Source organism: Rhinolophus hipposideros (genome assembly GCF_964194185.1).
Source record: "Rhinolophus hipposideros genome assembly, chromosome: 2".
Taxonomy (NCBI): Eukaryota; Metazoa; Chordata; class Mammalia; order Chiroptera; family Rhinolophidae; genus Rhinolophus; species Rhinolophus hipposideros.
The window spans coordinates 100,837,633-100,909,390 of NC_138048.1; the positions used below are offsets into that span (position 1 = coordinate 100,837,633).

The 71,758-nt window shown below is 43.7% G+C and overlaps 2 protein-coding genes across 2 annotated transcripts; both read left to right on the forward strand.

Annotated features, from left to right (window-relative positions):
* Positions 1–5,898: 5,898 nt before the first annotated feature.
* Positions 5,899–31,821, forward strand: IFNAR2 (interferon alpha and beta receptor subunit 2). The gene is made up of 9 exons (XM_081030173.1): positions 5,899–6,246; positions 12,198–12,289; positions 13,304–13,345; positions 15,135–15,249; positions 16,572–16,750; positions 18,693–18,853; positions 22,451–22,622; positions 25,844–25,974; positions 29,580–31,821. Exons 2-9 carry the CDS (start codon positions 12,235–12,237, stop codon positions 30,267–30,269), a joined length of 1,545 nt encoding a protein of 514 aa, XP_080886299.1. The 5' UTR covers positions 5,899–6,246; positions 12,198–12,234; the 3' UTR covers positions 30,270–31,821.
* Positions 31,822–32,555: 734 nt separating this feature from the next.
* Positions 32,556–57,718, forward strand: LOC308489310 (interleukin-10 receptor subunit beta-like). The gene is made up of 7 exons (XM_081030183.1): positions 32,556–32,908; positions 34,281–34,404; positions 37,764–37,921; positions 41,175–41,341; positions 44,787–44,934; positions 50,015–50,175; positions 55,704–57,718. Exons 1-7 carry the CDS (start codon positions 32,860–32,862, stop codon positions 55,875–55,877), a joined length of 981 nt encoding a protein of 326 aa, XP_080886309.1. The 5' UTR covers positions 32,556–32,859; the 3' UTR covers positions 55,878–57,718.
* The last annotated feature ends 14,040 nt before the right edge of the window (positions 57,719–71,758 follow it).

Sequence of the window (71,758 nt, forward strand, 5' to 3'; positions counted from 1 at the left end):
CCTTTCCATCCCTTATAACATTACTATTATGTATTTCATTTATCCACAAGCTGTCATCACCTCAAACAATGCTGCCATTATTATTTTGAACAGTAATCAATTAGATCAATTTAAAATAAAGAAACAAAAGATTTTATTTTACCTTCATTTTTTCCTTCTCTAACATTCTTCCTTCATGTAGATCCAAATTTCTGACCTATATTATTTTTTCTTTCTGAGGAACTTCTCTTAACATGTTTTCTTTCTGAAGAACTTCTTTTTAGCATTCCTTGCTAGAAAGGTCTACTGGTGACAAAGTCCTTCAGATTTTGTTTGCCTGAGAAAGTCTTTATTTCTCCTTTACTTTTGAAGAATAATTTTGCTGGATATAGAATTCTAGGTGCTGGGGTTTTATTATTTCACTCCACTCTCTTCTTGCTTGCATCGTTTCTGAGAAGTGAAATGTAATTCTTACCTTTGTTCCTCTTCAGGTGAAATGCTTCTTTCTTCTGGATTCTTTTGTTTTTAATTTTTCAATTACAGTTGGCATTCAACATTTTATTAGTTTCAGGTTTACATTACAGTGGTTAGACATTTTATAACTTACAAGGTAATGCCCCCAATAAGTCTACTACCCACCTGACGCCATAAAAGTTATTACAATACTATGGACCGTATTCCCTATGCTGTACTTTACATCCCTGTGACTCTTCTGTAACTGCCAATTTGTACTTCTTACTCTCTTCACTTTTTTCACCCAGCCCAACAACCCCCCTTCCCTGTGGCAAACATCAATTTGTTTTCTGTTTCTATGAGTTTGTTTCTGTTTTGTACATTCATTTATTTTGTTTTTTAGATTCCACATATAAGCGAAATCATATGGTATTTGTGTCTCTCTGTCTGACTTATTTCATTTAGCATAATACCCTTTAGGTCCATCCATGTTGTCACAAATGGCAAGATTTCATTCTTTTTTATGACCAAGTAATATTCCATTGCATATACTCATATGTACCACATCTTCTTGTTGCATTTGTCTTTTGGTGGACACAGTTTGCTTCCATGTCTTGGATATTGTAAATAATGTTGTGTCTGATGGTAGAGCAAAGGTGTAATGGCCACCATAACGAGAAGATATTTTCAGACCAAAAGAACAAAGCAGGCAACTCCGTAGAACACAACAGAATTTATTATAGGGTAATTTATTTATGGGAAGATTGAGTTGGAATGGAAGCAATGACCCAGCAGTCTGCACAGATTATTCTTCACTAAAAGATCCCTGTTCCAGTAGTTTTTAAAATAGTATAACTCATGTACTAATGATTGACAAGACAAAGGGACAAAGAATACAGTAGTGTAAGGGTCCACTTGTGATCGATGATTGTTTATAATCAATACTGTCACCAGTTCGATATTGATCTCAGTTGTCATACCATTCCAACTATTACTAACAAAAATATTTATGATGACATATTAAGGAATACAGTTAATCACCAACTGGAAAGCTTTGATGTGCTTGCTAAGGACAGTACGGTTGGTCAAAGATCACAGCACAAAATTTAAAAATGAGATGAAATTCAAGTGGGTTTTTTCCACATCTACATCTGTACATGCTGCAATGAACATAGGGATGCATATATCTTTTTGAATTAGTGTTTTGGATTTCTTCAGATAAATACTCAGAAGTAGGATTGCAGGATCATATGATAGTTCTATTTTTGATTTTTTGAGGAATCTCCATACTGTTTTCCATAGTGGCTGCACCAATTTGCAATCCTACCAACAGTGCTAAAGGGTTCCCTTTTCTCCACAACCTCACCAACACTTGTTTGTTGACATATTCATGATAGCGATTCTGACAGGTGAGATGATATCTCATTGTGGTTTTAATTGCATCTCTCTGGTGATTAGTGACATTGAACATCTTTTCATATATCTAATGCTCATCTGTATCTCATCTTTGGAAAAATGTCTATTCAGGTCCTCTGCCCATTTTTAATCAGGTGTGTATGTGTGTGTGCGTGTGCGTGCGTGTGCGTGTGTGTATGTGTGTTCAGTTGTATGAGTTATTTATGTATTTTGTATTTTATATTAATGTATTTTATATTAATCCCTTATCAGATGTACCATTGACGAATATCTTTTCCCATTCAGTAGGTTGTCTTTTTGTTTTGTTGATGATTTCAATTGCAGCTCAAAGACTTTTTGGTTCAATGTAGTCCCATTTATTTTTTCTTTTGTTTCCCTTGCCTGAGGAGACATATCCAAAAAAATATTACTGAGAGCAATGTCAAAGAGTTTACTGCCTATGTTTCTTCCAGGAGTTTTATACTTTTGGGTCTTATATTTAAGTCTTTAATCCATTTTTAGTTTATTCTTGTATATGGAGTAAAAAGATGGTCAAGTTTCATTTTTTTGCATGTATCTGTCCTGTTTTCCCAACACCATTTATTGAAGAGACTGTCTTTGCCCCATTGTATATTCTTGCCTCCTTTGTCATAGATTAATTGACCATATATGTGTGGGTTTATTTCTGGACTCTCTATTTTGTTCCATTTATGTGTCTGTTTTTATGCCAGTACCATGCTGTCTTAAGTACCATAGCCTCATAGTATAGTTTGATATCAGGTAGCGTGACACCTCCAACTTTGTTCTTTCTCCGGATTGTTTTGGCTATTCGAGGTTCTTTTATGGTTCCATGTAAATTTAAGGATTATTTGTTCTAGTTCTGTGGAAAAAGCTATTGGTATTTAGACAGGGATTGTACTGAATCTATAATTGCTTTGGGTGGTGTGGACATTTTAACAAAACTTATCCTTCCTATCCATGAGCACAGTATATGTTTCCATTTATTTATATCTTCTTCAATTTCTTTCTTCAATTTCTTATAATTTTCTGAACACTGGTGTCTTACCTTCTTGGTTAAATTTATTCCTAGGTACTTTTTAAATGCAATTTTAAATGGGATTGTTTTCTTAATTTCTCTTTCTGATACTTTGTTCTTCGGGATTCTTTCCAGGTTTTTTTGGCTTTGGTTTTCTGTAGTTTGAATATGAAATCCAAGGTGTAGATTTTTGGTATTTATTCTTCTTAGTATTCCTTAACCTTCCTGGATCCATGGGCGGTGTCTGTCATTAATTTTAGAAAATTCTCAGCCGTTATTACTCTCCAAATCTTGTCATTTAGAGATTTCTATGGAGGTTTCATCAGGTAGGCATGGTTGATTATTAACTCAATCTTCAGCCCAGTTTTCATTCCCAGAGGTTGAAGGTAGTGGTGTGTGTGGGGGTGGGAAGCTGAAAATTCCAGACTTCCTTGATTACAAGACTTGGTTTTTCTGGTGACCTCTCCCTATCCTGAAGCTACCTACGAGCCTACCAAGTGTCACCTCTTTAGAACAACAAATAGCTCCTATCTCCCGCTATGATTCATGACATTACAAGGGATTTAGCACCTCATGTGTCAGGAACTGTGGACAAAGACCAAATATCTTTCTATGATATTATAGAAGCCTTACCATGTTAATCATAGTGATTTCAAATTCCTGGTCTGATAATTCCAAATTCTCTGCCACAACTTAGTCTTGTTCTTAAGCTTACCTTGTTTCTTCAGATTTTGTCTTTTCCTGCCTTTTAGCACACCTTGTATTTTTTGTTGAAAGCCAGACATGATATATGAAGTACGATGTTTATTTGGCTAAGGGTTAGGCTGTGTTTAATGTTTGCTGTACCTGTAGGTGTCAGAGGCTTTGATTTCATCTAGTGTCCTCATTTTCCTCTTTCTGTTATCTTCGGAATTCCTAGAGACTCCCTCTTAAATAGAATGATAATCTGTTATTATACTGGAGTCCTGTGGATGTCCTGGTAAGGTATAGTGGAGGGGAAACATTCTACAATGTTATGAAATCTCAGGATTTGTTTTTCTTTTAATGGGCCTGAGACTCTGAGCTGTGACCTTTGGAGGAGTTTCTCAGATACACGCACACCCTTTGTTTTCCTCCTCTCATGATAGGCAGGAAGGCTAGAGGGACTGAGTTACCTATTAATACTTTCCCTGGAGCTAAATCAGATAAGGCTCAGGTAGAATAATTCTCTTTGAAGGCGGACTTTTGTTACAGAACACTCTGGGTGTATTTCAAAATACTTTTTTCCTTTCTCTTGGACAAACAGGAGGCGAGTTTTCCATGGTGGGGCACTTGGGAGTAATGCTCAAGGAGGATCCCACTAAAACCGGGCTTTCAGATTTTTAACTCTCAAGCTAGTCCGTGCTCAGCCTCCAGCAATTAGTCAAGTACAGTTTAAGAGTTCCTATGATTTCAGAAACTTCTATTCCGCATACACTGATTCTCTGCATTTGCCTGTGTCTCCTGTTTTCGGGGCTGCAATTTGCCCTGTGACTTTAATTCATGGATGAATGTAAGAAGAGTTGTTGATTTTCAGTTGGTTCAGCTTTTCTCCTGTTGTGAGTGACAACTTCCAAATTCTTTACCGCTTAAAGCAGCAGGCTGCATTTGTTTTTAAACATATTTTTCTTGATTATATGAGTAAAACTATTTGCTTAGAAAATTTGGAAAGTAAAACAATAAAAATCACCTATAGCAGCCTAGTCTGCAATTAACCATGGTTAACATTTTGATGTATTTCCATTTGTTATCTATATATGTTTATATAAAAGGAGTACATGGAATTTTGTTTTGGCTTTCCCCCAAAGTCAGAGACTATTTCTGCATCTTCTCTAACACTGCTACCGAAAATATTTTCAATCTTGAATGTCTTTTGTGAGGACCAGGACCCTGTGATGGGTTCCCTCAAAGTCTTAAGGGGCTAGTGGGAATTCTGCTCCTCTTGCAGTCTGAGGGTAACATGGTAAGCAGACTGACATCCTCTTATTTCACCTCTGTGCCTATAATACAGAGGGAGATCATCAAATGGCAGTGGACTTAGATGTAATTGTTTCTTTTTTTCATCAAAAAAAAGTATGAAACATCTTCCTGCTCCTGTTCCTCAGAGGCCAGAAAGCTGAACGTGAAATTGAATAATCTAGGTGGTTCCTGTGTTTTTTTCCTTCTTCAAAAGGACTTTAACGTTTCCATTTTAGTAGCTTTAATGTTGAAAATACACATACATTTTGGGGCGGTGGGATGGCTCAGTTGGTTTGAGCGTGAGCTCTGCCGGTTGGATTCCCACATGGGCCAGTGAGCTGCGTGCTCCACAACCAGATTGAAGGCAAGGAGCCCCCCACCCCCACCTTGTGAGCTGCGCGACAAGGTTGAGGGTTCAATTCCAGCCCTCCACAACTAGATTGAGGGAAAAGTTGGAGCTGATGGGCCCTGGAAATACACACTGTTCCCCAATATTCCCCAATAAAAAAATTTTTTTTTAAGTTTTTAAATAAAAAAAGAATAAGCAATCTCACTTGAGGGAAATGTCAAACACTGTTCATAAGGAGAAACTAATTAAAAAACACACATACATTTTACTGAAAGCTACGTCATATTCTATTTTGGAAACTGACAGGTTATAAACAATAGGTAAACAAAATAATGAGGGACTAACCTTTCTTTCCCCTCCACCTACCCCACACACGTTCATGAGTGGGGATCCAGGCAGGAGGAGCAGCGAGGCAAGACCCGAAGAGGAGAGGGGACCAATACTTACCGTATTTACAAAGGCCTGCTGGAGCCTGGGACTCAACCAAGCCTTTACAACTCAATGGCAGCTATTTTTATTCCTGTTTTATTGATTGGAAAACTATGATCGCAGCGGTTTATATAACTAGTAACCGGGAATGCCAGGAAACAATCCATTCATTTGATTCATTCAACGCATTTTTATTGAGTGGCGCTGGGGGTTGGCAAGGGGCGGACTCAATAAACGTCAGCCAATGACAAGACCCGCCATCCCCGCCCCCAGCCCGCCCGGCGCCCGCCCGGGTCGCGGAGAGCCGGGGGAGGCCGGCACTCGGGGCGCGCTTCCGCGCTGGGGGCTTTCCCCACCTCGGCCGGAGGACCACCTGCGGGTCGACCCCGTAAGCCCTCCGGAACCGCGTCTGCAGGCCTGCATCGGGCCGCCACGTTCCTCTCCTCCCACTTTCGCTCCGTGCGGACTTCGGCGGGTTCCCGCCCGAGGTGATCGCGGGTCGCCTGCAGCGCGCGTCCTGGCCGCGAGCGCCGAACCGGCTCACGAAAGGGCGGCGGTGGAGCCTGACTCCAGAGGCCGGGACCGAGGCTAGCGCCCCGGAGCGGGGCGGCGACGCGAAACTGCCAAGGTAACGCGGGGAAGGCGGGCCTGGGCGGGGGCGGGGATCGCTAGGGCAGCTGACTACCCAGCAAACGCCGGGTCCCTGCAGCCGCTTCCCGGAATCCGGCTCCACTTCCTGAGCCTCCCGGGGACTCCTTCCCCTCCCGCCTCCCTCCCGGCTGTGGAGGCTCTGGCTTTGCAGCCCCGCCCCCCTTAAGGGTCGTCCCCCCGCGGCCTCTTCCATTCTAGTCCCACCTGGGAGCCCCTTTCTTTGCACCCAGCCCTGCACTTCGTCTCCCCCATACTCCGCCTCCTTCCCCCCCACCCCCGTCAGCAAGGATGCCCGGGACACCCCGCCTGCAAAACTGGGTTACCCGCTCGGGCCTCTGGTTGGGACTTGGGCCTGTTCTCCAAGAGAACACCGGGAATCAACCATCCTTTCCCGTGCGGGAGAGGGTCACAGGGGCAACCGGGGCTGGAGTGTCCTACGTCCCTCCAGATCCATCGCTTGGAAGCTGGAGTGGGTAACGGGGCATCATCACCGAGACAGAGGAGTGGACCCCCCCACCCCTCCGGGGTCGGGAGGTAGTGGGAAACGTGCGAATCGACGTTTGCGTTGCGACCCGGAGCAAATTAACCAGTTAAAGTCGAGCTCTGTCCATCAAACTACTTGTGTGTCTAGCGATGGCTGTACTGGGAAACTCGAGATACCTGGCCTCCTTTTTTTCTTTTACTATTTCTTTGGTTTCCTACTTTTTGTTTGGCAAGAGGTCTTAGAAACCGGTCTGACATGCCTGAGGGTCAGATCTGAGCGGGACGAGGTGGGAGGGGCAGAGGCAGGTGCAGGGAAGTCCTGGAGTCCGTCCTCCCTCCCCCCTGGTGTCATGCTACACAGGCCGACAGCTGTCCCACACCTTGGCAAGGTTTCTAAGTACCACCCACCCACTCACACATATACATTTGCTATTTAGGTTTAGGGAGTAAAGAGACAGAGCGAGGCCTTAAGAAAATCTGTTCTAAAGAAAACATCTGGTAAACTTTCATAGCAATATGCAGTATACTTGATGAGATTTGACCTGTTAGTTCCAGGAAACGACTTGAATTACTTTTTTATAAATTTTATTGGGGAATATTGGGGAACAGTGTGTTTCTCCAAGGCCCATCAGCTCCAAGTTGTCCTTTAATCTAGTTGTGGAGGGCTCAGCTCACGTGTTGGAATCAAACAGGCAACCTTGCTGCCCAGAGCTGGGGCTCTAACCAACTGAGCCATCCGGCCACCCCAAACTTTGAAGTTCACAAGTTGTTCACAAGTTGTTTTTCAATTTTAAATGATCAAAAATCTACACGGCTCTTTTATTCTTACCCATTTTCCCTCTAAAGTTTCTAATGTATTTATTTAAAAGTTAATCTGCCCAAAATTTGGTTCCTATAATTTGACAAATGGTAATTTGTTTTCAAAAAAATTGGGAGAACCATAGCACCAGAGTTACTGTCTTGAAAGTGAAACTTTTATTAAAAAAATATATCCCATCCCTCCCACTTGCACACACACAGCCATACTGGACTCATTTTCCTATTAAATTTATAAACCTTCAAACTATTAAAAGTCAACAGCATATCTATATTCTTTGACTATCAGCCATTATATTCTACCAAAACTAAAATGCTATTGACTATAAGATGTACTTTTATTTTATGTCACCAAGTAAGAAAAAACACTGTCAGTTAACACTATGTTGTGCCACTATAGGAAGCATTCTGATTGTAAAATGGAACAAAAATGATCTATGGGCCAAAAGAAAATGCCATTTTCCAGGTAAAAGTACCACTAAAGGTACTAAAATATAAAGCTTTTTCTTTTCTTCCATAGTCTGTCTCAACTTGCTGTTTTTAAATTTGCTATTTAATGTCATTCTAAAGTTAAAAAAATTTGTTTTTAATTATTTGCATGAATTTGACTAATCTATATTTTACAAAGTCAGATCTAACTGCAAATATAAGAACAATTAATTCGCATGGAGAGTCATCAAATTACACATCTTGGGAAGGTGCCTCCAACCAGCCAGAAGAAGCAAAGTGAAGGCAGGCTCAGGAAGGTAGCCAGGAGGAAGAGAGTGTCCCCTCCCCCACAGCCCCTCCCCCCCCACCCACACACACACTCAAGGAGCACTCACTCTTGCACAGGGAAACTCAGGTCCAGGGCAGCTCCTACACATACCTGGGGCCCCTTGCGCTGGTGACTCTAGGCACGCATGCACCTACCACCTGCTAGCTGCCCCACACCCCAGCCTGGGATGGGCTCTGGGGAAGTCAAGTCTCCCCTTCCCGAGGACCTACCATCCTAAGCCACAGCATGCTGACAAAGTCCTAGGGTCTTTAAACTTTGCTCCTGGATCAAAGCTGACCTAGATGTGCAGCCCCTCCAGACTGGCATTTCCTGGCTGAAGTGGGACACTGCCAGCCCAGGGCAAGGATGGCTGCCATCCTGCCCAGCCCCCACCCTCCCTGCACACCCACCAGGAAGGCATCAGTGCATCATTGGGACTCTCCAACAATGATCCAGCTTCCACCTCACTCAAAGAACGGATCTAGAAAGAGGCCAGGTAGGGCCTGGGACCCTCACACTGCAGGGGAGAGGGTAGCAAGAGCAAGCTTGAGCTGAGGCTCCAAGCCCAGTGCATGTTTCATTATCCCGTCAGTCTTCCCGAACAAATGACCAGTTTGGAGATAAAGTTGTTAAGAATTTCTAAACAGCCACAGAAGAGCAGAAAACCAAATGTGGGACCCTTCTGTGGGCAGGGCTCTGGGCACTAAAGCTGGCCCTGGCTACAGAGATGACAGTAACAAGAGCGAGGCTTTAGGAAGGCTGATCTATTCGTAGTCAGGGAGAGTTGTAAGGAGTTTCATTAACAATTCCAGGCAGGATGCCAAGACAAGAAGATAGATTTTCTGAGCAAGCTGGAGTCTAGTTCCCAGATATCTGGTTGAAAGTGGACTGTGAGTCACCAGCCAACAAAAAGGGGAGGAGTGTTCCCTGGCCCTGAACCAGAGAGCCGACTTCTAATTGTGAGCTTTTGTGTGTGTTGTGTGTGTGTGTGTGTGTGTGTGTGTGTGTGTGTGTGTTTCTCGGCTGCTGAAGGGACTTCGTGTTCTGCAGATGCAGAAGGAAGATGTACCACTATCAAACAAAAACAGGGACCGGAGGGCACAGAGCAGACGTTCAAGTGTAAGGGAGTCACCCCCAATGTGGCAGCCTGCAATCTAGGGACGCCCAGCCTCTAAGGAATGTCTCCAACCATGCAAGCCCTCTGCTGAGGAGTAGTGATGGGAAATAACTTCACGTATCACAGACACATCTCTAGATGTTCTAAATGGGTGCACTGTTGTGGGCTAAGTTGTGAGCACAGATGCCCTGATCTCTCATGGTCCGTGGAGTCTGCAGCTGGAATGGCAGTGTTGACTTGGAGTCTCTTGTATTTCTCTAGAACACCCTGGGTGGGACCTGTTACCGTGATAGTCAAGAGGACTTCTAAATTTGTTTTTAGCTTGAAGTCAAGTGTGCTATGTTGTGGTCATTGTTCATTTTGACTTGGGGCTTGATGCTGCCCCAATGTTTAACACCCAGAATCTATAGAACCCCGTTGCTTAGATGGAGACCAAAGCTCTGAGTCAGGAAAGGAACAAGAGTGACTGGGGCCGGGGCTCCTTAAAATTCTTGAATTTCTCTCTCACTTTGAAGTGAGGAAGGCTTTCTAACTGTGACTCAAAATGCAGACACTAAGAGAAGAAATACTTTCTTTTTTAAAAAATTAAAGTTTATTGGGGTGACAATTGTTAGTAAAGTTACACAAATTTCAGGTGTACAATTCTGTAATACATCATCTATATATCACATTGTGTGTTCACCACTCAGAGTCAGTTCTCCTTCTATCACCATATATTTGAGCCCCCTTACCCTCATTACCACGCTCCTCCCCCAGAAAAGAAATACTTTCAATCTGAAAACAAAACTCAGAAACTGCTGTAAAACTCAGGAACTGCTGTGTGGTTAAAAAAAAAAAAAAAAAAAGGCGCACAAGCAAATCAAAGGGCAACTGTCAAGAGGAGGGGAAAAAAGAGGTGACCTGTTGCAAAGGGTCAGCCTACTTAAAAATCTCCTGCAAACCAGTAAGAAGAGAAAGCAACAACTCCATAGAAAAATGGGCAAAGATACAGAGTTAACAAGAAAGGAAATACAAATAGCTCTTACAGATATGAACAGATGCTCAATCTCAGAATGAGAGAAATACAACTGAATATTAGTCTGAAAACAATTTTTCATTTATGAGTTTATTTCCTAAAAATCCAAGAGCCTGATGATAACCTCTCTGAAGAGACTGTGGGAAGGCAAAAAGTTCTCACACCTTGCAGGTGGTTGTGTAAACTGGTACAGCCACAAGGGCGGGACTGTGGCCTCTTCTATCAAAGTTACAAATGCATAGCCCCTTTGTCCTGAGTCTCTTCTGTCTCCCCCTCCAGACCCAGCCTCCTCCTTCCCCACCCTTTACTTTGCCCTGGGATCCTGTCTTCTGTAGGTACAACCACCAGCGTCTTTGTTCTCTGACTTCTGGTTGGGTTTAACCAACGTGGAGCCCCAAGTTAAGGGAGGAAAGGCAGTGATGGACGACCTATTTATCCCTCAGCCCCCACTCTGCACAGTCATGTTGGCTGGCTGTGTCTGGCTTACATCTTACATCCTCACACAGGATTCTCTCCTTCCAAAGTTGGGTTTTGGCACCTTCCCTTTGCGCCTCAGGCCCAGGGAGGTAACAGCCCCTGCTGTTGGTAGCTCCAGGTACTACACTCTTCCTTATGCCTACGGATATCCTGCTCACAGGTTGGATTAAAAACTTTCTCGGGGTGGACAGGTGGCTCAGTTGGTTAGAGACCGAACTCTGGGCAACGGGGCTGCCGGTTCAATTCCCACATGGGTCAGCGAGCTGTGCCCTCTGAAACTAGAATAAAGTTAATGAGCTGCCACTCAGCTCCCAGATGGCCAGATGGCTCAGTTGGTTGGAGCGTGAGCTCTCAACCACAAGGTTGCTGGTTCCACTCCTCAACTCCCTCAAGGGATGGTGGGCTGCGCCCCCTGCAACTAACAACGGCAACTGGACCTGGAGCTGAGCTGCGCCCTCCACAACTAAGACTGAAAGGACAACAACTTGACTTGGAAAAGTTCTGGAAGTACACACTGTTCCCCAATAAAGTCCGGTTAAGAAAAAAAAAATTAAGAAAAAGAAAAACTTTCTCAAAACACTGTTTCCTGCTAGGACCCTGACTGATAATGCACTTTTGCCTAGCAGTCCTACTTCTGGAAATCTCCCCTTCATTTAGACTTGCCCATGGGTGGAATGATGCATGTCCAAGATGATTAATTGCAGAAAAAAATTGGGAATAACTCAAATAGCCATTATAGGGACTGATTATATAAGTGGTGCCTGTCCGTAGAATAGACAACACAACTAATTATCTTTGGTACTGATGTAGAAAGAGCTCCTAAATACATTTTTAAGTGGAAAAAGCAGGGGGGAAATGACATAGATTTGTTTTTGCTTATGCATAAAGATATTCTGAAGAACTTACCAAAAACAATAAATAAATAAAAGTAGTTTTCTAAAGGCAGCAACACTCTTCACTATTTACTTTTCTGTATTTTCCCTCTTTTCATTTTTACCTTTCTGTATGTTTCAAATTTTGGAACCAAATGACTGTTACCTGTTCAAGAGTTAGATTTAAAATTTCTTCCTGTCCGAGTAGGGAATTGGGCCCAGAAGCTGAGATCAGGCTGTTCATGTACATGTAAGTAAATGATCTAGTTCCCAGGAGGGCAGGGGAAGCCTGGGAGCCGGAGTTTCCTGCTAGTCTTTCATTGTCTTGTATTCAATCATTCTTAATTAGACACGTCAGCATTTTGATCACCTAATATTGATTTCCTTTCAGATGTAAAAGTAAAGAAAGGACTTATCAAACAACAAAGATGCTTTTGAGCCAGAATGCCTCTGCAATGACACCACTTAATGTGTATCTCGCGGGTAAGTGCTACTTTTTATCACAGCTCTTAATGGAAGCAAGGATGTGAAGTCATCACCATCAGGAGCCCTATTGAGGACTGGGGCTCAGCCTGCTCAAGGTTATGGGCCAGATAAGAAGCCTGTGCTTATGCGTTTCTGCCCTATTGTTATTTTTAAGGAAACAAACGATAAACAAGAATGACTTAAGGCTTAATAATGATGGGGAATATCCTTGTATGTAATTTGAAGAGTAATTTCTCTTAATACCCTCGTTCTAATCCAGGATGGAATTGATCAGTCTACTCCTATATTTGGAAAGAGGCCAAACCCTTTATCTCCTACCAGTGTCACTAGACTGAAAAGTCATCCCTGAACTTTGGTTTCCACTCTTTCATTTATTATCAACTTTTTCCTGTGGCCCTATTCATGACTTTTCTCTACCTTTCTATTGATTTCTATTTCAGTATCATTGTGTCATTTGTCCCATAGTTTATGAGTATGGGATCCCTGAATGGGACACTTCTCCCCTGAGCACGACGCTCCATGCATTGGAGTGTGTAAATAATGTCATTGGTCTCCACCCATGAAAAATGCCAGTAACCCCTCCTCCCAATTCATTATCACATCCAAAAAAACAAATGAGAAGCCCAATTCCCATCACCAATACCTTTCAACACCCTTGATAAGTATCTTTACCTTGAAAGTTTATTAATTAGCAACATGCTTATTCCTATTCTGATAATTTTTCCAGACAGATAACTGCTTCCCAGGACCCTCCTTCAGCCAACCCTTGTTATTAGGTCAGTTCCCAAGCAGATCTTGTTTTGGATCCACTCAGGACTAAATCCTTGTGTCATGTGACCAATGTCAACTCTCTAAGAATCACTAAGTTCAGCAGTTTTTTTTTGTTTGTTTGCCCAAGAACATCTCAATCCAATAGATGTGTGTAAAAGAATGCCAGAGTCAGAGCAACAACTCTAAATTGAGCCCAGAGAAAGTGTTAGTGTTTTTCTAACATGTTTTTCTTCTTCCTAGTGTACCTCAGCCTCGTGGTTGGTACTTTACAGGCTTTGTCTGGTAAGAGATTTTTCTTAGCTTGACTAAATTTTGTGTAAGGGTCAGAATGTTGGGGTGACCATTCAGAAGTCTAAAATGTGGGAAATTTGATTTCTGATCCCAGGTCTGTTACTATAGGCAGGAAGAATAGGACTGCGAGGGAGGGGGGAGAAAAGGAAGGAAGAGGCGAAGACAGCAGTTAAGGAAAAAGCCCACTACAATCTGGCCAGAACTGGATTTCTGCGGCGCAGGGTGGGCTGGAGGGAGAATCTGCCATCATCTTGCCCTTTGACGTGAACTTGAGATGATTGTATAGATTATAAAGCTATTAACATGGCAGCCAAGAAAAATCTCCACCCCCTGTGTTGCCATGACAGTTCTGAGAGAGCCAGATGAGGACAAAAATGCCCCCTCCTGAATGGAGGGAGGGGTCAGCAAGGACCCACCTAAAAACATCTACCTCACCGCCCTTAAGTCCTGAATATTCCACCCTTTTACTTTTTATGTAATAAATCTCCAGACCTCTCTTTTCTTTGGTGTGGCTGCTCTTCTCTGAGCCTGCCCTTTCTCTCGCCATCCTGAGAGCAGTACGGTCCTTTTCTAATAAATCTACTGCTCGCTTGACTTACTCGGTGTGTCCTGGAATTCTTTCCTGTGACCAATACCAAGAACCCATTTTTGGCTGTAGATCTATTGCCCATTTTGTTTAAATCCTTTTTCTCAAATACTTTCTTTGTAAAAGGAGCCAAAATTAGCCAATTCTGGTTTTCACATTTGTCTCACAAAACTATTATAAGAACAATAGAGATCATTTTAAAACCCCTTAAAAGAATATTCAATTTAAAACCTCTTAATAGAAGAATAAGGAGACACAGAATATGCCAAGCAAAAATGACCCAGAAATAATTTCCCTATAATTTGCACTCTTGTACCTGTTATCCAATATCTGGTACCAGACAAAGGAAAATAATTTTTTTTAACTAACCGTCTTGCCCATATACATAAATCTGTCCACAGAACTTCACTATTCATTAAATATGTGTCCAGCCTTGTGATGAGCTGGGGAATGAAGAGTTGGTAACCGAGAAGCAGAGGCCCAGGCCGTAACCTATTATGGTTAGGAAACTTAGATGACCTTAAAAACTTGAACCTTGTAAGGTGGGATCTGACCTAGCTTTAGAGCCTCATTCGCTGCAGCCACTTCCCGGAGTTAGCATTGTATAACTCAACTTCTCAATTTCATGGTCTGTAGAATGGGTGTGATAATAGCAGCTACAATAGCATTGTTGTGGACGGTTAATGCCTGAAAAGGTATGGCCACTTTATCTCTCCCTCCCCTCTGCCCAAGTCAGTGGGGAATGACTTGAGTGGGGAATTCGCAGGCGGAAAGGCTTGCTGTGGGATGAGCTTAGGGAGGATTGCAGGGGGAGCTGGAAGTTGAGAGGAAAGAATGGGTTGGCGCAGGATATCCTGGATCATTTTGATCCCATGAGCTACTGAGAGTCACTGATAATTGGAGGAGTTCAAATTCTGTTTACACAGTAGTGACTTCTTGTTTCCCATCGTGGCCTGCCCTACGTTGTATTGCTCATTAATGAATTGTACAGTTATATGAGTTCATTTCTCTTGTCCAGTAGAAGCGTTTCCTTCCTGTGTTTCCAAGAACTCTGGCCTCTGCAGAGGGCTTTGCTGAAAATGTGGGCTCTAGATCCCTGGAGATGGTCTGGGCTGTGGCCAAGATACAAGCATGGATTCTGGATTTCAGTGTTTCTTTTTTTTTTTTTCCTCCTGTTTTCTTTATATTTTTCAGAGGACTTTTGCATTTTCAGGATGACATTAAGAAATTTCCGGGTAATTTTATCATGGGAATTAGGAAATCATTCCATTGTACCGACTCACTATACACTGTGGTACACAATCATGAGGTTAGTTTGACGGTTCATTTTTCTCTTGCTATATATATTTCTATTATGTGGGAGTGGGGAAGAGGTGATTTTACTTGTGACAGTCTCTCTCTCTCTCTAGCTCTCGCTCTCGCTCTCCCTCCCCCCGCATTCAGAGCTTTAAAAGTCCAAAGACAACACACAAATCCACTTTTTTAAATCGAATAAATCCAAAACTATTTTTGATAAAGCTTATATTTATAACCAAAGTTAATTTCTACAGGTCCAAGCCTCAGAAGCAAAATTGTTATTGTATATGGTTTTCACAATTATTTCCCTGATTTAGTAAGTCTGAATGTGTAAAAGCAGTATGTTTTCTGAGGACAGTTGTCTGAGGTCTGGTGACCATATGGATGGTTTGTGTTCACTTTTCTTTGCTCAGGGAGGCATGTGCACATCAAAAAGCGGCCTGGCCCAGACTAGGGAAGGCTCAGGTCCAAAGTCTGGTTTGGTCACTAACCTGCTGTGACTCTGGGCACAGAGCTCAGTCTTCTGTGAGCTAATCCTTCTACTTAGGGGTTGCCACAAGGATGAATGACACAACCGATGAAGCCTTTTGCTGCTCTCTTCTTCCCGTGTGCGACAGTCCCCTTCATAAGTCATTGCTTTGATCCAGTAGCCCCTCAGAGTGTCCTGTTGTTCGTTGTTAATTTGGCTTACAGCTGTTCCTATTTCTGACTGACCCAGTAGAGGGCCTTTGGCAAGTTTCTCCTTGGTCCCTGCTGAGACTTGAGTTTTTCTCTGCACTAGGCAGTCACATGGATCGCCCACCTACCTTTCTGAAGCCCATGTTGTCCCTGTGTCGCACAGGCTGACGTAGGACTGGGCCGTGTGGTCCTCAGCAGGAGAGAGAAGGGACCTCACGGAGGGCAATTATGATTGTCCTGCAGGGGAGAGGAGACCTGGGGCCTCTACCATGAAAGCCTGAGGTTTGCACATTCATTCATCCAGCAAATATTGACTGAGCACCAACTGCATGCCAGGAGGTGAACCCAAGTCCCTGCCCCACTGGTGCAGACATTCTGAAAGTTGGCGCAGATGTCAATAAACAATGATAACATAATGAGGCAGGTTGTTGTAAATGGTATGAATAAAAATGGACAGGGAAGGGGGTGGGGGAGAAAAGGAGGTATGCAGGGCGGGATAAGGAGTTCCATTTTTTATGAGGTGCTTGGGCCAAATGACTGGATAAATTGATATTTGAGCAGAATCAGGAAGGACTGAGAAAGTGGGATATGGAGTTAACAGATTCTTATCCCATAAATGCTCATGTTTTCCTTTTACCATTTCTTTTCCTTTTGAAGTAGACCAGAGGATATGAAGGTTGTGAAGGACTGTACAGAGGTCACAGGATCATTTTGTGACCTAACCGATGTGTGGGAAAGCATGCCTGAGACCTATGTCCCCAGAGTTGTCGCATTCCGAGGGAACACAACCCTGGTCAGTTGTACGAGCAGGGAGAGCATCTTCCCAGCAATAAAGAGTGAGTGGATCTCTGCTTATCATCTTCATCCTTGCCATCGAGATCATCATTATTTTCTCTGCCATGAAATAGGCAGGCCTGCAGACGTGTTTTAGAGTCTGGGCTAGGTTCACTTCCTGGCCCTCTGACTTCCTAGCTCTGTAATCGTGGAGCCTCACTTTGTTTCTCTGAGCCTCAGTTTTCTTGTCCAGAAAGTGGAATGATGGTTAGTTAATGCCTGCAGAAGGCAGTCAGTCAGTAGTAGCTGCTACTTACTGGCTTGTTTTACAGTGTAACAGAAAGTGGGGAGCAGGCCAAAGGTTTCCTTAACACTACAACCCCTCCCCCAGATCATAACCCAGTAGCTGTTTTATACGTGAAGGCCCAGATGTGCGTGCACATGGGGCCCAGACTTAGAGAAGACTGGAGCCCAAATGGGTTTGCCCTTTTTCTCTATGACTGGAGTCAGCTTCCTATGGCACTTGGGTTAACCGCTCCAGGGCAGTTGTCACTGGCCCTCAGCCAGACTCCATCATTTTTTCAGTGTCCTAATATGCATCCTGTTTCCAAGAGAGAGATTCGGTTTCAGAATCCTGTGAAAGGCTGTGTGGGTGTGTACTACCACCTACAAGGTGATAATGACAGCTAATCCCAGTTTAGCAAACACCTAGATACTTATGAGATTCACTGGAATGGTTTGTGTGTTTCTGTGTGCGTACACATAGACATATCTGTGTGTGTCCACATAGAAAAGAAAGAAAAGCACAATATATATAGATCAGGGTATTCAGACCTTTAAAGAAAGTATATTAAAATAATGAGATACCATTTTTCAAGACTCAAAATGGCAGATATTAAAAATATGCAAATACCCAGGTTTAGAGGAAATCTAGGGAGTGTACTTTGGTACAGTCTTTCTGAAGGTAATTGGCAGTATGTGTTAAAAACTTTAACATGTGTCTCATCTAATCCAGAATTTCTCTTTACTGATTTGTCCTAAAGAAATTAAGGACAAATACAAAGATTTAGCTCCAAGAACACTCAAGAATACACAGATTCTATTCAGAAAAATTAGAGTCAGTCTAAAAGTTCAAAACAGTGAATCAGTTAAATCATGGTACCTCCATTCAGCAGAATGGAATTAGCCATGAAAACTTATGGTGAAGATCGGGGATCAGCTGACTTCCCATAAACGGCCAGAGGAAAACAACCCCTTATACTTTATGGATTAACAACCCCTTATACTTATACTTTATGGGCCACCAATGGTCTCTGTCACATAATCTTCATTTGTTTACAACCCCTTCAAAACTAAAAACCATTCTGAACTTGGAGGCCATTCAAAATCTCCAGCTATGGTTTGCCAGCCCTTGATGTAGATAAATATGTATTAATGTGTTTATGAAATAAGTGAAAATATATTCTACGCAAAGCAATATGGGTAAGAATGATTTAAATTTAGTTTAGGTGTATGTATATGTGTGTGTGTGTATACATATATATACATATATGTGTGTGTACATACATACATATATACATACATACATATACACACACCCTAGTTCAATTTATATATGTCTAAATATATCTTCACACGTACAGCATGGACAAAACATGATTAACTACATTCAGGAACAATTGCCTGTTTTCTGATATTTCTACAATGGTTATGTATTATTATAATATGGACAGAAGTCATTTTTTGTGTTTGAAATACAGCCTGAAAATTGGGAAAGTACTGACTTCCATCCCAAAATCTATCTTCCATTTCTTGTGGTAATATTAAGTAAATCACTTCATTTTTATTGTTCCCAGTTTTTCACAGGTAAAACCATAGCCCATGCCTTAGCTCGGGCCACAGACAGATTAAAAGAAAGATGGCTGGAAAGAAGTAAGGTGATATCATGACAGTGAGAACAATCATTGACGCTGGAGTTTGTTTCTAACTTTGTTTTCTGAACAGTGTCGTTGGAACCACCAAACTTTGAGATTGTTGGTTTTAGTGACCACATTAAAGTGATAGTGAAATTTCCACCTGTCATACCCAAGATACTTCGTGGGGAAGGATTACATGTTTACTTATCACTTGTCATCGAAGAAGTGTCAGGAGGGATTATTAAGAAGGTAAGTGGTCAAAACAGTTTTGAGTTGGCAATGAAGATATTTGACTATCTTCTTTTAAAGAAAAGACATTTGTAATGATTTGAACAATTAAAACTAAAGTGTCTGGATCAGTGTGGTCTGATTTCGGGAGAGAAGCGTCCATAGTTCATTCACTTTAGAAATACATTGCCTGAGCCCACCAGCACGGCCTTCTTTCAAAGAATAAGTCACATGCACAACATCAAGGGACACGGAGAGAGAGAGGTGTGTGGCGTAGATGGGGAGAACAGGCAAATTTCAACACGTCAGGGTGAGATTTTCTTTCAAAGGGATGGTTTAGCCGCATGTAAAAAGCATCTATCTCTGCCAGTCCAGCCCTCTTGCACAGTAAGAGAAATGGCTCTTTCTGGCAATTCTGTTCCCTCTTCATTTCCCAGAAAGACCTAACTGAATGTCAGTTACCTCGGGGTGATCCTGGTATTAGACAGACCTGGATCTTATATTATGTGTTCGCTTAGAAAGCTGGAATGAGTGAAAAATGGACAAACTGTGCTTGCGGTGGGCCTTGCTGAACTAGCAGCTTATGTTTGTATGGCCCTTTACCAATTATAAAAGCTTTGCAGGTAATGCCAGCCTACCAGGTATCGAGCATTTCAGACAGAGGGCACAGGAAGTCAGAGGTCCTGAGGCTGGAGTGGTCCCAGTATCATGAGCATGAGTGGGTTTGAGCAACGTGGAGCTGGAATGGAGTGACCGAGACAAGACAGTTGAAGGAGACAAGGTCAGGGAGGGAAGGGAGCCTGATCTTGTCAGGCTTTGTGGGTCTGAGTCTTTGGAGTGTGCGGAAGCCACTGGAGAAGCCAGGGTTTTAATAAGGCATCCTGGCTGGTGTGTTAAGAATAGACCATAGGGGCCAACGGCAGAAGTTGGGAGACCAGTTAAGAGGCTGGTAACTTCTTAGGAATTAGCAATTTATATAGGAATTATAGGAATTAGCACATCATATAATTATTACAATTTTTTCTTTTATCTCCACCTGAATTATAATCAACACCCTAATCCTTTGATTAGGAAGAGGGAGCAAAAATAAGCTTATATAGCTTAGAGACTTTATCAAGTTTCATTCATTATGCTATTCCAGTCATATCTAATTTATATTCCATCCATGAGCTACTAACTCTCTGTTTTAGATTGTTTCTAAAATAAGACACCTATGCTTTTAGGACATTGACAACACTGTAAGAGGAAAGTTATCATTGATAAACATCTTCATTAAAGAAAATTAGTCTTTAAATTACATTAGATTAAAAAAAAAGAAGCCAGTGCTATCCAGGTGGCAGATGGTGGTGGCTTAGACCACTTGGCAGTAATGAGAAACGGTCAAATTCTGCATATGTTTTGTGAGTGACACCAACAGTATTTTCAGATGGATTAGATGTGCACTGTGGTAAAGAAAGAGAGAAGTTAGAACTCCAACACTTTCAGCACGAGCACCTGGATAGACAGAGCTGCTATTCATTAAAATGGTGAAGACTATGGGCAGAGCTGGTGGATAGGTTGGATATCGGTAGTTCATTCTTGGACACGCTCAATTTGAGGTACCTAGAGGGCATCCGGGGGAATAGTGAGCAGGAATCAAATGTACTAGGCCTGGAGTTCAGGGGAGAGGTCCTAGCCCGAGAGATATTGTGGGGAGCGTTGGCTTCTTGGTATGGACTGAATGTCTTGAGACCAGGTGAGATCACCTGGGAGCGGTCATGCATAGAGAAGAGAAGACATCCAAGGAAAGAGCCCTGGAGGACTCCAAAAATGGAGAGAGATAGCAAACGAGGAGGAAACAGCCAAAGAGACTGAGGAGGAACACAATATGGTAGGAGGAGAACTAGCTGACGGTGATGTCCTGGGAGCTGAGAGAAGAAAGTTCCAGAAGGAGAGAGTGATCTACTGCGTCCAGTGCTATAAATGGAACACGTTAGAAGACGGCTATGAATCGGGGATTAGATTTAGGCACACGGAAGTCACGGTGCCCTTGGTAAGAGTGGTTTTGATGGAGTGATGGGGTAAAGACCTGGTGGGAGTGGATTCAAGCAAGAGAAGGAAGAGAGAACTTGGAGGCAGTGAGGAAAGCTAATTTCTCTAAGGAGTTTTTCTATAGGGGGAAGGAGAGATATGCCGTGGTAGCTGGAGGGGAAAGTGGGGTCAAAGGAAGGAATTTTTAAGATGGGAGAGTGTCCCAGTGGGGGTTGTTGGAGCAGTGTCCTAAAGGAGATGACAGTGGATGGAGTATCATGAGCATGAGAGGGGTTGGCCTTGGCTGAGAGCAGGGACTGTGGATCCCAGTCACGGGGGAGGCAGATTGAAGCACCATGTTTCCCCGAAAATAAGACCTAGCCGGACCATCAGCTCTAATGTGTCTTTTGGAGCAAAAATTAATATAAGACCAGGTCTTATTTTACTATAATATAAGACCCGGTCTTTAATATAAAATATAATACGATATTATATGATATGATATGATATAATATATAATAATATAATACCGGGTCTTACATTAATTTTTGCTCCAAAAGACACATTAGAGCCGATTGTCCGACTAGGTCTTATTTTCAGGGAAACACGGTAGGAGGGAGCAACATTGCAGACTTAATCAAGATCCCACGATGGCAACACCAGGTGTAGAGCCCATACACTGTGACACTCAGCTACCCCTAAACTGTTCCACTACAAAGCAAGAGCCCTCTTGCCATGGCGCTGTTTGTGACTCTGTCCCCTTTTCCTCTTCATTGCTTATTTGCCATGCATGAGCTTTCAGTGTGTTGGTTTGTTTTTAAATAATTCTCCCTCCTTTCATATAGAAACTTGAAGAAAAACATTATTACAGAAGGCTGTGTTTGAACTGCCAGAAATCCTAATTTATAGAACTTCTAGTAAGAATGTACTTTGAAAGCTGTAAGGCATTATAAAAAACTTATTTTTCATGAAGGAGCCTTCATGTCAGCTCTTTAATTCCAAAATAGAACAGAACTACCTGGGAAAGAAGAAGCAAGGTGTTTTAAGGGAGGAGACCGGGAACTAGACACCAGCCTCACTTCTGCCACAGACAAGCTGTGTGGCCTTGGGGAAGTTACTTAACCACTCTGAGCTGCAGTTCCTTTGTCTGGATCATGGGAATACTACCTACTCTGCAGACTGTTTTGATAGTCTAATGAGTTAATATGTATGAAAGCACTTTCTGAAATGTAAAGTGGACACGTTATCATTAATAAAATAAGATAATCTTATTTTCCTATTTTTGCAGGCTTATCTGGTTGTAAGATAAGCCTGCAAAAATGACTTCATGGAGATCTTTAGTCCTCATTGGGACTTTTTCTCCTCATTTGTAAAATGAAGTTGCTAGATGAGATTTCATGTTTAAAATGTATGTGTTTGTGTACACATATGTGTAGTTTTGTGATAAATTGCTTGCTCCAAGTGACTATAAAAACTTTCTTGCCAAGCTTATGATATTTCTATCCGTATTTAAGATTTGAAGACAAATACTCAAAGATATTCTTAGGGCCTGCCTCTAAACAAAATTCTACTCAAAGTCTTACTGATTTGTTTTGCTTATTTTTACAGCATAAACCGAAAATAAATGCAAAAACCATCACTGGAAATTTCACTTATGTCATCAACAACTTAATTCCAAACACAAACCACTGTGTATCTGTTTATTTTGAGCCTAACGATGTGGAAAAAATAATTGAATCTCCCACAAAATGTACTCTGCTTAAACCTGGACAGGAATCAGGTATGAGAGTTTTAGAAAATTCATATTTTGCTTTTACTCTGAGGGAAACCCTATTTAAAGAAGACTTTGAAAGTCCGGGACTACTAATGGGATTTCTTCTGCTAAAGGCATATCGCAGAGATGTTTTCTATGGGTCCTTCAACACTAAGTGGCGGAGTCACTTGTATGTTGCCATACCATAGGGACAAGCAGATACCTACCTTTATATGGTCAGAAATCCTCCTGAAGTGGAAACACTTTTATTTCAGGGAGTGATTGAATGCAGTTGGGTGTGCCCTTAGGTTGGGCATTATTTAAGCCAAGCATTGGAGGAGGCAGGGGTGCTGCATGATTGATTAACATCTGTCCGAGTTCTGTGTCTAGTAGCACAAGGCTTGGAATCCAACTTCGGTTTTACAAGACTGCCCTTCCACCACCACCACTTTAAATACCAGTCACACATCCAAGTTGTCACCTGGGCTTCTAACTGACCAGCTGTAAATTGGAGATTCCCATATTTTCCCAATTTGGAGATTCCCAAATTGGAGAAACCCTCTCTGGGATTCATAATTTGGTAGAATGGCTTGCAGAACTCAGGAAAACAATTTACTTACTAGATTCTTAGTTTATTATGAAAAGATACAATTCAGGAACAGCCAGATAGAAGAAGTGCATGAGGCAAGATATGGGGGAAAGGCTCCATCCTCCCTGCATTTCCATGGATTCACCAGCCTGGAAGCTCTCCAAACCCAATCATATAGGAGTTTTACAGAAGCTTCATCACAGAGTCATAACTGATTAAATAATCATTGGTCATTGGTGATTAATTTAACTTCCAGTCCTTCTCCCCACCCAGGAAGTTGTGGGGTGGGACTGGAAGTTCCAACACTTTAATAACACGGTTGGTTCCCCTGGCAATTGGCACCCATACTTAGGAGCTTTCCAAAAGACACTCATTAATAAAAACTCAAGTGCTGTTGAAAGGGACTTGTTATGAAATGAAAGACACTCCTTTCACCTTTGTTCTTATCACTTAGGATAGTCTACAGAGCTCTATGCCAGGAATTGGGTCAAAGCTCAAATATGTATTTCTTGGGGTGGCCGGTTAGCTCAGTTGGTTAGAGCGTGGTGCTGATAACACCATGGTTGCCGGTTCTATACCCACATGGGCCACTGTGAGCTGCGCCCTCCTTAAAAAAAAAAAAAAAAATGTATTTCTTAGTATAAATCACAATATTACACAAATAAAAACTCAAAGTAGTAATGTTAAAGAACAAAATTCAACTGAATAAATCTGGGGATCTAATTGGCTTTTATAAAGCAATTCATGAATTGGGCAGCATCCTATCTACCCTGTTTCCCCGAAAATAAGACCAAGCCGGATAATCAGCTCTAATGCGTCTTTTGGAACAAAAATTAATGTAAGACCCAGCAGCTATGTAGAAGAGCACTCCGATGAGTTGTACAAAATGAGAGGTTTTTATAGGCGGAAAGAGGATGGGACTCCCTTCCTGAAAGGCAGAGGCGTCTTACTTATCAGGCAGATCACTTCACCAGTGTTAACCTGGAAATTACAGACTAATTGGTTTAAAATTCCACTCCTGGGAGAGGCTAAAACTGCAATTAGGTTCGTTTTTAAGTTTTGGTTTGGTGACAGCGGCTTAGTAAAAGGGACTCCCATTTTTGCTGGGTTTTTTGCTTTGTTTTGGTTTTTAATCTTCACAACCACATTAATACGGTAGGGGTTCATCCCATCTTACAGATGAGGACCCCAAGAAGAGAAACCAGAGGTTACAGCTAGTGACAGGTGTTGCTGGACAAGAGGCGCTGGAATCCATGGTGGCCCATTGCAGTAGCCACACTGCCCTTACTGCCCTTTTCTCATTCCTACTCTGTGAGGTCCACCACCCTTGGCTCACAGGAGGGCTGAAAAAAGGGCTTTCCTTTTTTCTCCTTTGTACCTGTTTTACCTGAGGCTATGGTTACAAGATTAATATTAATAAAAGTCTTTCTGGAAATTTAAGAGCCTTAGTTACTGTTATAATAAAAACCTTCACGGTCAAGCGCTTTTTTGAAAGAAAGGGTTTATTGAGCCATATGCAAGCCAGAAAAGGACCAGGTCCTGGGACATACAGTCTGAACCACCAGCAACATCGCTGGGTGGAGAAGACAACAGGTCCGCTGCCCTGGGGCTGACAATGAGTCTGGGGAAGAAAGATGTAAGTTGTTTTGAAAGAATTTACCTTGGCTAGAGATACGGGGGTGGGGAAAGGATGATGCAGGGCCAGTTCTGTGATAGGTGTAGAGTCTGTAAGGGAGAAATATTTACTACTTCTGGATTGGTTATAGGCAATCAAGTTCACATATGTAACATATAAGCATGAACTGGTGGTGGGTCTTGTGTGTGTGTGTGTGTGTGTGTGTGTGTGTGTGTGTGTGTGTGTGTGGTTTTTTTGTAGATAGCCACCTGGAACTTGATTCAAAGTTTCAACAAACATTCAGGAATGTAAGCAGTCTTGATGTCTCTCCCAAGACTCTCTTCCACGGCTGGCTGTCTCTCTCACTCTGATTTGCTGGAATTTAATTTAGAACAGCTCTAAATTAAATTGACAGCAAAAAATGACAATTTTTCTATTGTCATTACATAACTACTGATGTCTTCTCGGTCCAATTGGATTTATGGGAAAAAGCTGTTTTCAGTCAGAATGTTAAAATTTTCCAAATGGAATTTTGACAAGACTCTAAGGCAGAACTCATAGGCCAAAGCAAGGTCAGCAGAGCCCAGATTTGGGGTCCTAGCGTGGCCAAAGTCCAGCCTCAGAATGACCCCATTGTTTTCAGGCACACTCCCATTTTTCACTTCATGCAGTGCATATGAACATGTGGCTGTTGAGCATTTGACATGTGGCCAGTGTGACTCAGAAACTGAGGGTTGTTTTTCAATTTTGGTCATTTAAATTTAAGTAGTCATAGGTGGCTAATGACTACTGTATTAGAGTGCAGTCATAGAACACAATTATAAACTGAAAGAAATTTTACTGTTAAAAACTAAATCTGTCATTTCTATTATTTAAAAAATATAGATTGGATTACTTTGCTTTTTTTTTGTATTTAACAATAGTTTTTCCAACTTTTGTTCCCTTGCTATCTCCTTCCACCACCAGACCAACGTGCATTTATTCCCACTTGAGATCGTCTATTGGATTTATTTTGAAATAAAGTTATTTATTTTTCATCCACAGAGTCATCAGAATCTGCCAAAATAGGAGGATTGATTACTATGTTTTTTATAGTAGTTGTCTTCATAAGCACCATAGTAATACTGCAACACACTGGTTATATATGCTTAAAAAATAAGTTCCCCAAAGTGCTGGTATGTATTTTTCTTTTTAATTTCTGTCTTTATTTTTTATTTTACCTTAAGAATTTTTATTATATACTTAAACATTCTCACAGAAGAAAATCCCGTTTTCTAAAATCACCATGAGGCTTCAACACTCTGGGTTCTTTTCCGTCCCTATAAACATATATTTTGCATTTTATATTTTCTTTTTCTACTTTGTCCACATATTATATGTAACCATCATATTCTGTTCCATTGTTATGAATGTATCGTTTTTCCTTTAATCATGTCCGAGCTGTGATGCATTTGGATTGATTTCTTTTTCATTTCTTTTCCTTTATTTTCTTTCTTTTTTGGCCATTAAGAATAATGCAGCGAACATTTTTATACAGATTACCTTTATATTTTGAATTACTTCAGGGGAACAAATACACAAAGTGGATTCATCGTATAAAAAAGAAAAGAAGTAATTCACAATGCCAGTGGTGACGTGTAGGTGTGCACATTTCTCCAAAGCTCTGATGACATTGATTCATCATGTTTACCACTGTTGTTCATTATTGTGTGTATAACAGTCCCGCATGGTTGCTCTCATTTTTGTTACTTTAATTATTAGCGAAACCAGCCACTTCGCTTTGTCTGTGTTTCTTCTCTGTGCTTCCCAAGGCACATACTTTCTGTTCAGAGCCTTTAACCACTCGGCCAAGTCTGGATATCGATCTTACTTTCTGGGTATTGATCTTACTTTCTGGGTGTTGATCTTACATGAGGAGGTTTCTAAAACCTCCTCATGTCTTTTGGCTCAAGTACATTTGTTCATCGTTTATCATTTTCCCTATTCCATTGCTTTCTTTCTATGTTAGTTTTATAATTTTTCATCTAGAAGTATCTTCTTTTTCTGTTTGAACTCATTCACCTTCTTCTTATTTTTCGATAGCCACATATTTAAATATTCTCCTGTAGTTGATAAAATTTTTCTCTTCTTTTTCTTGCTATTTTTACTGATCCAGGTGGTTTAGGGGAGGGATTTTTTATTGGGGTGGTATAGGTACTCCTGGAGATTTTAATTACAATTAGTCTTTGAACTTAGTTGGCGTTTGGCTATGCCTGATGAGATGTAAGTGGCTCTGTGTTGGGTTTCATCCACACTGTGATCCATGTTTTGCAAGAATTGATGTTTTTTATCCATCAGTGTAGCATATTTTCTTCATTCCAACTCTATCTGCCATGCATTGCTTTGACCTTGAGGTCTTCTGTAAATCCTTCTCCAACAGGCCTTGAAATGTAAAGGCCGGTAGCACCACCCTTACCCTCCTAAATAAATCTTGTGCCTGAATTAGCTAAACTCATGACTAAACCTCCTCCCAGGTCCTCCTGGGGTTCCTCCCCTCCTTAAGATGCCTCAGAATTATAGGCCAATTATATATGTGCCTGTCATTGTGTTAACCCCAAATAATTACAGGAGGTGTTGTTATCTCATGTCTGTCTAGTATTTCTCCATTAAAAATTGTTGCTCTGTGTTTAAGTAAAACTCTAAGAACAATAAAACAGAACCCTCTAGATCCAGTGTGTTTGCCTAGGTCAAGAATAGATGTTAGAAATTTTTTAATGTATCTATTTTTTTCTTCTTTTTTTTTTGCATTTAACAAATATTTATCGAGTATTACTTTGTTTCCACATGTTCTATGTACTGGAGATACAGAAGTGAACGAAACAAACAAAACACCCTGCCCTTATGGGGCTTAAAGTCTGAGGAGTGAGTGTAGAGACAATGATTTATAGATGATATGACTATAAAAAATTCACGTTTCTAGCAATAAGTTATTAGGATTAATAAGTTTAGCAAAGTTGTTACATACAAAATAATCTATACAAAGATGCTTGCATTTTTATACATAGCAACAATCACTTAGCAAATAATCATGAAGCTGCTTGCGACATCCAAGAACTTAAGTACACAAATTACAGAGTAAAGCTCTTTGAATTTTCACGAATTCAACGCACCCATGTAACTAATGCCCAGATCAAGAAGGAGAACATGACCAGCCTCCCCAGATCTGTCTTTCTCCTGCCACCTTCTCCTCACTACCCCCTACCAGCAGTAACCGCTATCCACATTACTAGCAGCATAGATTAGTTTTACCTGATTTTGAACTTGGAATCATACAATTAAAAAAAAAAAAAAGGAATGCCATTATAATGGTAATAAAATATTTTTAAAACGTTGAAGGAAGAAATCTAACAGAAGTCATTAGAAGCCCTTTGTAGAGAACATTATCAAACCTTCTTGAAAGGCATTAACAAAGATCTAGTCAAATGGGGAGCTCAGAAACAGACCTACACGGAAGGAAATAAGACTGAACACGAGTAGAACTGAAGTGGGGAAAGGATTGGTTGGTTGATCAGTACATGTCTGTATGGGAGGAAATGGAATTCCATCTCTACCTCACACCATACACAAACACCAGTTCCAGCTATATTGTCTTTCACTTTAATGTGAAAGGCAAAACTCCTAATAATTGTAGAAGGTACTAGAGGAGATTCTATATGACTTTGGGGTAAGGAAGATTCTCTCAGAAACAAAAAGCAAAAAGCATAAAGGAACAACATTGATACATTTTCTTACATTAACATTAAGAATTTCTTTTTCTCAACTGTTATCATAGAGAGAATAAAGTGACAAACCACAGACTGGAGGGAAATATATGTAACGTAAATAATCGACACATAATTAGAATTCAGATTATAGACAGAACTCCTGTGAATCAATAAGGAAAAGGATGAATAATCCAATAGAAACATTCACCCCAAAGCTGGGTCTGGGTAGAGCAGGGAAAAAGCAGGCATGGGCGATTAGAGAGGCAGACAATGCTAAGGATGAGTGAAAGGAATCTCATGACCACCCTCCTCATTGGTCCCCATTGTAGTCCATCTGGAGACAGGATGAAGCTCAGCCTGTCTGTATTCGCCTTAGCTCACCCCACCCTGTGTGTCCTGGAGGTGTTTTCTTTTCTTTTTTTTTTTTTTTTTTTGGAGGTGTTTTCTTTCAAGGGCTGGAATAGAGTGATCTCCCGTCTCCCCACTCTTCTCACCCCTCACCCGTTAGTGGCCATCTGCATCTTTAAGGTCCTCTGGTCCAGGGCGCTTTGACCTAATGGCATCAGCTCCCTAGAGTCTCTGCTCACCCACTTGAGAATGTCTTGGCAATCCAGAATTGAAATCTCTTCAGCCCAATGGATAGATTCTCCTGACATGCAAAAAGCAGTGAGGGGAGAGAAGTAGGAAGGAGCCGGCTAACACATAGTCGGGTGCTGCAGGCAGCCTGCTTAGCTTCACATCCAGGCTCCACCCCTGACTATTATGAACCTTAACCTCTCTGACTCATTTTCTCATCTGTAAAGTGGGGATAAGAATAGTAAGCTTACATCATAGAGCAGTTGTGAGGGTGAAATGAGTTATAACGTGTAAAGTACTAAGCAGTGCCTGGCAAATAGTAAATATTATCTGTTAGGTATTACTGTGGTCATCATCACCATCCTCATCATTGTGCAGGTAATCTCATTTAAGTTTTATTCTGTCAAAAAATAAGGAACAAACACTTAGAATTGATAGACTCTCTCTTTTTTCTTTTAAAGAATTTTAATAACTTTTCAGCCTGGGTATTTGCGGAGCTGCCGCCATTGGAAGCCATGGCTCTGTTGGAGGTCATTCACGTCAAAAGAAAGAAGAAAGTGTGGGATTATAATTATGATGATGAAAGTGACAGCGATAATGAAGCAGCCCCCCGAACAAACGCGGGGGGCTACACCATGCATGGACTAATTGGCAGGCCTCTGTGTCCGGCCTCTGGTTCCTCGGCCACCGTGGAGGACTGCTGTGACCCAGACGCTGAGGAAGCTGACCTGCCCGAGCCTGAGGCTGAATGTGAGTCTCTGATGGCACCAGGGCCCGGCCCCTGGCAGCCGGAATGCACTAGTGAGGCGGACGAGGGGAGGGGGACTCGGCTGGAGGACCGCTTTTCTGAGGAGGATGGCAGCTCCACGGAGGGGTCTGGGGACAGAATTATCTTCAATGTGGATTTAAACTCTGTGTTTGTGAGGGTCCTCGAGGACAACTCAGAAGTCCCTCCAGAGTTATCTCTTCCAGAAGATAGCACCGAACTAGAGGATCCCAATGAAACGGAAACAAACCTTTTGGTGGCCAGTGGAGGAGGGACACAGTCGTCCTTTCCCGTGGCGTGTCTATGGCCTGAAGATTCTCCTTCTGAAACAAGTGACACTTCCGAGTCAGATGTTGACATCAGGGATGGTTATATGATGAGATGATGAATCCCAAAATACTGAATTAACTTGGACTGACAGATACCTCCAGGGTTCTCTCCCCTGCACCCTCACTTGCTCCTGTGGTCTGCAAGTGTTCTCTGGGGGAAGGAGATGGAGACTGCGCCCTTCCCCCTCTTCCTGGTGACATCATCTATGCAAATTCCCAGTATAGGGATGAGGGGAGGTGGGCCAACTGGTATCACAGTATCATTTGGTGCATTGTTTACATGTCCAAAGTGACAGCTTTGAAGGGAATGCCCCTACACCCATGAATTTATAATGTTTCTCCTTCATGGTTTCCAGAGTAAGGAGCAAGGTTCCCTGTGGTTTTCAGGGGTGGTCCGGGGCCCTGGGAAGTTATTTGGGCCAGTGTGGGAGTGGGAAGAGAAAAGGAAGACACTCAGCAGGGTTCATAGCAGGAGCAGTCTGCAGTGTTTTCCACAGGCTCAAGGCAAGAGCAGGAAAACAGGCAGAAAAAGTGGCAGGAGGAGCGTGGACCACGGGAGGAAGTGGAGGGTGACTCACAAAAAATAGAAGCACATGTTCCTTTTGGAAGTAGGAGAGGTCCAGCCAAGTCTTGGGCAGCTCTCAGGTGTCATTTTGTGGCCTACACTCTGAGAAGTTGACTCGGCTCCTCGTCCAGCCCCTCCTCAATCTGAGTGAGGAAGACAGACTCGCACACGTTAATTCTATGTCAGGCAGGTACCTAATAGAGGAAACAAACATTTGCATGAGGGAGAGGGAGAGAAGCTCAGTGCCATATTTTAAGATGTTTAAAAAAGCAAGTGAGACAACAAATGCAAAAGTATTTCAAGGTCTTCAGAAGAAATAACTTCCAAGAGGTCATGTTTAACAAGTCAAGAAGTGCTATGTGTGCTGATTCCAAATGTCCTACATGTGACTACAGTTCCTGTGAATGGGTGAGGGCGGGAGGGAGAATTCTAGAATATCAATAGCAAAAAACATAAGGACTGGGACTCAGAAGAATGACTGCCACCATTTCACTGTGTGACCCTGAGCACTTTGCTTAGCCTCTGTGAGCCTCAGTTTCTTCACTTGTGAAATGAGATTGGACTCGGTAATCTCCAAGCTCATATAATGGTAGGAGAAATATTAGAAAATACAGAAATAAAGACGCTGGTGTTGGAGCTGCCACCCTGAGGGGCTCCCGGGGTGAATGAAAGGTATCCCACCCCCCTCACCCCAAGGGCAGTGTTCTCAGACCTTTCTGGATCCTTTCAAAAGGGGTAAAACAAAAATCATGAGTCCTAGCTCAAGGACTTTGAACAGATTATTTTTATAATTGCCCTAAAGTAAGTCAAAGGAGAGGGCTGTGAGAGGGTAAGTGTTATTTAATGAAATTCCTTAGGCAAGGGACTTGATCATATACAGAGTCCATTTCTCCGCCTCTGAATGCAGCTACCATATTTTGAAAGATTTCCACAGTGATCTTTTGGGATAACCTTATTATGTCAGCGTGGGTGTGTGTGTATTTTTAAATTTTGTATACGGGTTGGAGATTGATGAAGGGTAATAAAGACGTACTTTTTAATACAAACCTGGTAGTGTCTTCAGAGTTGTTTCTCATCAGAGTACACACGCAGCAGATTTGTGGTTCTGCTGGCATCACTAAGGTTGCACAAAACTTCCTCTATTTCTGTGTGCTGGCTTGCAGGGGCCAAAGGAACTTTCCGCCCCGCGGTGCCCGCATGCACGTGGAGTGTTGTAGCGTCAGACATCAGGCAGCCCCAGTACTTACCCTGCTCTGGGTTTTCCGTCCTCACCACTGCTCAAGTTTAAAAAGAGGAAATTAAACCTCTCCGGGCAGCCTGGTGAGAAAAACGAGTTATTGCCAAATAAATGACTTGGTTTCATTTTTTTCCCTGGGGGCGGGGTAAAGAAGACCCTATCAAACTGGATGGAGTGCTTTCAAATTAGCTTACTTGCGGGGTGGGGATTTGGGAGGCCGTGCTGGTTCGTTGGGGAAAACTTGGGCAACACAGTATTGACGGGGGTAGAGAAAAACTACCACCACCCATAATGGCACCATCCACATAGAACCTCTGGGATGGTGGTGTAGTGTATGTATCTTACGGGAACCTTTCAAAGCATACATTTAACGTTGGCGGGGGTGGCCCCCAAATCGGGACACTGTACCTACATCTCGAAACCTGTTTTACTTTTGGTGTTGTCCACGCACGCGGAGGGAGGAGCAAGTTCTTCTTCCTCCTCCGCGTCACGCCCTGCCAAGCCCGTGACACCGGCCTCTCTCGCAGGGCTCGCGGGGACCCGGGAGGACCCTGGAGGACCCGGGAGGACCCTGGAGGACCCGGGAGGACCCGGGAGGACCCGGGAACTCCGCCGGCGAAGGAGCGGGCGGGGCACAGGAGAGCCCCGCCCTCCGCCCCCCTCCCCCTCCCCCCCGCTCTCCTCCTCCCCGCCCCCTGTCCCCACCCCCCCACCCCCCCGCCGGCTCCCGGAAGCGCCCCGGGGCTGGGCGAGCCTGTTTCGTGGCGCGAAGCGGGGCAATCGGGGGTGTGCCCGGCGCCCGCCGGCGACCCCCCGAGCGCCCTCCCGGCTTCCCGGCGCGGCCATGGCGCGCAGCCTCCGGAGCTTGCTGGGCAGTTGCCTCCTGATGTCAGGTGAGGGGTCTGCGGGGAGTGGGCGCCGGGTGCCTCCGGGCCCGCGCCGTGCGCCTGCCTAGGCCAGGCTGCCTGCACAGGGACCTGGACCCCAGTCCGTGCCGCGTCCCCACGGGAGGTGCGCTTGGGGACCAGGAGGCTCGGCTGCGACGGGGACAGCGGTGGTGACCCCTGAGCGGACCCCGTGGGCACGCTGGAAGCGACTAAGTGCCCGGTCAGCCTCCAGGGCCTCCCATTCCGCCCTCGGCACCCCAACGTCTGAATTCTGCCCCCTCAACTCCACTCTGTTGTGGCTTCTGAGCTCTAAGTCCAGTGAAACCTTTTCTGCTCGCCTGTAAATTACCTGCCCAGATTCAGACAATGATGGCTCACCCCTCCCGCCACTTCTACGGGATCTCTGCACAGCCAAGTTCACGCCGGAGCCCTCATCTCTCCTTCCCCTACACCGTCCCTTTGGGTGGGATCAGCAGAACCCCGGCATTAAATACCAGCCATAGGCCCGCGACTCAAATTTCTGTCTCTATTGGCACCAGCTGGGTGACGGGCAGTGGTGGTTTTGATACTAGTCTCTCTGCCTTTGTGTATGTCTGACATTTTCTATTAAAAGGTTTTAAAACGGTGTTTCCCGGAAAATAAGACCTAGCCACACCATCAGCACCAATGTGTCTTTTGGAGCAAAAATTAATATAAGACCCGGTCATATAATATAATATAATAATATAATACCAGATCTAATATAATGTGATATAATATAATACCAGGTGTTATATTAATTTTTGTTCCAAAAGACACAGTAGAGCTGATGGTCCAGCTAGGTCTTATTTTCAGTGAAACACCGACTTATTTCTATCTCTAGCTCAGATCTGACCCCTGTGCCTCAGACTCATTGTCAGCTGTCCAAATGTCCTTGACATTTCTTGCATACCTCTCCATCATCTCAAATATAATACAAATAAAATGGGACTCTTGCTTTCCCTGCTCCCAGCCGCAGTCAAGGCATCAGGTGCTTAAGCCAGGAATGGAGATTAAGTTCTAATTCTCAACACCAAATGTGACAGAAATTTCTACCTCTGGAAATGTATCTAAACTCCATCTACACCGCCCCCCACACACACCCAAATGGTCCACCACCTAAATCCACTTCGCTCTTGCTCTTCATCCCCATATCCCGCAACAATTTCTTCTCCTTGCTCTTAAAGCAAAATCCAGGCTCACAACTAACACAACTAACAGTGTATCTGTCTCTCCCTCACCCATGTACCCATTTGAAGACATGGAGCCTTAGGGGAGACCCAAGTATTGGATATCCTCATTTTTTTGGACCACCTTTCTGAGGAAAAAAGGTGCAAACTTTTTCGCTTTATTTTTACAGCGTTAGGAATGGTGCCTCCTCCTGAAAACGTCAGAATGAATTCAGTTAATTTCCGGAACATTCTACAATGGGAGTCGTCTGCTTCTCCCAAAGGGAATCTGACTTTCACAGCTCAGCACCTAAGGTGAGGCTAGGGTGCTCTTGGTAGGAAGGTGCCTGAGGATAGTGGCCCTGGCCTGGGCCACAGGAGAAAGTCTGACTGCTGTTACCCACGTGACCAGGACAGCGCTGGGGGACCGTCCCTGCTGGCCCTTTTCTTTCTGTCCGGGGAATTCCTGTGAAAACTCTGTTCTCTGAAAACACACAAATCAAATTCTTTTTACTTTTTCTTGCTGTGATGGTTCATGGTTTGATGATCGTAGGGACAGTGGTAGATACAGACATTTAATCACCTGGACGTGGATGTCATTGCCCACAGTGGTAGCCTACTGCAAAGCGAACATACCGAGTTTGTCACAATTGTTGTTTAAGAGAAAACTGACACTGAAACTGACAGATAAAACTATCATTTCCAGTGATTACAGTACTGTTGATAGAAGTCAGCAATATACAAGCAGGTGGAAGCCACTGAGGAAAACAGGTATGCCAAGTCAGGAAAGCCCGTGCCATTTTACCATCCACCCCCTCCAATAAATTGTAACAGCATGCCCCAGTGCTGTGGGGTACAGGTAATTTGCATATTGGGTGCTCAGGGATTCTGTGGCTATGTCCTGAAATTGAAGGTAAGATAGTTACTGCTATTAAACGCTCTATTCTCTGAAAACATCAGAGGCTTATGAAGGAAGGATGTGTGACATCCAACACAATTATCTAAGTGTTGCTCTGACCTTCCCATACCTGTCCTGCCTATCAGTTTTTCTCTGTGCCCACCCTCCCTTAGCAATCTGACGTCATAGGCCATAGGCTAGACTGCAGGTGACACATCTTTATGCCAGGTGCAAACAGCAGTGGGAGGTCACCTGCTTCCAATGTGACTCAGAAACATACATACATAGGTAATTCCTTCAGTGGAGCAGGAGAAAACGTGGGTCCTGGATTCCATTAATCCCATACTCCTTTTCATCCAGCTTTCATTTTTCTAAGCATATTTAAGGCCTGCTAAGTCAAAGAAGAAGTAGAAAGATGAATAAAATAGTCCTTGTTTACTTTTTTTAAAAAAACTTTTTAGTTCAGAATAATTCCAAGCTAACAGGACTTTTCAAAATTTCAAGTACAGTACAAAGAACTTCCTAATAGCCTATATCCAAATTCACCAATTTTTAAGGGTCACCACATTTTCTCCTTCTCTCATACAGCATGCCCTTTGCCGCTTAACATTTCATTGTGTATTTCGTAAGAGCAAGGATAATCTTTTACATCACCAGTCATCAAAACTGGCAGCTTTAACATTGATACAATACTTTTATCTCCTCAATAGTCCATATTCCACTTTTGTCAGTTTTCCCGAGGACGTAAGAGTCATTCTACAACTTATTTCTTTCCTGTGGTGTGTTTTTTAGCACTGATTGGTTTTATAATTTCACCTGTTTTCTCCACTCAGTCTTGATAGCTCTAGAGATTTCACTGTGGAAAATGAACTTCCTTCTCTCTGTGTCTTTTCTCCCCCCTGCAGTTTATTTTTATTGTTCAGTTCTTTGCACTTGTAGTAGAGCTCTTGGGTTCGGGTCGTCCATCTGTTTAGATGAGCGTTCCCAGTGATTTCCCAATAACCCAGAGTCAGTGCCTGGGTTCCAGGTCTCAGCATAGAAGTACAGGCCAAGAATGGCATGTACTGGGGAGAACAAAATACATGCTGGATATGTCCTTGGGGAAGAAATTCTGTCCTGAAAAATCTGATTACTTTTTCATGGCTCTGTAAAACATTTGTTTAGAATTTAGCCTGAGGGGGAAAAAGGAAACAAAGGATTTTTTAAAAATACTTTAAAAATAAAATAAAAAACAAAAAAAAAAGTAAAAATAAAACAGAGGAAAAAAAAGAAGACTTTAGCCTGAGCTGTGGCAAAGCACAAACTCTCTTAAATATTCGCTTTAAGTAGGGGTGACCAGAGAAGGATCACTTCAGAGGATGTGTTGGTGATTTTATATGGAAACATCTAAAACAAATTAGGTGTAAATATAGGGAATGGGTCATCGTACCTATTTAATAGGAAGAAAAATATTTTTAAATGCGATAAAGCTGATCTAGTGAGAGAGAAGTTATTGCAAAACTTTTGAAATACTCTGTCCTCTAGCCAATTGCTGCATTAGTTTAAATGAAGCAACTGGCCACATGTGAGAAAATCACCTTCATGCAATGACCCCCTTTCCAAATGGCGGGATATTAGGCAGCCACAAAGAGGTGACTAATTGGCGAAATATTTGTGGTGCATTAAGTGAAAAAAGCAGCATATAAAATAGTATGAGCCTAATCATCTCTACCTCCTTTTTGCAAGAGATTGTTCTGGGCTTCGCTAAGAAGGTGCCCAGGTGTGGTGTGGTGCCGAAGACCATGAGCTCCAGAGTCAAAAAGACCTGAGTTCAGTTGGACAAGTTTCTTAGGTTCTCCATACCTGTGCCTCATCTATAAAATAGAAGTGATTTCAGTTCTGCCCTCCCAGGGTTGTGAAAATTCAGTGAGATGATACTGATAAAACACTTAGCACCAACGCAGACACCTAGTACTCAGAAGTGTTAGCTGTTAATCACTTTTATTATAAACTCGAAGGACAACCCTTTTGGCTTTGACACCAAGACAGAAAGTGTACTGAGAATCCAGTCAAAGTCCTCACTTTTTGCAAGAAAAGAGCTTGAGTTTTCTTGTGTCAGGTCCGACTAATCAGATCTTTTCAGGCTGTTGTGAGGTTGATGCACCTGTTGTGGATTCCCAAACTTCGCTTTTCTTCTTCCACTTTAAGTTTCTGCCACCCTTCCTTTCGTGGTTGGTGTCGGGGCTAGAGATCTGAGGTCCACAAATTGTTTTATAATTTTTCCAGGGTGATTGCAACATAGTCATTTATAGGACATTATTTGAAATCATTGTAATATACTTATTTCTGCTAATCTGTGTGTATCAGTTATTGCACAAAACATGTCCCACTGCCCTCAGACATACATAGTCAAGAGAGGAAGCTTTCTTGGTCAAATATGTTGAACCCTCAATCCCTTTTTGGAGTGGCACGTGCTCATGAGGATATGAACGTTTCTGAGAAGTTCTGTTGTGAAGAAGGCAGATACCAGTTTCTGCCCCAAATTGTTTGACCGTGGAACAGATTATTTTTGAAATGTCTTACGATATCTCAAGGATCATCAAGGTCCCATGGAGCACAGTTTAGAAAATGCTCATAGATGATGCATACTATTCATCAAACGTGAGGATTAAGAATTTGCTTTATTTTCCTCTTGTTATCATCCATTATCCTTTGGTAGCAGGGGAAATAAAGCCCCAGTCAGCCCTAGAGAGACTGGAGTTAGAACTCTCATGATTTTCTTTTTCTGATTATCTAGTTACAGGAACTTCCAGGATACGTGCACAAGTACTGCCTTGCTGGAATGTGACTTCTCAAATCTTTCCAAGTATGGTGACCACACCTTGCGAGTCAGGGCTGAACTTGCAGATGAATATTCAGACTGGGTAAACGTCACCTTCTGTCCTGTGGATGACAGTAAGTCACCTTGTTATAATGTCATCGTCATGCCTTGGGTTTTATTCCCTTGGTTTTCCCATCAGCAACAATTCTTTGAATGCCCATAATGTGGGTGGCCTGGTACAAGGAGCTTAGGGAATATATAATAAAGAGGGCTGTGGCCTTAAGTTCATGGGAGAGACAGGAAAGGATGCACATTAAGTCAATAAGATAATTAACTATAAATGTAATAACTTTAGTGTCTTGAGGGTGAGCATGAATTGGGGCCAGCGTTAATGAGAAGAACTGGAATGATTAATGTACAGTCATGTGCCGCTTAACGACGGGGATACGTTCTGAGAAATGCATCGTTAGGTGATTTCATTGTTGTGCGAACGTCATAAAGTTCACTTACGCAAACCTAGACGGCATGGCCTACTTCACACCTAGACTGTGTGGATAGCTTATTGCTCCCAGGCTACAGGCATGTTACCGCACTGAATACTCTAGACAATTGTAATACAGTGGTATTTGTGTATCTAAACATAGAAAAGGTAAAGTAATACAGTATAAAAGGTAAAAATGGTTCCCCTGTACGGGCTCATACCACGAATGGAGCCTGCAGGACTGGAGGTTCTGCTCTGGGTGAGTCAGTGAGTGAGTGGTGAGTGAATGTGAAGGCCTCGGGCATTTCTGTACTCTACTCTACACTTTGTAAACACCGTACACAGGCTACGTGAAGTCTACAAAATAACACGAGATCGAATCAAGCACAAGAGAAAATGAGACAGTCAAGACATGCGGTAAAGAGGAGACGTACAGTATGAAGCTGCTGCTGGAGCCACATGCTGTTTGATAGCAAACTTTTTTATAGGTAGAAACAAGACACTCTAAAACAACGATCAAATGTATAGCACAGTAAATACATACACCAGTAACATAGTCATTTATTATCATTGTCACGTATTATGTGCTGTACATAATTGTACGTGCTGGGCCGGCCCGGTGGCGCAGGCAGTTAGAGCTCCATGCTCCTAACTCCGAAGGCTGTGGGTTCGATTCCCACATGGGCCAGTGGGCTCTCAACAAAAAACAAAAAAAATAAATTAAAAAAAAAAAAAAAAAAGCTAATAGTTTCTTACAAAAAAAAAATTAAAAAATAATTGTACGTGCTGTATTTTACACGACTGGCAGCTCAGCAGGTTTGTTTACACCAGCATCACCACAGACACGTGCGTCATGCGCTGCTCTATGCTAGGCAGTTAGGACGATGTGAGGGGAAAGGGAGTTTTCGGCTCCATTATAATCTTATGGGACCACCATCATACATGTGGCCCATCGTTGACTGACATGCTGTTATGCGGTGCATGACCATAGTACATTTTCCGGGGGGAAGTCAGTTTGGAATTATAACGTAAGGAAATGTGACATGATAGGCAGAAGAATAAAGGTATTCTAGGCAGGTGTGGAGAAAGGAAGACCAGGTGCAGACAGCCAGCTTGCGCAGAATGAAGGACAAAAGGATGGATACAGCTAATGGCAGATGTGTTGGGTCAGGCTGGCTGGTAAGCATCAAATGAAAATGGTCCCAGGTTATATCTGGAGGGTCATGGGGACCCACCAGAGGTCATGAAATGAACATAATTGGAATATCAGGAATTGAAAAGTAATTACACCCCTATATAGCAGTAGAGAAAATAAGAAGATAAGGGGTCAAAAGAACCTCATGAACAAAACTCAAGGGCGAGCTTCTAAGGAGTAGATAGAGAGAAGCATTGGATTGTCTCTGTGTGGGGAGCACCCTTTGTACCTTCCCCCTGCTCTTGACCCCGGTGGCTCCTACAATTTTGCCCACCCTTGTAGGGAACTCAGCTGGGATGCCCTTCTGCCCTTTCTCAGTTCTGTCCCAGGCTTAGGTAAAAAACTCTTATTTCTGGTGAGAAATTATCAAAGTTACATTATCTTTTCTAAAGGTATCTTTATTAAAACGAACAAAAAGTGACCATGAAAAAGTACAAACAGCTTAACACTAGTCAAGTCTCTAAAACATAGTACAGGTTTCTGCTCCTGTGATTGCTCACCAACAGGTCCTGACTAGTTCCGAATCCTATTTTAGAGAATCCTATTTTGGAAGTTCCCTTTAGAAACTGAAATGAAATAGATAAGCAGCTTGCCCAAGGTCACACTGGTAAAGAGTGGCCGAGCAGGATTCAAACGAGGCTTCTGCATTCGTGCTCTTAGCAACAACCACCCCATGTTGGATAGTTGCCTCTCGAAGTTTATATGATAGGAAAATGCTTCAAGATATCACGTGGAACCTATTTATACTTGCTTTGGAGAAATAGCTAATAATTTTTTTTATCTGGTTTTCAGCTACCCGCAGATTAGAAACAGGGTAGAATGCAAAAAGCAGGCCCATGAGCAGCCCCCCAAAAAGTCACAGCAGCTAGAGAAGAATACAGGAGAGATCTCAAACGGCACCGTTGCCCAGAGCCACCTATTATTCATTCTGCAGTTATTACTGACTACTTGCGGTGTACGAAGCACATTCTTAGTGCTGAAGCTACAGCAGTGAACAAGGCAAGAATCCCTCCCCTCGTGGACCATACATTCTAGTGGGGAAGACAGATAATAAACAGACACATGTTTTAGGATAGATAGTGATTATAACTGAAGAAAATAAACCAAGGTACCAGGGCAGGAAGTGATGGGAGCTGCTCTTTACACAGGGTGGTAAGAGACAGTTGCTCCGAGGAGGTGGCATGTGAGCTGAGATCCAGATGAAGTGAAGGGGTCACCCCCCCCCACGAATATCTATCTAGTAAAAGAGCATTTGGAAGAGAACAGCTTCAGACTTCGTTAGAAAATGTGTGTGGTTAATTGTATATGCTAAACATTAAAAATAATAGAAATACCATCTTTAGTTTCCAGCCCAGCAAAGGAAATAAAGAAAATTCAAACTAATGGAAAGAAAAGAGAAGAGAGGAAATAGCCAAAAAGAAAAAAAATAGTCTTTACAGAAAACACAAAATAATGTACTTGGAATCATTTCAAACATATCAAAAATCACAATAAACATAATGGACAAAAATGATTAATAAAGGCAAAGGTTATCAGATTATTTTTTTAAACAGCAAAATTCTCCTTAGGCATGTCAACCAACATCATAGCAATGGTATATCAAATAGAGTACTTCAGTAGACCAATTGGTCTGCACAGTTATGAAAAGTAAATGTTGACGTTTTTAAAATGTGATATTTGATTGTCATTTTTGCTTTGTTCTCATACTTAGCCGTTATTGGACCTCCTGGAATGCAAGTAGAAGCACTTGCTAATTCTTTACATATACGTTTCTTAGCCCCTAAAATTGCGAAGGAACATGAAACATGGACCATGAGGAATATTTATAACTCATGGGTTTATAATGTGCAATATTGGAAGAATGGCTCTGATGAAAAGGTAAGCTTGGCAAATCGTATGTATTTCAAATATAGGCTCCCTTTTCTTTGCTCACTATTGGTCTGAAACCAGGACAATGGAGAGAGGAGGCCAGGAAGCCATCTAGTTAGGGTCTTGCTAGGTGGCAGCACCTTAAGGTCCAGAGGATCTAAGGCCTGGTCATCTGGGCACCAGAAGTTCCCAGTCTGACAGATGACCAGCATCCCGGGCTCATGCTTCCCAGACCCAGGGAAATGTGCAGAGCTGACTTTCAAAATGCTGGTGCGGTGAGAACAGGCCTTTCTTTCCCCTAAGGGAAGTTGCAGGAGAAGGCAGAGCTGACTCAGCAGTTGGCTGGGGAATGTGGAGTCAGCCAAATCTGGTGATCAGCTGACTGACTACTGTTCCGTGGCCTGAACCCTATGTCCGCATCCACCACAGAATAGTCAAATTCATGGTCAGGCAGCCCCACCCCTGGATACTGGATGCACAGTGTCACATTTTACCTGTTTGACCCCACTTTTCCCCATCGCTCTCCTCCTTTTCAAGGGATAATTCCTTTGAAAACATGGCTGGGAGTGGAAAGACCTGGTTTGAATGTTGCCCCTGCCACTGTGTGACTCTGGTCACGTGCTTGACCACAGCTTCCTCATCTCTGCAGAATGAGCATAATAACCCTCTTCATTAATGAAGTGGGGATAATAATGTATTTCATAGGATTACTGGAGAATTCAATGACATAATGAAAAATAGAAACTTGTCTCATTGCCTGACCAATGTATATGGTCAGTACATGAGGTCCTTTCCCCTTATGTAGACACGTTAAGGTAATTTTCATTCATCCTTGATCAAATTTCATTTTTATACTTAGTGCTTCTGAGCTGAATGCCTTCAGTGGTCCTAAACTGACTTACATGTATGTTATATCAGTCAAGTTACATATATGCTATCTCTTCTACATTCAATGTTAAAATTATCACTTAATTCTCAAGAGTTTAGGAGGAAAGGGTCACTGATGTGTATTGTCTTAAGAATGTAATTAAACTTATATGTACATATTGCATAGCCCAAAAGAATCTCAGGTTAACTTTTTCCCTCAGAAAATGCTCCATTAAATGGCATAAAATATCTGCCTTCTTCACAGAATGGATGATTTTGCTTATAGTCAAGACCCCAGGAAATGTAAGCCTAGAAAGCAATATAGAATAATGTGCTTCATGGTTACTTATCACATGCAACTGTCTGCTAAGCTCTGGGATACAAAACTAAAGACAGATGGACCCACTCAAGGAGTTATCAATGTACTCTAAGGATTTGATTCCACAGTTACTATGTCTGAGTGCCCCCTACACCAAGCATGAAATACAAAACGCAGCCTATCTTTAGCTTCTTATCTAGAGTATGCCCACTGAACAGGCATCTGGTTGCACATTTGTCCAGTCACTCAGCCAGTGTGTGGAAGCCTTTGGTGTGACATGCTGAGTGTTGGAAAGGCTGTCTGCTCCCCAGCTCCTCACTGGTGCCTGCATTACTGGTTTATTTGTGCTATAGACTGAATATTTGTGTCCCCCACCCCAAAATTCTATGTTGAAACCTAATTCCTAATGTGATGGTATGAGGAGGTGGGGCCTTTGGGAGCTGATTAGGTCATGAAGGTAGAGCCCTCATAGATGAGATTCCTACCTTTACAAAAGAGACCCCAGAAAGCTCCTTTGCCACTTCTTCCATGTGAGAACACAGCGAGAGGACTGCAGCTATGGGCCGGAAAGTAGGCCCTCATGAGACACCAAATCTTCTGGTACCTTGATTGTGGATTTCCAGCCAGCCCCCAATACTGTGCGAAATAAATGATTATAAGACACCCAGTCTGTGGTATTCCGCTATAGCAGTCCAAAAGGAATAAGACAGTATGGTTCTCTTTTAGAATGCAAATGTTTCCGAGAGGGTGTCATACTAGATCCTGAAACTGATAGCATAAAAGACTTTTGCAAATTCTATTGCTTCCTGATGGGAGAAATAGAGAAGATAAAACCAGAAGTCGCCCAGAAGTGAAGGAAGGTGGGGGTGGGGGGGAGCAATCAGAGGGGACTGGAGCAGGTCCCATCACATCTGTGCTGCTTTCTTCCCTGCCTGCCCCTTATGGGTCAGCCTCTGAGTTTAGTCTTTGAAAACAGAGCATTGCAAGGTTTTAGAGGTATTGGATTTCTAGAAACGAAAGCCTGGACTTTTGGGTTTTATTTTTGTTTTTAATTATTAGAAGTTATACCATACTCTTCATGTGGCCAATTGGTATAATCCAATTCTTAACCTCAATGAATTTAGCGTCTCATACAATAAAGGAATATAGACAAGAGGTCAACAAACCCAGCGCCAAAAGGAAAAATAATCAATTACAAAAGTAAAAAAAAGTGTGTGCCCTCTTTTCTATTGAAGTTCCTGTTCCTAAAGCAAATTTTGCATAGGACCTTTCTATAAGGAAATTACAACCCTGATGGAAATACAAGTTGTATATATTCTTAATTTTCTTTATTTCCCTGGAAACTATTTTGGTTTCTCAAATTCAGAAACAGATAATCAATGATGGTATTTTATATTTAGATTAAACTAAGATGAGGCAGGGGTGCTCTCATCAGAGGCAGGCTGTGGTGTGCGCCCTCGAGGTGAGGCGGCCGCTGGAGGAAGGCAACCCAGGTACACAGGTGCCCTCCCCAGACAGCCAGAGTCAGGAACGTGCTCTTGACTTAGAAAAATCTCATTGAGTCTTACTGTAGATGACCAGTGTATTAGCTCAGGCTGCTGTAACAAAATGCCACAACCTGGGCGACTGTGTTGCCTCAGGGTTCTGGAAGCTAGGGATCCGAGATAAGGTGTCAGCAGGGCTGGCCTCTCTCCTGGCTTCCTGTGGCTGCTGGAACTCTTTGGTTCCTTAGCTTGTAGTAGAAGCAGCACCCTGATCTCTGCCCACATCTTCACATGGAATCCTCTCTGTAGTGTGTCTTTGTCCAAATTTTCTCTTCTTATAAGGACATCAGTCATGCTGAATTAGGCCCCCTAAAAACCTCATTTTAATTTGATCACCTCTGTAAAGACCCTATCTCCAACTGAATCACTCTCTAAGGTACTACAGGGTTAGGATTTCAACATATGAACTTGGAGAGGAGGGGCACAATTCAACCCATGCAACTAGTTTATCTGTTCTTCAAAAAGAAGTGGGGTGGTTTGTATGTCATTTAAATGAGAGAATTCAAGAAATGAGATGGTTAGTCAGGATCACAGTCCTTGCCCTGTCCCTTAGAATGGGACCCCTGAAATGACCAGGGAGTCATGCCTCATTCTTTCATCTTCCTGTTTTGAGCCTGAAGTAAAGATTATAACCGGTAAGTGTGTGTGTGGGGGGTGGGGGGGATGAGGGTGAGGATGTCCCTTCACTCCTGAGACATGTTCTTATTTTTGTCTTCGTTACTAGCATGCGGTCAGTACTCAGTATGACTTTGAGGTCCTCAGAAATCTTGAGCCATGGACAACTTACTGTGTTCAAGTTCAAGGGTTTCTTAGTGATCGAAACAAAACCGGGGAATGGAGTGCGCCTGTCTGTGAGCAGACCATCAATGACGGTGAGTGTTGACATGCAGCGTCTGTAATTTTCCTCCTCTGAGCATGTTAAGTGACTTTATAGACACCCAAGTTGCAAGGCTCCTCAGAAATCACCACGTCGAGCAAACTCCCACCCAGTTCAGCCCTGACTTGATGGGCTTGTGAGGCAGCAAGTTCACTCAGACCAGAGGGCTGGAGGGACACGTCTTCCGTCCGGGGAGCTGAGGTCTGTCTCTGTGCGCCCACCTCTGCTGTGCTCATTCTGTCCCTGAAGCAAGTCTCATCAGCCCTCCGGAGAGCACCCAGCAGAGGTCAGACTCCGTCACCGCCCCCCCCCCCACCCACCCCCCAGAAGCCTTTCCTTCCCAGGCTGCACATCTCCACTTCCTTCAGACACATGACAGGAAGGAAGCATTTAGAAACCCTGTCACTCCTCAGCCAGCGCTGCTTGTTTCAGAGTCCATCGTCAAATACCGTCCTGGGACCGCAACACTCCTTCACATACGACGTGGGCCACTGCATCTGGCAGAGTGCCTCCACACTTGGTGTTTCTGAAGAGAAAGCAAAGGAGGAAAAGAGAAAGACGGACGGGTACCAGTTAGCCTGGGGACTGTGATTATTTACATGCAGACACATTGCAGTTGCATCCAACGTGACAAAATCTCGTGGCCTAGATGTCTGCACACAAATGAGAGGCCTTTTGATTCATTAACGATGTTGAGAGGCTCAGCCAGCTCAGACCACGGAAGGATGAATGCAAGTGGGGCCACTGCGGGCCATTTTCATTCACCAAGGCCCTTCTGGGTGCAAGGCATTCAGCTGGGGGCCACAGAAAACCGGAGGAAAGAAGGAATTCCCTCTGAATGAGAGCAGTCTTTTCATCTTCGGTGTCACTGTGCAGGTCTGAGAAAATTGCGACGCTGCATGTGCATTGAAATCACCAGTGTGGCTTATCAAGTGCTTCTTGAATGTTGGTTTTCGTCATCGAACACATTTCTCGCCCAGTTTTGCTTTGTCTCATCTCCTGATTTGCTAGGAAGAGTTTCAGGGTCCTTACCAGCCTGTTGTGAAAAGCGTCGGTGTGTTCCAACACACACCTTCCTTTAGACTGCTTACCCACTTGCTTACTGGTCACCGGTCCATTTGAATGTGGTGCCCTGTTATGTAAGCTGTTTCGTTCTATTGAACACAAAGTCCTGGTGAAAGACTTTGGCAAATGCCAGCTGAAATCGACACCCAGTGCCAGGTGCAGCATTGCCCCCACCGTGTTCTCTGAGTATCTAGTGTCTCAAAGTAAGAGTCCTGTAGACGGGTATGCTTGGAAATGATGGTGCACTGTATTTCCCTCTTAGAAAAGTCACCCTGTATATTAGCATTTTTAGCATATTTGATCTTTCCATACCTTGGAGGATTAGCATTCTAAGGAACACGGTTTGGGAAACACCAGCCCATAATACGCCATAATTTATCAACAAGTAACCCAATCCGAAAAAGGAAAGGCAGCTGATTTCTTTGAGCTAATTTCTTCCTGGTGCCTTAATGTTATCATGTTTATTTTATTTATTTTTAAGGAGGGTACAGCTCACAGTGGCCCTTGCGGGGATCGAACCGGCAACCTTGGTGCTGCCAGCACCGTGCTCTAACCAACTGAGCCAACTGGCCACCCCCCTAATGTTATGTTTAGTTATCATTCTTATCTTTCTTAAGGGTATGTAATTAACCACTTCATCATCCCTTCTGGAATGTTCGTATGTTTTCTGGAGATCAGCATCAAGCTTACTGGCCTGTAGTTTCCTGAATCTTCTTGGGTTTTTTTCCCTCTTCTTTTGTAAAGGCACAAATTGTTTGCCTGAATCCAGGATTCTTTTACCTCTCCCAGGCACATGCTCTCTGCAGTGTCATCCGAGCTGTTCTGCAAGTGTATTAGCCAGTTTCCTCAGGACTGCAAAGCCACAGAGAAGCTGAGAAGTCCTGCTGTGTCTCTGGAGGGAATTCGCTTAGCACACTCCTTTCTTTGTCTGTAGCCCCATTTCCGTGGCTTGCCTCTGGCGGGGTCTGTGGCCGAGGGCACCTGCGTGAGTGCCTTCCTCCATGCCTGAACTGGCTGAGCCTCTCAACTACACCTTTAGAGAAAAAAGAAAAAAAAAGAAAAAACCCTATATTATATGTGCCACAAGTTATCTTCACAGGCCTTCTCTATGTTTTTTTCTCATTTTATTCCTTTCTTGAGTCATTTGTACTTAACGCAGAATTCTGTCCCCTGGAACCCCCCCTTTCACTTGAATCACTGGACTCCCTGGTCTTGGAACCATGCCTTCCTCTAAACATTTGCTGTCTGCTGTCCCAAAGCCTGGAGTGGATGCCCAAGTATCCCCGTATACTGTCCTTCCCCACTGTGAATGCCAACCTAACATGTGGCACGGGCAAGTCCTGAACCACCCTGAGCCTCAGCTGCCTCATTTGCAAAATGGGTGGAATAAAATGTTGCCGCTGTATGTAGGGGTTGGGAGAACTCAGAACAATATCCGATGCAGAATAAGCCCTTAGTACATGTTAGATGTCATTACTGTCATTAATAAGGATACCATTAAAATCACATCGCTTAGTATTTCTGAAGGTTTATATCATGACACACAGTGTGAGGCATACAATTGGACCAAAAAGAAAATTTTTAAAAATATTTTGTGACTATAAATGATCACCCACTACGTAACAAAATCCAAACATTTTATGAAAGTATGACCCATTGAAAAATGGCTTTCATCAAACATCATTTTAGGTTTGCTTACACAGAGTACTCTCATCTCAACCTCACAACACGTTTTCAGTGAAAGGATCGTCTCCCTTTTTACAGACTAGAAAATGAAGGTTCAGAGAGGTGAAAGTTGCTCAGCTAGTAAATGACAGAACAGGCTGGTCGAAGCCCAGGTTATCTTCCCTGTAATTTACTCCCTGAAGGTTAATTCCATAGGTGAGCAAAGGCATGATGTCTCTGTGGGTAAAACAGAGGAAGGTGGTCTGCCTGACAGCACGGAACTGACACAGCTAGAAAGCTTTACGCAGAGGGTATCCATCAATAGATTTTCTGACAGTTCACAGCCTGTCTAAAGCAGTGTCCTCTCTCCTTCCTCTCTTCTCCCTTGGGTTGAGTCACAAAAGCATCTTTTGAATTTTGTCAGCATCAACCAGGTGTGCTTGTGGACTGTCCTGGTCTAAGATGCTATGATGGCCTGGCTGGAGACGCAAGGAGACCCCAGTGCTGGCCTCCAGGGGCTCGTCACAATGTCACCAGCAGTGCCAGGGTGGGCCCAGCCATCAGCATTTAACAAGCGATTCTGATGCATTGCCACTTAGAGACTATTGAAATATTTAAAAGGACAGATGGATGTGGATGGTGGAACTTCCTCAAGAGCTGGGATGTCAGACCCCAGGTCAAGTTCCTCTTGTCTGCTAGGGCATAGCCTGGGCCCACTCCAGCCAGCTCACTGCCACGTGACCCTGCATTCACCAAGAAAGCACATGTGTGCTTTGAACATGTTGAAAGCGTGGGTTAGAAGGCACCACCCTTTAATTCTAATAAATGAAACAAGAATTCATAGAGGAACTTGGAAAAGGAGGTCCTCTGAAATCACAAGCTGGAAAGACTAGGAGGTCCCTGCCAGAGTGAATTAAAGCATGGCATGGGAGGAAGGGAGGCAGAGAGGAGATGCGGCAGGCCCCTCCCAGCCTCTGCCCAGCCTTACAGACGCACCTCCATTACCAGATATTTAAGGAATGTCTGTGAGTCCTTGTGCTAAGTGCTGGGAGAGACCAGAAGGTGGCTGCAGCTAATGCAGCTCTAGGAGCATTTGCTGTTTCGGGGTTCTTGATCTGCCCTGTGTAAGTAAAAATTGACATTGCCCCCACAAATGGTCCCCTGGAAATGACGTGCTCTGAAAGGGCAGGGTTTGTTCTCCTGGCCTCTCTCAGCACCAAATGCTTTGGGTTTTGATCTGGAGGGTGGTGCTGGTTGCCAGGGGTTGGCAAGTTAGGTGGCCAGGTGGCCAGGGCACTGGAAAAGGGCCCTAGTATTGAACCAGAGGAGCTAGGACCACAAAGGACCTGGGCGACATCCTGGATACTGCCAAAGATAAAGCTGGACATTAGTTAAAGTGGAAGAACAGATTTCACTTAGTAAGGGTTTCAGGAAGGGAAAGAGCTAACTGGGCATTTTAAAGGAAGATTGGGAGAGGGTAAAAGAAAAGCGCAGTCAGGGAAGTAAAAAAGCCAGTGAGAAGGTGGGTCAAGGTCAGTGTGATTAGACCATCTGTGTCTAATGCTAACTGGCATTTATCAAGGTAGGCTGTGCCATCCACAGAGACTGGGAGAAAGGCCACTCCTTCCTTATTACATTTTACAGGATGGCTTTCGGGTCCTTGAGAAAGACAGTCCTGGGTTGTAGGAGATTCATACACATCTCAGGGACAGAGGAAGGACTCACTCATTTTATAGTAAATGTTCTAAGAAAGGAAGGTCAGATGTTGGTGGGACAAATAGAAAGTTCCTTTGGCAGCCCTTGAATTTTTCCAGATAGAAGCTTAAGAGGACGCTGTGTTGCCCAGCAGCGTGGCCTCCAGCTGCTGGAAGCCACGCTAGAGTTTGGGTGTCTGAGTGCAGGTGTTTCTGTGGCATTATCTGTGCTGAGAGCTTTAGCAGTTCTCAGCACAAAGCGCTATAGTGCGTATGTTTAACTGGGGCTCTGGCGCCCAGCAGAGTCCTGTTTTCTGCTTCTAGGTAGAAGAGATTTATCCAGAACGGGAGACCCCTCACTGCCTAACCTGCGAGTAGGGAAAGTGGATCAGAGTTCATGCTTATTCTTTTTGTGCGTATCAGCCATCATGTCAGAAACCAAACTTGGAAGAAGCTAGGAAAGGGGTGAAACTTGTTGGAAATCTCTGAATCCTCAGACGGCTGCTGTGTTTCCTCGTACCTTCCGAGAGGAACGTATGGGCCCTGTTTTCAGGGATTGCCATTGGATCGTGATGGTGGAAACAGTGTTAAGGTCACCGTGACCCAGTCTGTGTGACAAGAATGTAACCCCCACCCCCATCCTCTCTGCAGACTCATCCCCATCCTGGATCATCATTGCCGTGGTCCTCACAGCCTCGGTTTGTGCAGCCTGCCTGCTTCTCCTCGGCTGCTTCGCCCTGCTGTGGTACGTCTACAAGAAGACCAAGTACACCTTCTGCCCTAGGAACGCTCTTCCCCAGCACCTGAAAGAGGTAAGTGGTGGGCGAGGCCGTGTGGATTGGAAACCCTGATTGGAAGCAATCCTCCCTTTAAGTCCAGGCCGCTAATTCAGGCCAGCGTGTTTTCCTAGACAATGACCCGTGTCTTGCGTGCTGGTCCGTTTCCTGGTGCCCGATGCAGGCACCTCTGTGGTCATGGAACAGCCCTAAAAGAGGAGGCAAAGGTTTGTTCCAGAAGCTCTCCCTCCAACTTGAACATCATTCCCTCTCTGACCTTCCCTGCCTAACACCCCAGGTCATCAGGGAGCAAAGGTGATGATGGTTCGGCGACAAGAAGAGAAAAAGCAGAGTTCAGAGTAAGAGAGAAAATGCTAAGCTGAGCGCCAGCGAACAGCCAGAGGAGAGATGGGAGGCAGGACAAGTGTGTTTTCAGTTTGGGGATATCTGAGAGTGACTGAAATTATGGGATGTATGTCGTAGATTTTAGGAAAGCTGTTTTCAAAAGGTTAAGAAAGAAGAAAGGATGTGCCTGGGTAGCGACTGCAGAGGCCCTGGGAGTGAAATTCTAGATGTCCACCAATACTTCAAAACGAACACATGCCAAGCCCAGCCCGCAAAGAACCTATCTGCCAGGATAGGTTCATCATTTGCCAGGAAACAGACTCTAAGATGGAGATTTGTATTCAGAAGGCTTAGTGGGGAGTAATACCTCTACGAGTGGGAGGGCAGCAGGATGGTGAAGGGACAGAGAGGTTGAGCTGTGAGGCAGTCACAACAGAGGCCTCAGCCAATCCCAGGGGGGCTCTGGAGCCAGGATGGCCCGTTCAGGGTGTCCCAAGCTGAAGCAAGAGAGCCTGTGCACCGTGCATTAACCCTGGGCCAGATGTGGGCTACCCCTAGGAAGGGGACAAAACCAAACGATCGTCCTGGGGGGACATTCAACTGCGAGACTCCAGCAAACAGTGCTCCCAGCACCTAGGGAGTGGGTGTCTCCTCCCTGAGGAGGACTGGGGGCCTCATCACAGCGCCCACTACAGTCCACCCCTTGTACCACTGGACCTGCTGGAGCAGCTCCTCCCGGGTGGCAGCCCATCTCTTCTCCCTGGGAAGTTACAAGAGGAGGGTGAGTGGAACAAGCGCCAGCCCCACTGCTGCTGTGGGTCTCAGGAGCACAGGTCACACACACTCAGGGTCCGGCTGCTCTGCTGTCCCTTGTACAGACCTCTCTGCCACCACTAGCCTCTGCTTACCTGATTGGGTGACCCAGCCCCTCCGCTCTGCGACGTCTGAGCCTTCGCGGCCTGTGGCTACTGCACTTCACCGCTCGCATCAGAACTGGGCTGGGGACACCGTGGGATGCCCGATGACTCAAGTGCCCCTGTTACAGAACAGCAGCCTTTTCTCCCCTTGATGACCAGGGTGGTGGCTCTGTTCCTTGCCGGCTAGTTTCTTAGCATAAGGAGCCTGACATGAGGAGGTGGCAGCCATAATTTCAAGTCGAACAGGATTCCTACTGTGTGCCCTGGTGGAAACTCTTCTTCCTCTGGGAACCCTCTAGACCTGATATCAGCAAACTGGTTTTAAAAGAGCCAGACAGCCAATATTGTAGGCTTTGCAGCTAAGACTCAGAATTGTGATACTATGTAGATATTACATAACTACTTAAACGTAATGATTTAAAATTCTAAATCCATTCTTAACTCATGGGCCATGGATTTGACCCTGCTTTAGACGGACAGAGCCTAAAATTACACGGCCCGGGAGCGCCCGTTCCCCAGATGGGTCACGGAATGAGGTCAGCAGGGCCACTCGTCCCTCCACCTGTCTGCCAGTGGAAGGCTTTCTCCTCACCACTCGCCCTTCAGGCCCCCTGGTTGGGACTCCAGTGCTGCAGCAGTCCGTTTTTGGTTTGCACCCATATGCCACTTCCACCTCTCTGTGAACCACACTTATCCTTTTCCTCCTTGTTCAGCTGGTCGTAGGACCCGTCCCCCTACATGGTCACGGTGTGAGCAGAGGCGACCTCCTGGTACAGCAGGGGTACATGGCATGGCAGGCCGGGCCACCTGCCTCTGGGCTCTGTGACCTCCTTTGGTGGGTCTGACAGGCCTCACGATGGGCAGTGCGGGTGGCGTCACCTGGTGTCCCGTGACCACAGGCCCTGTCTCTGCCAGGTCCCCACAGCACTCCAGGACCTGATTTTCACCTAGGCTCCCATTGTCCAGGGCAATGTCGCTGCCTGGCCCGGGACTATGTGATGTGCGTTGTGACTCTCCTCTCGGATCTGCCATCAGCTCCACACGGCATCTTTCTCCACCATAGACCTGTCAAGGATCTGCCAGGTCCCAGGGGTTCGAGTACCGTGTTGTCATGGTAACTAAGGCCAGGCCTTGTACGCCTGCATGCCATGTGGCCAGGGCAGCTTGCTCCATAGCCCATCCCTCCTGCAGGGCCCTTTTCTGCTCGGGGCCGCTCAGGGGGGCAGCCTTCTAGGTCACTCTGTCCGCACAGTGGAGTCGTATTCCTCGGTGCTGCCTCCAGGACCCACAGACTCCATCTAGCATATTGCTGCCTTGATGGCAGTGGCAGGGGTGAGACACGATAATCGGTCCTTACTTTGGAGAGGATGTCCTGCCATGCCTACTCCACGGGACCCCTAAAACTTCACTGATGTGGCAGGTCCCTGACTCTTCACAGGGTGAGTTACATGTATCTTACCAAGGCCTTGTCACTTCCTGCTCTTCTGGTCCTGTTCACCTGTGCTCTTGAGAGTTGATGTCACACCTTGTCCCCACACCAGTCAATCGACTGATACGTACCCCTGGGAAGGACACGTACCCCTGGCCGACGCAGCTTTCTCCCAAGGAGGACAATTTCTGGAGAGGGACCTCTCTGTGAGTGTTCCATTTCCAGTGCTCCTGGGAGCTAGGGAGCAAGCACCTTCACCAGGGAGACCCGGGACACATGACCCAAGGCGTATGTTTCCAAGTGACAAGGACCTTCTGACAAGAGTGCCAGCAACACTGCAGCCCCAGGACGAGCCAAGAATTTTCCAGAGGTGAAATTTGAGCAGGAAAAACAAAGAGAGGCGGCCCTTTGCTCTGAGTAGGAAGTGTTTTGCTGTTGGAGCACCAAGAGGAACTACACCTATTTGCCTGCTATTTTTGCTTCTGGCTTCACCATCAAAGAGACCAGTAGACAGGAAAGGACCCATGGGGCGACGTGCAAACCAAAGCATAGTATTAAGGGACCACTGCCATGAGCTCTCACCTCCAAGGCTGGGAGACTTTGCAGACTCGACTGTGGAGCCAGCCCCAAAATAGCAGAGAAATACGGGCGGGGCTGCTGGAGAAAGGGCCAGAGGAGGGAGGACGAAGGAGGTCCGAGGAGCTATGAGCAGGTCAGGGTCCTCACGGGAAATTCTCGTTTGACTCATAATGTAGAAAATCCATGAAACATGGCCCAGAGAAAAATTTTGAGTTGGGCAGATTTGCTGCGGATGGGAAAAAGCAACAGTGAGATTTATCCAACACGGATATATTGAGCCGTCCACCAGTTTCTGTGTGTGGGTCCAGCCAGGAGACCAGCCCGACATTTGCTTTCTTGAGGTTTAGCGTATCTTCTTGTGTTCTTCTCTCCTCTCCCCATTTCCCAGGAGAAGCAAGGGTAGCTTCTAGTCTGTCCTTATGAATCCACTGGATCTGAGGGTTTGGAGCGGTTCTTCCTCCCCGCCCCCAACCACCGCCTCATCCTTTGCCCAATAGGAATATGGATATAATTCCTCTTTGCCCCTCCCTTCCATTGGCTGGTCAGAACCCAGTGGAGAGAGCCTGCAAGTCCACACCAGTAGATTAAATCATAGCAAAGGGTGGAGTGTAGAGATTACATTAAAAATTAGGGAGTAAAGGGATCAATTAGAGATGGAACTAGGAATAAAAGGCTGGAAAGGACAGGTTAAAAATTCAACGCTTTGGAGTGGCCGGTTAGCTCAGTTGGTGAGAGCTAATAACACCAAGGTTGCCGGTTCAATCCCCACATGGGCCACTGTGAGCTGTGCCCTCCCTAAAAAAAAAAAAAAGAAATTCAACGCTTTAAGAGCATTGTGGGCCTACAGGGATAAAAAATGGAGAACGTGAAATCAGATATTTCAGGAAACATAAATGCATCTTCATTGTTCAAAGAGGTGGAGAGACAGGATGATTAGATGGTGGTCCCTGCCTGACTAGCCCCAACGACTGGGAGAGACAAACCGTGAGGAGTCAGTGTCCATAACACGTGATAGACAGAAACCCAGCGTGAGCCATGTATGTTTTAAATTGGCTAATAGCCATATTTTTTAAGAAAAAGGAACAGGTGGAATTAATTTTAATATATTTTTTATAACCCAATATATCCAAAATGTTTCAACATGTCATCAGTCTTTTAAGACATGATGGAAATATTTACATTCTTTTTTCACACAAAGTCTTCAGACTCTGGTATGTGTTTTGCACTTAGCGCACAGGTTTATTCAGACTTGCTACATTTCTAGTGGTCTGTAGCCACAGGTGACTCTTGGCTACCATACCGGACAGTGCAGGACGGAGGGCTGAAACTGAGGGAAGCACAGGATGCTGGGAGCACCCAAGAGGGCCCCCTAACTCAGCCTGAGGATGCATGGGAGATTCTGTTGGTTATTTCAAGACACATTTATCCCATGCCTGCGACATCCCAGCTTTCTAGAAATGACAGCCAGGCTGTGTCAGTGCCACAGCAGCACGAGTGGCCTAAACATTTCCCTCCCAGTTGACCCACAATCACTTAGAAATGAGCTGCAGATTTGTTGTTGCTTTTTTTAGAATTGTGGTAAAATACACATAACATAAAATTTGCTGTCTTAACCATTTTAACACGTACAGCTCAGTGACATTAAGTATAGTCAGATTGTTGTGCAACCATCACCACCACCCATCTCCAGAAATTGCTCATCACCCCAGACAGAAACTCTGCACTCATTACATAGTCAATCCCCATCCCGACTTCCCCCAGCCCCTGGAAACCACCGTTCTACTTTCTGTCTATGACTTTGACTATTTTAGGTCCCTCATCTACGTGGAATATACAGTATTTGTCCTTTTGTGTCTGGCTTAGTTCACTGAGCACGTCCTCAGCGTTCATGCATGTTGTGACATATATCAGAATCTCCTCCCTTTTTAAGGCTGAATAATTAATTCATTGTGTACACATACTGTACTTTGTTTATCCATCCATCCATCGATGGACACTTGGGCTGTTTCCACCCTTCAGCTGTTGTCAATAACGCTGCTGTGAACATGAGTGCACAAGAGTCTCTTTGAGACCCTGCTTTCATTTCTTCTGGGGAATCTACCATGAAATGGAATTGTTGGATCAGATGGTAATTCTATTTTCAATTTTTTGAGGAACTCTCATATTATTATTGTCACTTTTTTTTTTTAAACAACGTTTTCCAGCCATGAATTCTGTATAAAATCTTTGTAAGCCCAAAGGGAAAACATTCAGGGAATATTTGATAATTGACTTTCTTTTTTTTCCTCCTGCAGTTTTTGGGCCACCCTCATCACAGCAAGCTTCTGTTTTTCTCCTTCCCGCTTTCTGATGAGAGTGAAGTTTTTGACAAACTGAGTGTCATCACAGAAGTCTCTGAAAGCAGCCAGCAGCCTGTGGACGGCTGCAGCCTCCGGGCCCCTTCTGGGCAGGACTTGCTCTCATGCTAGTCTCTGAAGAGGGAGCCACTCTGCTGGACTCAGCAACCCCCTACTTCTCACGGCTGCCTCTGAGGGTGATCAGAGCAACAAGTGAGGACCGAGACCACCTGAGCAAGCCCGAGTAAGACTCGCAGATGGTGGGACCACATCTAAACAACCGAAGAGCTAAATTTTAAAGGCTCACTTGGCAAAAATACTCCATCTTGGGAACATGCCGCTTTATAAAGACGTTAATGATTACAAAATGGTTGACCACTGAAGGCATAATTGTCAGCCTCTTATGCTCACTAATATAAGGAGCAGATTTTAATTGTGAGAAATAAAAATATTTCAAAGGAGGAGTAAAAATGGATGCTGTAAAATCCCACCAGACTGCCAATAGACTGATCCAAAAAATAACCTCACCTCAACAGTGGTCAGAAAAATGCTGTACAGAGTGCAAGCTTTCTGGATTCTCAGGGATGACTGGGTTTTGTTTCTCTCCCTGTACCTGTTTCATATCGTGATGGTGCTCTACTAAAATTTTATTCTCTATTTAATCTGTGTGTGTTCATGATACTCCGTTTGCAGAATTGTCAGATGCAGAATGAGCCTCTTGGGTGCCATTTTTGAAAACATAAAGCACACACACACAAAAATGTTTCCTAGCAAGCAAGGAAGGAATATTCAGAGGCCAAAACCTAGAGAAGCTGGTTAAATGCCACCTTTTCCTTTGAGGGCATTTGACAAACCCTGTAGATTGCAGTCGCTCACAAGGGCTCAGGGGACAAAAGACAAAGCTTAGGGCTCACACAAGGTGGGGTCTAAAGAAGCCCTCCCCATAAATCTGAAATCCCAAAAAGCCCTCCTCTTTGTGTAATGATGAACCAGGAAGAAATTAATCCTAACTCCCTATATTAGTTTCTTGTAGCTGCCATAACAACGTGCCACGAACTGGGTGACATAAAACAACAGAAATTTATTCTCTCATAGTTCTAGAGACTAGAAGTCCAAAATCAGTATCAATAGGCTGAAGTCAAGATGTCAAAGAAGTCTTCAGAAGTCCTAGGAGACGATCCTTCCTTGTCTCTTCCAAATGCGTCATTCCTTGGCTTATAGCATCAGTCCAATGTCTGCCTCTGTAGTCACCTCACCCTCTCCTCTTCCACAGGTGTGTCTCCCTATGCCTCTCTCTTATAAGGACACTTGTGGTGCATTTAATGGCTGCCCAGATAACCCAGGATAATTTCCCCATCTCCAGATCCTTAATTTAATCTGCAAATACCCTTTTTTCAAATAAGGTCATATTCACAGGTGCCAGGGAGCAGGGTCTGGTGTCTTTGGGGTAGTTATTCAGCCTACTACATACCCCCACCAAGGGTTACAAATAAACCTTTTTGGTTTTGATTTTGTTTTCTGAGTGAAGGGGCAAAATATATCTTTCCTGAGAAGTAATAATATAATCTCAAACAGTAGGTTTGCAGCCCCAAATCACACTATCTGGGTGGTCAAGTAAAACTTCAGGGTTAGCTGTTAGAAATCACAAAACCCAAAAGGAAAACATCAGAGCAAGAGCTAGCTAGCAAAAACAAGCAGCGAAGCCAGACCCACAAAGACTTTAGATCTTGATACAGAGATTATGCAGCATGCTTCATTCAGTTAAATAAATGTGAGGGGGGTGGTAGAAGAGCGTAAACGAGGTCAAATACATGGTGATGGAACAACTGACTCTGGGTGGTGAACACACAATGTGAGATATAGATGATGTCATACAGAATTGCACACTTGAAACCTATGTAATTTTACTAACTATTGTCATCCCAATAAATTTTAAATAAAAAGTAAATGTCAGAAGGCATTGATAATATCGGAAAAGCACAAGAGGCTGAATCATTCAGCTTTGTGGTAGTAACACATGAACCCCAAATCTCAGTGGCTTTTAAAAACCAAGACTTGTTTCTCGCTCATTTTATGTGTGGCTGGAGATCAAATGTGGGTCTGTTCTAAAATGACTTTCATTCTAGGATCGAGGCTGAAGGACATGCCAAATGGGGAAAGAAATACAAGCCCCACAATTGTTCTTGAAGTTTCTGCTTGGACGTGGAGTGAGTCACTTCTGTCTACATTCCTTTGGCCAAAGACATGGCAAAGTCTAATGTGAACAGAGTGAAGAAGTGTACTATTCCCCAGGGAAGAACTGAAAGTTGCATAGCAACAGGCGGGAATGTATAATTCTCTCACAAGGAAGGGAGAGAATAATTAGGAGCAACAATTACAATCGACTACACACCAAGAAATGACTAAACGTTTTTTGGGGTGGGGGCAAATAGATGTCTAGAAATGAAAAAATATAATCATTGAAATTTAAAAGTCTGAGAATGTGCTTAACGGCAGGTTAGACACCGCTGAAGAGAGAATAAGTACACTGGACAGAAGGAGAAGTGTATTAGTCAGCATTCTCCAGAGAAAGAGAACCAAAAAGATGTGTGTGTATATATGTAGAGAGAGAAAGAAAAATTTATTTTAAGGAACAGGCTTCAAATATGATTTTCATATGATTGTGAAAGCTGACAAGTTCGAAAGATGTAGGGCAGACTGAGAGGCTGGAGACCCAGGTAGAGTTGATAATTCAGTTGAATCCAAAGGCAGTCTCAAGGCAAAATCACCTCTTTCTCTTTTTCTTTTTTCTTTTTTCTCTTAAGGCATTGAACTGATTGGATGAGATCTCGCATTATGGAGGGTAATCTGCTTTACTCGAAGTCTACTGATTTAAACGTTAATCTTATCTAAAACAATAATTTTACAGCAACATTCAGACTGGTGTTCATTGTTGATTGATCAAATATCTGTGCGCTATGCCCTGGCCAAGGTGACACATAAAATTAACCAGCAGTGGGAGAGTAAATCTGAAGTAATTATCAAGGGTACAGTACAGAGAAACATTAGGATGGAAAATATGCGAGGTTAAGCTATAAGCTGTATGAATGATGGAGTGAGATGATCTATTACATGTCTAATCAGAGTTTCAGAAGGAGAGGTGAGAAAGGATGAGGCAAATGCAATACAGGCATACCTCATTTTATTACACTTCGCTTTACTTGCTTCACGCTTCACAGATTCGCCGTTTTTACAAATTGTAGGTAAGATCCTCCATCAGCAAAAAGATTACGTCTTGCTGAAGGCTTGGATGATGGTTAGCATTAACCATAAAATATTTTTAACGAAGGTATGTACATTGTTTTACTATATATAATACTATTACACCCCTAACAGACTACAGTATAGTATAACTATAACTTTTATATGCACTAGCAAAGCAAAGACTCCATGTGACTCAATTGAGATATTTGCTTTATTGCAGCAGTCCAGAACCAAACCCACAATATTGATGAGGTAAGCCTGCATTTGAATATTTGAAAAGATAATGACTAAGGAAAGATACTAGTTTACAAATTCAGGGATCCCAACAAATCCCAAGCTGAACAAATTAGAAGATTTCACATTAAAGTGAAACTGTAGGACATCAAAAGTGGAGAAGACAGGTTACCTTCAAAGGAAAAGCAGTTAAATTGATGGATGATTTCTCAGCAGTAATAGAAGCCAAGAATCAAACTGCATTAAAAATCTTTGTCGGGCCGGCCCGGTGGCTCAGGTTTTTGGAGCTCCTTGGTCCTAACTCCGAAGGCTGCCGGTTCGATTCCCACATGGGCCAGTGGGCTCTTGGCCACAGGGTTGCTGGTTCGATTTCTTGGGTCCCGCAGGGGTTGGTGGGCTCCACCCCCTGCAACTGGGATTGAACATGGCACCTTGAGCTGAGCTGCCACTGAGCTCCCAGATGGCTCAGTTGGTTGGAGCGCGTCCTCTCAACCACAAGGTTGCCGGTTCGACTCCCGCAAGGGATGGTGGGCTCTGCCCCCTGCAATTAGCAACGGGCAACTGGACCTGGAGCTGAGCTGTGCCCTCCACATTTAAGGCTGAAAGGACAACAACTTGAAGCTGAACAGCACCCTCCACAACTAAGATTGAAGGGACAACAACTTGACTTGGGAAAAAAAAAAAGTCCTGGACGTACACACTGTTCCCCAATAAAGTCCTGTTCGCCTTCCCCAATAAGACCTTTAAAAAAATCTTTGTCAACTTAGAATTGGATATCCTATCTAGGGAAAAGGGATAAAACAAAGACTCAGACAAATAGAAGTTGAGAGTGTTTGACATCAAAAGAACTTTATTAGATAAAGATCTAAAGAATGTATTTTAGGCAGAAGGAAACCATTCCCAGATGAAAGTTATGACATGTAAGAAGAAATATAGGAAAGAAATGGATAAATACATGAGTAAATCCAAATAAATATTGACTGTATAAAACAATAATAATATCTTCTGGGTTTAAAAACAACAACTAAAACCCAGAGAAGGGAACATTTGAAGTTTTAAAGTTCCTGTTGTATTTCAGAGAAGAATAAAGATTCATTTGAGCCATGGAGAAGTTAAATGTGTTAAAATTTCTACAGTAACCTCATCGTTACAGAAGTGGTTCTCACCTGGGGAGAGGGGCAATTTTGTGCCCCAGGAGACATTTGACAATGTCTGGAAACATTTTTGGTTGTTCCAGCTGGAGGGGTATTCCTGGCATCTAGTGAGTAGAAGCCAGCAATGCTGCAAAAATATCCAACAATGCACAAAACAACCCCTACACAACAAATTATCTGGCCCAACAGGTCACTATAGTTGAGGCTGAGAAACTGTACTAAAGGAAAAGTAGAATAGGAAAAATTATTCAGTCGAAAGACTACTCCAAGAAAGGAAAGAAGAAGATATCTTTTTAAAAAAAGGCAGAACTAATAGAAAACATAAAGTAATACAATAGAAATACATCCAAAAGGTAAATGGACTAAATGATCCAGTAAAAGACAATATTGTCAAACTGTATTTTTAAAAATAAAAATAGCAAATCTATAGCTGTTTTTAAAATGGCCTCAGAAAACATAAGGATATAGAAAAGTTGGAAGTAAAAAGAGGGCAAATTCTAACCAAGAAAGTTGATTTCACTATATTAATATCATACAAAATAGATTTTAAGGCAAAAAGCATTACTAGAATTAAAGAGGACCATTATATAATCATAAAAAAGATTCAGTCCATCAGCAACTCAAAATGGTTCTAAAAAATATATGTGCTTAACAACCTAGCTTCAAAATAGATTTAATTGACAGAGCCATAGGAGAAGTAGACAAATTTGTCATTATATTAATATAGTAATAACAGCTAACATCTGTGTAGCATTGACATGAGCCAGACACTGTGCTGACCACATTACCGATTCTTTTGTCTGTTGAATCTAAGATGTTATCAGTTGTAAGAGGCACCACTCGTATTTGAACCACTGGGGGAAAAGAAAGAAAATGTTGTCAACCTATGTCTCACTATAAATTGTTAGACACATCCAAATGTCAGATGCTAAAGTGTGTGTGTGTGTGTGTGTGTGTGTGTAGAAAGAGAGAGGAAGCAAATGTGGCAAAGTGTCATTGTTCTAGATGAAGGGTATCTGGGCAGTAAAATTTTCTATAGGTTTAAAAATTTTCAAAATAAAAAGTTAGGAGAAATCATAACAAATATACAACTGCTTACGAATAGTCATCATTCCAACATGCATTCAGTTCCCAGATGAGTTCAAAACACACAGAATTTCCTCCAAATTAGCTGGGCCTCTGTCTCAGAAAAAAAATTGGTTTTGCTGCTTCACATCATACATTGTTTTGGCCCAGTCTCTGCCTGTGTGATAGATAACATTTACACTGTAGCTTGACAGGGAGGGTGTTGTTGGAGGACATCCAAACGAGGGGCACTGCCTGTGCTGAAAGGGGGCTCCCAAAGACCAGAGAAATACTGAGCTCCGTACCCATGGTGTACAGACTGTCCACATTGGCTGGCGAGTGAGATGGGCTGAGCCTGTGTCCCGGGCAGCCTTTGCAGGCTTCCTTGGAGAAGCGGGTGGAACAGCAGAGCTGATGGATACTGGCAAGGACGCTGGGAACAAACTCCTGCTGAGTAACTTTCCACTGATTCCTCTTTATCTGCATAATTTGTCAGCTCAGACACTCAGAGACCTTTTCTCCCCAGTATTGTCCAAATCTCTTTCTTCACATCATGGGACTATTTGAGGTAGCTTCCTCTCAAATGCACGTGAGTCTTTTTTTTTTAAATCTTTTAAAATAAGTAATCATCTTGACAAAAGTAACATGTATTAAGTGCTTACAGTGTGCCAGGCTTTGTGAGAAATACATGACATTTATTATCTTATTTATGCTTTGTGGTTGAACCTTCCACAGGAAACTCTGAAATCGTGTACCAAAAAGAGTGCATGCCGGATGTGTGACAAGGGCCAGCCTGTGCCCTGCTGGTAGTCAGAGTGTTTTTCGTGGCCTTGCCAAGTGTCTGGAGCCCAGGTGTGTGGAGGAGAATGTGGGTGAACTACCTGCGGCTGATGTTGCAGCTAGGAAGTGAAGAATGGAAGAACCCCACATGTGAGAAAATGGCCAAGAGTTCTGAAACCAGAAAGGGATTCGACCGGTCATCTGTGTGCCACCACTTAGATGTCGTAGCAGAAACATGTGTCCTGTTTATTTGAAAAGCCCCCGGAGGGAAGCCAGCCTGTGCCAACTTCCCTTTCTTCCCCTCTTCCCCATCTTTCTCTTTCTCCCTATTCTTCCCCTTGGCAATGCTTTCTGACAGCCCAGCCTTGTGGAAAAGGAACTCACTCCACTTGCTCAGGGGGCTCCCTGCCCTGCCCACCCCAGACTGGATTAGCCTCCAGGGCAGCCCCCTGTGCCCTCTCTGACACCTGGTTCTCAGCCATGGCTGCCCATTGCAGCCTCCTAGAGAGCTTTAGATATGTCAATGTCCACCCCTCACCCTGACCAATGAACTCCCACTCTCTGGAGCAGGATTCAGCTATCACTATGTTTTAAAGTTCCCCCAGGTTATTCCAGCGTGCAACCAAGGTGGAGAACCACTGATCTTTCAGAGCAGGTATGGTAGGTTGCATGTACTTGTTGACCAGCACTCTCATACGTCTTCCCGTTCTCTTGCCTTCAAAGGGATCACTCTTTCTTTTAATATCCAGCTAACAGCGTCCACCTGTCACCCTGTGCTTCTGCAGGACAGTCAGAAGTTATCCAGGGTTGTGAGCATCTCTGGGAAATATTTTCATGGCCGACACCTTTCCCTCCCAGCTCTGCTCCAGACTTCTGAGCAGCTCACTACTGCTTATCTCCACGTCAGCACTTAACTCAGTGCCTAGTACTAAGAAATATCTGTTGAATTAATAGATAATAAAAAGTGGTAAACTGAAGCCTTCCTGAGTATGTGACAATTACACATGCAGATTAAACAGAGCTAATTCTATTTAAGTAAGTCCATAAAACACATGAAGGAGAAAAACAAAACCAATGAAAATAGTCCAGGTTAAAGAAAAGGGTTCTGCTCTGTAAGGTTATTCTGAGTACTTATAAATTGAGTCGAAGTTGTTTTTCAACTTGATATACAAGTTGGCACACTGTACATCAGAAGTCACTCAGAAGTTTACAGCATCTCAATTCTATTTATACATTTATACAGATACATTTATACAGATGTAGATGTAAAAAACACTAACTCCATCTCCATGTCCCAGATTTCCTTTCATTTTTTGTTTCACGCTGTGAACTTTGACCAACCTCACTGTCCTTAGCAAGCATATCAGAGCTTTCTAGTTTATGATTAACTGTGCTCCTTAAAATGTAGCCATAAATATTTTTGTTAGTAACAGCCAGAATGGCATGACAACCAATAAATATCATACTGGTGACAGCATCGATTGTAAACAATCATCAACCACCAGTGGCCCCTGGCACTATTGCATTCTTTGTCCTTCTGTCCTGTCAGCCGTTAGTATCCAAGTTATACCATTAAATAAGTACCATAACAGTGGACTGTTAGCAGAAAATAATCTGTATGACTTCTGGGTCGTCTTCTCTGCTCCGACCCAATCTTCCCACAAGTAAATTACCCTACGGTAAATTCAGTTATAGTCAATGGAATTGCCTGCTGAGATTGTCAGTTTTAAGATACCTTCTCATACAGTGGCTGTTACACAACTACCCCACCGTCAGACATCATTTTTAATGTTTTTGTTTCTTGTTGCTAAAATGTAGCCTTTATTTTATTTATTTTATTTTATTTTTTTAAAGATTTTATTGGGGAAGGGGAACAGGACTTTATTGGGGAACAGTGTGTACTTCTAGGCCTTTTTTCCAAGTCAAGTTGTTGTCCTTTCAGTCTTAGTTGTGGAGGGCGCAGCTCAGCTCCAGGTCCAGTTGCCGTTTTCTAGTTGCAAGGGGCACAGCCCACCATCCCTTGTGGGAGTCGAAACCAGCAACCTTGTGGTTGAGAGCCCACTGGCCCATGTGGGAATAGAACCGGCAGCCTTCGGAGTTAGGAGCAGGGAGCTTAACCGCCTGAGCCACCGGGCCGGCCCTACCCTTTATTTTAGTTAGCAACAGAAGAATAGGTTAGAAATCATACCCTCAGTGGCAAACTTTGTCTTAATGTTAAAAGCCACCCAAAGGTGAAGACAAATGAAATGGAAAGTGACAAGAGTGGAACAAATACTGTGGAAGAAAAGTTCAACAACAAAAAACACAACACCATAATTTTCCTTTTCTAGTCTTCCAGAAGTTCTATGTAGAACTAATTCATGGCAAGAAAATATAGTTCTTACAAAATGACAACACATTGCATTTGCTTGTTTTATTTAAACAAGGGAAAGGTCATATTCAGTTCCTGTTTTAAACCTGAGCAAGTGTTTGTGGTGATTCAACACTGGGGTGCCTCCAGGAAGCAGTGCTAGTGAGATAGGTGTGAAGAACACAGGAAGCTCTCAGCACACCCTCAAGTGACTTAGTGGCCCTCTTTCGTCCTGACAGCATCCTGAGTGCAATGTCAGCACTTGAGACAAAACCAAAACTGCTTTACTGAGACATAATTCAGATGTCACACAACTCACCTATTTAACGTGCACAACCCAAAAGGTTTTTTTGTATATTCACAAAGGTGTGCAATCACCATCACTCTCTCATTGTAAAACATTTTCATCACCCCGAAAAGAGGACCCCCTACCCATCAGCAGTCACTCCCCATTCCTCCCATCCCATCCTAGCCCTTAGGCAACCACTAATCGACTTTGTGTCAATGGATTTGCCTCTTCTGGACATTGTATGTAGGTGGAATGATACACTATGTGATCCTTTGTGGCTGGCTTCTTTCGCTTAGCACAATGTTTTCAAGGTTCATCCATGCTGTAGCACATAGCGATACTTCAGTTGTTTTTATAGCCAATCGTGTTCCATTGTATGCATAGACCACATTTTGTTCAATCGTTAGTTGTTTGGTATTTGGGTTGTTTCCACCTTCTGATTACTATGAATAATGCTGCTATGAACATTTGTGTATAGGTTTTTGTGTAGACTGTGTTCTCCATTCTCTTGGTTATATACCTAGAGGTGGAAATGCACTGTCTTCTGATAATGTTATGTTTAGGTCCTTGATGAACTGCCAGACTGTTTTCCAAAGCAGTTCTGCACTTTTAAACAATCCTTTCAGTGTCTGTCCCCACTGTTTGTTATCAGAGGGGCAGGACCATATTCTAGTCTTATCCTTGTCTCCCCAACACTTGGAACAAAGGTGCTAATAGATATTTCCTGAGATTTCTGCTGGTTTAAAGTTCTCTGCTCTTTGCAGCCCATCTTCCCCATTCCACTGGTGACCATGACACTCACTGTGAGACTGAGAAACATTTCTTGGTAAAGCTTTTCCTACTTTGACGACCTTCTCCCCAAATTAACTCCTTGTTACCTCTTCCTTAATCAGTCTCTTGTCTCTTATAATTTCCGCTGCCAGCCCTTTAGCTGGCTCAGAGCTGTCAGGATTTCCCTTCATGGGCTCCACGTCTTCATCTCCCTCATGTACATCAAAGAAGAAGAGAGCTGGGGGTGCGGTGGGGGGGGGGGTGCAGGCTAGAGGATCTGTGTCCAGACTGGCTTAGGAAAATGAGGGAGGGGGGAAGGGAAGGAGGCGACTCCCAAGAATTGAATCCAGTGGTTTCAAGAGATATATATTCTTGATTCTCCTTGAAAAGGGCCAAGGATAAAACTCAAAAAGAGGAGTGGCTGGTTAGTTGGCTTAATATATCCATATAGGATAAATCTCCCTTGCTTTTTCAACTGAAAGTCTCCATCACCAGCAAATCTCCCCCAAATCAGAATGATTCTCTGGGCTGTTGAACAAACTCAGAAAGGCTCTGGAGGCTTTGCCAGAAAGAAATGATAAAGATTTATTCAAGCATCGTAAGGTTTGCAAACCGGAAACACAACTAAACAAAATCCAGCAAAAACCCAGAAATGTTCCGAGGAAGAAAGAAAAGTTAAGAGTTCTTATAGTAAAAAGTGCCTTCTTGAGAATGAGCAGTCCTTCGTTCTTAGCCCCAGCATGGGTCCAGGATGGTTACCAGTCAGATGTCAGGTGGTTTGGATACGTGAGTCCTTCAGGGAGCAATCAGAGGACTATCTGGAGGTCTGACATATATCTAGGCATTGACTGGAAGTTTCCAAAGTTTAAGTTCCCAGGTGAGTTAAAACAAGAATAGAATGTCCTCATGCCTCAACCTCAGGGCCGTGATTAATGGATGCTCCACATTAGGAGTCAGACTGGGTAATTGCATGATGTGAGGACCCTGATCTGCACAGTTCCCTGTGCTTCCTTCGTCCTCCCTCCTCTGGCCCTTGTCCAGCAGCCCCGCGAGTATTTCTCAGATGTTAGGGGGCTGGCTCCTAGCCTTGGAGGTGAGAGCTCACACCCGTGGTCCCTATACTATGCTTGTCTCCGGCTTTGATTTGCCTGGCGGCAAGTCACCCCAGTTGTCCTTTCCTGTCTGACCAGTCTCTTTGATGGTGAAGCCAGAAGCAAAACAGCTGGTAAATAGCTGTGCTTCCTCTTGGTTTTCCACTTACAAAACACTTCCACCCAGAGCAAAGGGCTGCCCTTCTTTGTTTTTTCCTGCTACAAATATGCCTTCTCAAATCTCACCTCTAGAAGATTCTGACTCATTCTGATTCTACTGGCATTCTTTCTAGAAGGTTCTACCTAGCTGCTCTGAAAAAATTGCCTGTGGTTGTGTGCCCACTTTGAATCTTTAGAATAAATCCTGTTGGAGTCTAGGCTCAAAAATCACTAATGAGTAAACATTTGTTTAGTTACACTCCCCTTTCAGCTTTCCAGGATACTCTACAGTCATGATTTCAATTCTTAGGGCCTCTTCCTCTTTATCGTGCCTTGGTGGCAGCCTTATTTTGTTCTAAAACATTTGGAAATGACTTTCCAACAGTCTTGAGATTTTAGCACCTCTCAGCTTTTCCATGACTGGGCCATGATGGAGGCTACATTTCTCCACTTTGTCCAAAGGGCATCATGCATTAATTAAACCATGGAATTAATTAGGCAGTAGGATCAGGTGCTATGGTAGGCTGAAAAGGGGCCCCCTAAAAGGCACCCACGTCCTAATCCCTGGAATTTAGGAATGTGGTCCTCACAAAAGGGGTCTTTGCAGATGGGATTAAATTCAGGATCTTGAGATAAAGACATTATCCTGGATTATCAGGGGGACCCTAAGTGCCCTTAGAGCTGTCCTTATAAGAGAGGTAGAAGCAGATTACATAGACAGAAGAGGAGGATATGACCGCAGAGACAGAGATTGGAGTAATGTGGCCACAAGTCAAGGAATGTCTGGACCCATGAGACTCTGGAATAAGCAAGGAACAGACTCTTTTCTAGAGCTTCTGGAGCTAGTGCAGCCTTGACAACATCTTGATTCTGGCTCAGTGGTAGTGAGTTGGGACTTATGGCCTCGACGACTAAATAAAGTACCACAGTTTGTGGGACTTCATTACAGCAGCCACAGGAGACTCATACCGATGGGGACATTAGCTTGTGTTCTGCAGGCAGCCTAGCCTGTGTTCTGATTCTGACTCTGTCATCATTAGCTGCGTGACCTTGGTAAAATATTTAACATCTATCTGTCCTAGTTTTCTAATCTGTAACGTGAAAGGTGATGAAAAGGATGCCCATTTTGAAGACAATTAAGGATTGGACCTGGCAAGTACATAAGATGACATCTGACTGTAAATGAAACATGAGGTCCTATGGAAAGTAACCTCACAGGATGATCTGATCGTAAATTCCTAACTGGGTAGTTCATGGTGAGTAGTTACACTCCAGGCATATAACTTTTTAGTAAAAGGTTTATCTTTGCCTTAAGCAAGCCCTGTCCATTGTTTTTGTGCATCAAGGTTTACACACCTTTGAAATAAGTGTAACAACCCTCAAGAGAGCTCACAACCTTGCTAACTACCCTATAATCCAATCCCCACCTTGTCTTCTCCCACCTTCATGTCATTTTCCTTATGTTCCCTCTGTGGACCCTGAAAAGAAGATAACTACAAAGAAGGACTCCTGGTGGCTAACTGAACTGAAATTTAACAGCAGGGCCTAGCAGCAGTTTCACACAAACCACACTTCAGGGAGAGAAGCCTGAACAGAACTGTCTGCCTCCACTGTGTTCCAGCTATTTGAGCCAGCCCTTATAAAGCAGTTCCTGGAATTGTATTTCAACCAATAGGACTGAGACTTTCCCCATCCAATTGGAGCTGTACAGCTATATTCCTATCAGTGTCTTCACCGACCAATCAGAGCAGCTCCATTCTGACCAATCAGAACAGTGGTTTTTGGACCTATCAAACTGTGATAATTTGGAGTCCTCATTTGCATGAAGACAGACCAGTCAGGGACCAGGGACCAGGGACAGGGACTTCTTTCTATATAAATCAGTTCCCCTCTGGCTCAGGGAGCAACCTTTCCCTTTTCACTGAAGACTGAAGACAGCATATCCCTGGCTGGAGCTGAAACATCAAAGACTTCTCATTGAAGCAGAGGGGAGCAGACTAGACTAGAACATGTGGAGCAGAGCTGTCTAGACAGAGAGTGGCCTCCCCGCAGGGCCTCCTTTTCGCCTTGCTGTTTCTCAGCTGTACTACTTCATAATTGAGCTGTGAAACTATAGAGCTGTTCTAAAGCTATGCTGTATCACAACTGAGGTGGCTGCACTAACTAAAGTTTCATTCTTCACCACATCCCCAATTAGGGATTCCTGTTGGCATTGAACTGGTGCTGGCAATCAACGGTTGATAACTTCTTAATTTCAAATGCATAAAAGAAACTGCCAACTGCCATTCTCCAGAGCATTTGAGATCTTGCTTCCCGGCAATTGTCATCAATTTTGGTGCAAATAAACCCTTATAAAAATTATCCACAGATTTGGACGTTCTTATGTCAACAAAAGAAAAGGCCATGTGAAGACGAAGCGAGAATATGGTCATCTGAAAGCCAAGGAGAGAGGTGTCAGGAGAAACCAACTCTGCTGACACCTTGATCTCAGACTTCCAGCCTCCAGAAGTGTGAGAAAATAAATGTCTTGTTGGAGCCACCCAGTCTATGAAACTTTGTTATGGCAGCCCTAGCACACTAATATAGACAGGTAGATAAAAACAACTTGTGGCCTAGATGTATCCACACATTTTATTATTTAAAAATGTTGTCAAGAATGCTTGGCAAGCTCAGACTGCCAAAGGTCTTGCTCAGTCCCAGAAGAAAGGTCATGTATTCAGAGCCTACTCTATACACAGCACTGACTCAAGAACTGAGTCAAGAAATACCAAGAAGAGTCACCCAGACCCCCTCCAGAGCAAAGACAAAGCCACTTGACTGGTATATGGCCTCCTAGGCCTAACAGACCCTGTGACTGTGATTGCAGAACCCGGCCAGTCAGATTGAAGAAATTACAGTCAGTGAGAAGATAACAACACACTAGATGTAGATAAAGAACCACCACATTTTCGGAAAAAGGAAAAAAGCAAGATTCAGGAAAGTAAAAACTATTGAGATTAATTCTGATTCACTAGGAAGAAATTACTCTCTACGACTGTCTCCAACTCAGCTGAGCCCTTGACACAAACACTGATGATACCCATGAGAGAAAGGACTGACACCCTTCGAAAGAACAAGAGCGCAATGACAGGACCCAGAGCCCCAGCACAGGCCTTTGACAGGAGGGAGAGAAGAGGAGAACATGGTCAGGTTCTGGCAGGCTATTGGACTGGGTGGTGGGAAATTAAGGAAGTCTGGTGTCTCCTATTATCCCAACGAGGTCCAGGTCATCAGAGCTTGGGGAGAAATGAGCAGGCATGAAGCCGTCCTCTAGGGGAGTGTTGTGCAGGGTCTCTGCTCCCGCTCCCCACATAAGAACACAGGATATGGTGCGGCCAAAAAGGAACACCCACGGAGCCACGGATGGGGGGCTTATATCACTACAGTCTCGCTGTCGGCTGGGTTGGAGATACAGGAAGCAGGCTCCACGTGATGCACAATCTGCTGCCCACTTCTCTGCCGACCAACCAACCAACCAACCAACCAACCAACCAACCAACCAACCGATGCAGCCACGGCAGCTATATTAGTGGCTATTGGCTAACCCATAACAGCTGTAGGCCAACCAGTCACAGCTGATGGCCAACCAGTCACAGCTGATGGCCAACTAGTCACAGCTGATGGCCATCTACTACCCAAGCCAGCGCCTTTACACATGAGGCCGAGAGCCTGGAAACTGCTCTTTGGGACTCTGTCCCCACAGGGAGTGAGAAAGAGAGCACCCAGCAAAGGAGTGGGCTACCTGGGCAGTGTTGAGATGAGAGCCTATTTGAAAATCAGTGGCAGAATATTTGCAGATTGCCTGACATGGCGACAGGCAAATAGCAGGCATTTTGCAATAGCGGGTTCCCCGCTTCCAGTGCCACACGCATATCTGCCAGGGTGGGGACAGCATAGTGCTGTTCGATGGGAAAGGGCTGGAAGAAATGCTCCCCGGGGGGGGGGGGCGGTGACAATGACATGTCGCTCTGTTCCTAGCAGTCCAGAAGGTGCTTCAAACAGGGATTTCGATGCACCCAGTTGAGCAGGCAAAGCCCCCAGCCAGGGAAATTCAGACACCAAATCGACTGGCAAAACACAAGCAGTAAATCCCCAGCCACTGTTTACTCACAGAGTACAGATAGTGTGTATGGGAAAGAGCTCGCCTGTGGACTTGTGGCTTCTTTCTCTTCGGGTTCTTCCGTCGGTCAGATGGGGAATCAATCACTAAATTTGTTTTATTCAAAGCCTAAAGGTGTCCCAAGTGGGCTGCCTGAAAGGCCTGGGTCCTTCACTGTGCTCACTGTCCCGGGGCTGTGTGCACCCCAAGGTCCTGGGCATACACAGATCCAGACCCAGAGGTAGCAGAGGCCTCATTATTGTTGGTCTTCATGGTCAATGGGAAGTAAAATTCTCCGTCAGCTGACTTGGCTGTAACCAATTAAAACCACATGGTTCTGGCAACAAGCTTTTGCGAAATGGCTTATATCACTTGCATCATAAACACTTACGTAATTAGGCAGTCTTTTATCAGGCTCTACTTTCAAGGTAAGACATTCAAACAGCATTATTTTTCAAAAGATTATAAGACAAAGGACACCAAAAAATCAGAGTAAAACTGATCGGTTAGAGCCATTCACCTTGGCAGTTCCTCATGTAATGGACAAAGGCTATCCCCCCAAAAGATAAAGAGCCTGTTCTGGTTCTGCTCAGACAGAATCCCCTGGAGGGAGGCAGATCCAAGTCTCCTGGCCCTGGTTCACCTGTTCACCTCAACTGGTCAGCAAAAGCCAGTGACTCTCCAGCAAATAAAAATGTCATCCTATCTGTCAGGGTTCTATCGGGAAGGAGCTGACACA

Coding starts and splice junctions, on each gene's coding strand:
- LOC308489310 (XM_081030183.1), top strand. CDS start 32,860: ATGGCGCGCAGCCTCCGGAGCTTGCTGGGCAGTTGCCTCCTGATGTCA. Junction 32,909..34,280: donor CAGTTGCCTCCTGATGTCAG/GTGAGGGGTCTG, acceptor TTATTTTTACAG/CGTTAGGAATGGTGCCTCCT. Junction 34,405..37,763: donor TTCACAGCTCAGCACCTAAG/GTGAGGCTAGGG, acceptor CTGATTATCTAG/TTACAGGAACTTCCAGGATA.
- IFNAR2 (XM_081030173.1), top strand. CDS start 12,235: ATGCTTTTGAGCCAGAATGCCTCTGCAATGACACCACTTAATGTGTAT. Junction 12,290..13,303: donor ACTTAATGTGTATCTCGCGG/GTAAGTGCTACT, acceptor TCTTCTTCCTAG/TGTACCTCAGCCTCGTGGTT. Junction 16,751..18,692: donor CATCTTCCCAGCAATAAAGA/GTGAGTGGATCT, acceptor TTTTCTGAACAG/TGTCGTTGGAACCACCAAAC.